At 43.9% G+C, this 72,089-nt stretch overlaps 1 protein-coding gene across 3 annotated transcripts; it reads left to right on the plus strand.

The window, feature by feature from the left end:
* Positions 1–39,746: 39,746 nt before the first annotated feature.
* Positions 39,747–45,190, plus strand: LOC123448388 (ATP-dependent DNA helicase Q-like 1). Of its 3 annotated transcripts, none has more exons than XM_045125242.1 (11): positions 39,747–40,005; positions 42,170–42,406; positions 42,505–42,617; positions 42,817–43,113; positions 43,202–43,365; positions 43,490–43,586; positions 43,680–43,723; positions 43,808–43,922; positions 44,011–44,364; positions 44,434–44,658; positions 44,752–45,190. In XM_045125242.1, exons 1-11 carry the CDS (start codon positions 39,912–39,914, stop codon positions 44,869–44,871), a joined length of 1,860 nt encoding a protein of 619 aa, XP_044981177.1. In that variant the 5' UTR covers positions 39,747–39,911; the 3' UTR covers positions 44,872–45,190. The 3 variants fall into 3 exon arrangements, 2 of the variants coding, with proteins under 2 accessions (XP_044981177.1, XP_044981178.1); XM_045125243.1 differs by having other exon boundaries at positions 42,853–43,113; XR_006631717.1 differs by having other exon boundaries at positions 44,471–44,658; positions 44,752–44,829.
* Positions 45,191–72,089: the final 26,899 nt, after the last annotated feature.

Consider the following 72,089-nt stretch of genomic DNA (forward strand, 5'->3'; position numbering starts at 1 on the left):
AACGGTGATTTGAATCATGAAGTTGTACCACTACATCAACCGCGTTTCTTAACGCTTCCCATTGAGAGATCTACAAGGGTATGTGGATCCGATCTCCCACTCGTAGCTGAACGTCACCATGATAGGTCTTCGTGTGTGTAGGAAATTTGTTGTTTCCCATGCAACGTTCCCCAACAGTGGCATCATGTGCTTGGTTCATGCGTGGATGTATCTCGAGTAGGACACAAAAGTTTTTGTGGGCATTGATGTTCGATTTGCTGCCCTCCTTAGTATTTTCTCGATTCATTGGTATTGTTGGATTGAAGCGGCCCGGACCAACATTACTCGTACGCTTACGAGAGACCGGTTTCATCGACTAACATGCAACTTGTTGCATAAAGATGGCTAGCGGGTGCCTGTTTCTTCAACTTTAGTTGAATTGGGTTTGAACGAGGCGGTCCTTGGAAAGTGGTTAAATAGAAATTTGCACATCTCCGTTGTGGTTTTTGCGTAAGTAAGATGCGATCATACTAGATACCCATAGCAGCCACGTAAACCATGCAACAACAAATTAGAGGACGTCTAACTTGTTTTTGCAGGGTATGCTTGTGATGTGATATGTCCACAGACATGATGTGATATATTGGATGTATGAGATGATCATGTTGTAACAGTTATTATCGACTTGCACGTCGATGCTACGGCAACCGGCAGGAGCCATAGGGTTGTCTTTAAACTAACGTTTGTGTTTGCAGATGCGTTTACTATATTACTAGGTTGTAGCTTTAGTAGTAATAGCATAGATAGCACGCCAACCTCGATGGCGACACGATGATGGAGATCATGGTGTGGCACCGGTAACGATGAATATCATGTCGGTGCTTGGGTGATGGAGATCAAGAAGCACAAGATCATGGCCATATCATGTGACTTATGAATTGCATGTGATGTTAATCCTTTTATGCACCTTATCTTGCTTAGAACGACGGTAGCATTATAAGGTGATCCCTCACTAAAATTTCAAGATAAAATTGTGTTCTCCCGACTATGCACTGTTGCGACGGTTCTTCGTTTCGAGACACCACGTGATGATCGGGTGTGATCGACTCAACGTTCACATACAACGGGTGCAAAACAGTTGCACACGCAGAAAACTCGGGTTAAACTTGACGAGCCTAGCATGTGCAGACATGGCCTCGGAACATGAGAGACCGAAAAGTCGAGCATGAATCATATAGTTGATATGATTAGCATAGAGATGTTTACCACTAAAACTACACTCAACTCACGTGATGATCGGATTTGAGTTATTGAATTTGGATCATGCCACACTCAAGTAACTAGAGGGATGTCTATTTGAGTGGGAGTTTATTAGTAATTTCATTAGTTAAACTCTAAATTATCTTGAACATAGTCTAAGTCCACTTTGCAACATTTTATGTTGTAGACCAATGGCTCACGCAGTAGCAACCCTGAATTTCAATACGTTCCTAGACAAAGCTAAGCTGAAAGATGATGGTAGAAACTTTGTAGACTAGGCTCGTAATCTTAGGCTCATCCAACAAGCTGGGAAAAATAATTATGTCCTTGATGCTACACTAGGAGATGAACCACCCGCTACGTCTGACCAAGATGTTTTGAACGCTTGGTAATCACGTAAGGAGGACAACTCAGTAGTTCAATGTGCATTCTTGTATGTTTTGGAACCGGGACTTCAACGATGCTTTGAACGTCATGGAGCATATGAGATGTTTCAGGAGTTGAAGTTTATCTTTCAGAAGAACGCCCGGATCGAGAGGTATGAGACCTCTGATAAATTCTATGCTTGCAAGATGGAGGAGAATTCGTCTGTCAGTGAACATGTGCTCAAAATGTCTGGGTACTCGAACCGTCTAGCTGAGCTGGGGATTGAACTCCCACAAGAGGCTATCACTGACAGAATTCTTTAATCACTGCCACCTAGCTACAAGAGCTTTCAGTTGAACTATAACATGCAAGGGATGAACAAGTCACCCGGCGAGTTATTCGCGATGTTGAAAGTCACAGAGTCAGAAATCCGAAAAGAGCATCAAGCGTTGATGGTCAATAAGACCACTGGTTTCAAGAAAAACGGCAAAGGCAAGAAGGGTAACTCCAAGAAGAGCCACAAGACTGTTGCCAATCCGACGAAAAAACCCAAGGCTGGACCTAATCCAGAAACAGAGTGCTATTATTGCCAGGGGATGGGTCACTGCAAGCGCAACTACCCCAAGTATTTGGTTGATAAGAAGGCGGCCAACGCCAAACCAAGTATATGTGATATACATGTTATTGATGTGTACTTAACCAGCTCTCGTAGTAGTGCCTGGGTATTTGATACCGGTTCTGTTGCTCATATTTACAACTCGTAGCAGGGACTACGGAATAAAAAAGGCTAGCGAAGGATGAAGTGACGATGCGCGTGGGATATGGTTCCAAGGTTGATGCAATCGTCGTCGGCACAATGTCACTTCCTTTACCATGAGGATTAGTTATGAACTTACATAATTGTTATTTAGTGCCTGCGTTAAGCATGAACATTATATCTGGATCTTGTTTCTTGCGAGACGGTTACTCATTTAAGTCAGAGAATAATGGTTGTTCTATTTTTATGAGTAATATCTTTTATGGTCATGCACCCAATGTGACGGGTTTGTTCATATTGAATCTTGATTGTGATGACAAACATATACATAACATTGAGACCAAAAGATGTAGAGTTAACAATGATAGCGCCACATTTTTGTGGCACTCCCGCTTAGGTCATATTGGTGTAAAGCGCATGAAGAAACTCCATGTTGATGGGCTTTTGGAGTCACTTGATTTCGAATCACTTGACACGTGCGAACCATGCCTCATGGGCAAGATGACTAAGACTCCGTTCTCCTGAACAAAGGAGCGCGCAAGTGACTTGTTGGAGATCATACATACTGATGTGTGCGGTCCGAAGAGTGTGGAGGCACGCGGCGGATATTGTTATTTTCTCACCTTCACTGATGATTTGAGTAGGTATGGATATATCTACTTGAGGAAGCACAAGTCTGAAACATTTTAAAAGTTCAAGCAATTTCAGAGTGAAGTTGAAAATCATTGTAACAAGAAGATCAAGTTCCTACGATCTGATCGAGGGGGTGAATATCTGAGTTTCGAGTTTGGTGCTCATTTAAGACAATGTGAATCATTTCACAGTTGACACCGCCTCGAACACCACAGCGTAATGGTGTGTCAGAACATCATGATCGTAGTTTGTTAGATATGGTGCGATCTATGATGTCTCTTACCGATTTGCCGTTATCGTTTTGGGGTTATGCATTAGAGACAGCTGCATTCACTTTAAATAGGGCACCATCAAAATCCGTTGAGACGAAACCATATGAGCTTTGGCATGGCAACAGGCCAAAGTTGTCGTTTCTTAAAGTTTGAGGATGTGATGCTTATGTCAAAAAGCTTCAGCCTGAAAAGCTGGAACCCAAAGCGGAAAAGTGTGTCTTCATAGGTTACCCAAAAGGGACAGTTGGGTACACCTTCTATCTCAGATCCGAGGGCAAAGTGTTTGTTTCTAAGAACGGAGCTTTTCTTGAGAAGGAGTTTCTCTCGAAACAATTGAGTGGGAGGAATATAGAACTTGATGAGGTTTTAGAACCTCTGCTCCCTCTATATGGTGGCGCAGGGCAAGGGGAAACCCGTGTCGAGGCAACACCGGTTGAGGAGGAAGCTAATGATGATGATCACGAAGCTTCGGATCAAGTTACTATCGGACCTCGTAGGTCGACAAGATCACGTACTGCTCTTGAGTGGTATGGTAATCCTGTCTTATCTATCATGTTGTTAGACAACAATGAACCTGCTTCAGAACAAATGGATCTTTAAGAAGAAGACGGACGCAGACGGTAATGTGACCATTTATAAAGCTCGACTTGTGGCAAAGGGTTTTCCACAAGTTCAAGGAGTTGACTATGATGAGGCGTTCTCACCCATAGTGATGCTTAAGTCCGTCTGAATCATGTTAGCAATAGCTGAATTTTTCAATTATGAAATTTGGCACATGGATGTCAAAACGACGTTCCTTAATGGTTTTCTTAAGGAAGAGTTGTATATGATGCAACCCGAAGGTTCTGTCGATCCAAAGAATGCTAACAAAGTATGCAAGCTCCAGCGATCCATTTATGGACTGGTGCAAGCACCTCGGAGTTGGAATAAGCGCTTTGATGAGGTGATCAAAGCATTTGGGTTTATACAAGTTGTTGGAAAATCTTGTATTTACAAGAAAGTGAGTGGGAGCTCTGTAGCATTTCTAATATTATATGTGGATAACATATTGCTGATTGGAAACAATGTGGAGTTTTTCGAGAGCGTAAAGGATCACTTGAACAAATGTTTTTCAATGAAAGACCTAGGAGAAGCTGCTTACATATTAGGCATTAAGATCTATAGGGATAGATCAAGGCTACTAATAGAACTTTCACAAAGCACATACCTTCATAAAGTTTTGAAGAAGTTCAAAATGGAGCAGTCCAACAAGGGGTTCTTGCCAGTGTTACAAAGTATAAAGTTGAGTAAGACTCAGTGTCCAGTAACTGCGGAAGATAGAGAAAAGATGAGTATCGTCCCCTATGCTTCAGCCATAGGGTCTATCATGTATGCAATGTTGTGCACAAGACTGGACGTTAGCCTGGCCATAAGTATGGCAGCCAGGTTTCAAAGTAATCCAGGAGTGGATCACTGGGCGGCGGTCAAGAATATTCTGAAGTACCTGAAAAGGACTAAGGAAATGTTTCCCGTTTATGGAGGTGACGAAGAGCTCGTCGTAAAGGGTTACGTCGATGCAAGCTTTGTCACTGATCCGGATGACTCTAAGTCTCAAACCGGATACGTATTTATTCTTAATGGGGGTGCGGTAAGCTGATGCAGTTCCTAGCAAAGCATTGTAGCAGATTCTACAGGTGAAGCGGAGTACATTGCTGCCTTGGAGGAAGCTAAGGAGGGTGTGTGGATGAAGCAGTTCATGACGGATCTTGGAGTTGTGCGAAGCACACTAAATCCAATAACTCTGTTATGTGACAACACTTGTTACATTGCTTTAGCAAAGGAACCAAGGTTTCACAAGAAGACCAGACAAATCGAACGATGCTTCAACCTCATCCGCGACTGCGTCGAAGGAGAGGACGTAAATATTTGCAAAGTACACACGGATCTGAATGTTGCAGATCCGCTGAGTAAACCTCTTCCACAAGCAAAGCATGATCAACACCAGAAATGTATGGGTGTTAGATTCATTCCAATGTAAATCGCATAACGATGTGAGACTAGATTATTGACTCTAGTGCAAGTGGGAGACTGTTGGAAATATGCCCTAGAGGCAATGATAGAATAGTTATTATTATATTTCCTGTTTCAAGATAATCGTTTATTATCCATGCTATAATTGTATTGAATGAAAGCATAGATACATGTGTGGATATATAGACAAAACAATGTCCCTAGTAAGCCTCTTGTTGACTATCCAGTTGATCAAGGATGGTTAAGGTTTTCTGACCATATGCAAGTGTTGTCACTTGATGACTGGATCACATCATTAGGAGAATGATGTGATGGACAAGAGCCAAACTATGAGCGTAGCATGTGATCGTGTAATTTTGTTGCTATTGTTTTCTGCGTGTCCAGTATTCATTCCTATGACCATGAGATCATGTAACTCACTGACACCAGAGGAATACATTGTGTGTATCAAACGTCACAACGTTACTGGGTGACTATAAAGGTGCTCTACAGGTATCTCTGAAGGTGTTCGTTGAGTTAGCATGCATCAAGACTGGGATTTGTCACTCCGTGTGACGGAGAGGTATCTCGAGGCCCACTCGGTAATACAACATCACATATAAGCCTTGCAAGCAATGTGACTGAAGTGTTAGTCACGGGATCTTGTATTATAGAACGAGTAAAGAGACTTGCCGGTAACGAGATTGAAATAGGTATAGGGATACCGACGATCATATCTCGGGCAAGTAACATACCGAAGGACAAAGGGAAATTTATACGGGATTATATGAATCCTTGGCACAGAGGTTCAACCGATAAGATCTTTGTAAGAATATGTAGGATCCAATATGGACATCCAGGTCCCGCTATTGGATATTGGCCGAGGAGTGTCTCAGGTCATGTCTACATAGTTCTCGAACCCTTAGGGTCTGCACACCTAAGGTTCGGTGACGTTTCGGTATAGTTGAGTTATAGGTGTTGGTGACCGAAGGTTGTTCGGAGTCCCGGATGATATCACGTACGTCACGAGGGTTTCCGGAATGGTCCAGAAACGAAGATTGATATATATCATGGTTTCATTTGGTCTCCGGAAAGATTTCGGGCATTACTGGAAGTGTACTGGGAGTGACGAATGGGTTCCGGATCTTCACACGGAGGGGCGCACCCACCCGGGAGTGATCCTACTGGCCCAGGGGTGGCACACAGGCCCTTAGTGGGCTGGTGAGGCCAGCCCAAGTGGTCAATGGCACTAGGAAGAAAACCCAAAGAGAAAAAGAAAAAAAGAAAAGAGGGAGGTGGGAAGGGAGAGGAGGACTCCTCCTTCCCCCAACCGAATTGGAGTTGGAGTCCTCCTCTCCACTTCGGCCGGCACCCTAGGGGCTCCCTTCAGCCCCAAGGCTAGCCCCTCCCCTCCTCCTATATATGCAAGAGGTTTTAGGGTTTTTGAGACACAACTTTGTCACGTGCAACTCAAACCTATACCTCATAGTTCTTCCTCTAGATCGGATTTCTGCAGAGCTCGGGCGTAGCCCTTTAGGAATAGATCATCACCATCACCGGCGCATCGTCACACTTCCGGAGAACTCATCTACTTCCCCGTCTCTCTTGCTGGATCAAGAAGGCGGAGATCGTCATCGAGTTGTACGTGTGTTGAACGAGGAGGTGCCATCCGTTCGGTACTAGATCGGGACGGATCGTGGAACGAAGGTGATTTGAATCATGAAGCTATACCACTACATCAACCGCGTTTCTTAACACTTCCAGCTGAGCGATCTACAAGGGTATGTGGATCCGATCTCCCTCCCGTAGATGAACATCACCATGATAGGTCTTCATGTGCGTCGGAAAATTTTTGTTTCCCATGCAACGTTCCCCAACAGGTGCTCCATCCCAAAAGTCTTCTCCTTAATTTTTCTAGGTCAATTGTGAATGTATACTAGAACATGCTCGTCAGAAGTGGTCCCGGTGGTCTACTACCCACCAGGGCGCGCTAGGGGGGCTCGCGCGCCTTGGTGCCTATTAGCCACCAGACAGTCCCCTCTCGTACTTCTTTCTTCTAGTATTTTTTATCTATTCCATAAAAATTCTCCATGAAGTTTTAGCCCATTTGGAGACGTGCAGAATAGGTATCTCTGACGTAGATTTTTCAGGTCCAGAATTCCATCTACCGGTATTCTCCCTCTCGGTGCAAACCTTGCATATTATGAGAGAAAAGTCATTAGAATTAGTCCATAAATTTGTATAATGCATCAACGCACTATAAATAACAGTAGCAAACCATGATGTAAAATGGATGTATCAACTCCCCAAGCTTAGACCTCTCTTGTCCTCAAGCGAAAGCCGATAATGAAATTCATGACCACATGCTTTGAGAGAGAGGTGTCGATAAAAACAAAATACGGACATAGTAGCATCATGCTCATTATTATAACATGAAATAAACTTTATAAAATACTTCATCAGATCATTTTCGTCATATAACTTTCATCATAAAAACTTCTCATAAATACGTAACAATTCATCACAACTTCAAAGTATGAAGCATAAACTCTATTGAAAACTAACAAACTATGTTTTCACTCAACTTTGCAACACATTCGTCACGTTTTCTAGAAGGGTCGCGTATCAGGGCTTTTAATAAAGTCTACATACTCAACCATCATTTAGTCTTCTATGATTGCTAGCACTCACCACATACATATGAGCAAAAGGTTTCAACTGGACACATAGAAAGATAGGGGCTTAAAGTGTTGCCTCCCAACGTATTCACCTCAAGGGTGATGTCAACAATAATAACTCATGACCACCCACATTCAATTGGATATATATGCCTAGATCTTTCCCCACCACATGATGCTTGCGAAAGAGAAAATAAAAAGGAGTAGAGAAGAATACTTTGACTCTTGCATAAAAGTAAAATATAGGCCCTGCGCAGAGGGAAGCAGAGGTTGTCATGCTCTTTTTGGTTGTATGCCAAATCCGTTAGTGCAAAGGAACATTATGTTATATTGCACCTTATGATAGCAACCTTTATTATGCATTTTTTATTTTATTATCTCCATCAAAAGTTCGTACAAGCTTAATTTCCCTTACACTAAATGATCGAACATGTTTAGAAGCAATTTTTATTGCCTTTCACACCGATGACAACTTACTTGAAGGATCTTACTTAATCCATAGGTAGGTATGGCGGACTCTTCAAACATCGATTTGGGTTTAAGGTTTTGGATGCACAAGTAGTATCTCTACTTAGTGTGGAGTTTTGGCTAGCAAAGATATTGGGCAAGCACCATATGTTAGAGGATCTTTAACAATAACACTCCTATGAGAATGTGAACAAACATAAATCATTCTGTTGTCTTCCTTGTCCAATGTTAATAGTTTTGGCACACTATAATTAATGGGGGCTCACAATAATAAAAGATGTAAAGGATAGTGTATTTGCATGTTAATCTTATCTTCCCTTATTAATTATTTCATGTGTTGCATCACCGACCAATGTTGTGTTTCTCAACCTTCAACAAATTTTACTAGTTATACTTTTCCTTATGCGGTGTCACAACTTACTATAAAATTAGCATATGATATTTTTCATTTTTTTTCCTTTATTTCAATTGCAACAAGAAGGTAAAGAAGCAAAGACTCAAACTAAAATTTATTATATAACCCTCACTCGATTACATAGATAGCTAGATCACAAAACTAGCACTCAAAAAGATGGATCAAACTAAAATTTTATTTGACTAAATCACAGAATAACTAAAGATCGAACTAAGATGGATAAAGATAATAAGAGTGACGATGATACGATACCGGGGCACCTCCCCCAAGGTTGGCACAAGCCAAGGGGAGTGCCCATACCCGTGTACTCAAGCCTCCTTCTTTGGTGATGATGCTGGTGGTGGATTCTTGGCAATGATGCCCTTCAGGATGTGATTTTCCTCCTCGAGCTTGTTAACTTGTTGTTTGAGATCCATTATTTCATTATATAGCTTTACTGTGACAGTTAAAGCACCATCCACCCATGGATGCATCCTGGTTGCGGGGGAAAAAGCAACACTGTTTTTAAGTGATTATAAGAGATGAACTTAGAATTGGGAGGTTTAACCATATCTGGTAGGACTGAGCACGTGAATTCCTCATGCCAAACATCAGGTTGAAGGGGAGAAGTGAATTCCTCTTTCATAGTTTCTTTTGGTTCCTCTCTTTTCAGCTCCATCTTCATCACCCAAGCATCATGTTCTACGTGGTTGTAGGAGGGAGAAGACATGATGCCCATCTTGATAGATCTAACAGAAAATAGCACGAAAGAAGAACAGAGGATTTCTTTGTGCTACAGAAGTCAAATCAACCACGAGTATATAAAAAGATTTTTTATAAAGGGAATACTTGTCCAACAAGAAAATAGAGTGAGCAAGGTGCCCGAGGGGCCCACTACCCACCAAGGCGAGCCAGGTGGGGCTGGCGCGCCCTGTTGCCTAGCGGGCATGGGGCGTCATGGTTGCCTTCCCGTGTGTTTAGCAATTTCCTAATTTTGGTAATATTCCAAAACTAACAGGAAATATTTTTGCAGATTTTTCGGAGTCCTTTTACTTACCATATCATATACCTCTTCCTTTTAAGGGTTGTGGAGTGTTCTCAAAGATCTCCTTTATGTATTCCTCGCGTGTCATGGTTTGAATAATATTTGTTTCAACATTAATAGGTGTACCTAAAATATAATGCTTTATTCTTTGCCCATTGACCACCTTTGGGTTAGTGCCTTCGGGTTTATTAATCTTAATATCTCAAGATCGAAAAAAATCTTTGATGATGTATGGTCCTTCCCATTTGGAAAGAAGTCTTCCTGCAAAACATCTAAGACGAGAATTGTACAATAGAACATATTGACCAACACTTAATTCTCGCCTTTAGATTCTTTTGTCATGCCATCTTTTAACTTTTTCTTTGAATAGTTTGTCATTTTCATAAGCTTGGGTTCTCCATTCATCTAATGAGCGAATATCAAATAACCTCTTTTCACCAGCAAGTTTGAAATCATAGTTGAGTTATTTAATTTCCCACTAAGCTTTATGTTCTAACTCAAGAGGTAAATGACATGCTTTTCCATAAACCATTTTATAAGGAGACATACCCATAGGATTTTCAAAGTTGTTCTGTAGGCCCACAATGCATCATCTAATTTCTTAGACTGATTCTTTCGGGACCTATTGACAGTCTTTTGCGATATTAATTTTATTTCTCTATTGGTTAATTCTACTTGACCACTAGATTGAGGATGATAGGGACATGCAATTCTATGGTGAACATCATATCTAGCAAGCAACTTACGAAAAGCACCATGAATAAAATGTGAACCACCATTAGTCATTAAATATCTAGGGACTCCAAAACATGGGAAAATAACTTCCTTAAGGATTTTAATAGAGGTTTTATGATCAACACTACTGGTTGGAATAGCTTCTACCCATCCAGTGACATAATCAACAGCAAGTCGGCAACCAAAATATGTGTATACCCATTAGAGGAAGTAAAAGGTCCCATGTAATCCAATCCCCAAACATCAAATGGCTCAATAACAAGTGAATAATTCATAGGCATTTCTTGACGCCTACTAATATTGCCAATTCTTTGACATTCATCACAAGAGAGGACAAACTTACGAGCATCTTTGAAAAGAGTAGGCCAATAAAATCTGGAGTGCAATACTTTATGTGTAGTTCTATCTCCCGCATGGTGTCCTCCATAAGCCAGGGAGTGACATGTAACGTCCAAGATGTGGCGCTTTTCATATTTGGGGACGAGGCCTTAATATGGAAAGAGGCACATCTTAGCGTTTCGCAAGTACAGAAATCCTCGCAATACATACATGAAGAGATGGGTATATGGAATGGCTTCACTCGCCACAAGTTAAGTTACAAGCCACATAACATTATTCAATCATCCATAACACTGGGTCCAGCTACACACAAGATAAACAACAAAAGCAATGACTGTCTCGCTTGCCCAGGAGATGACCAAGGTCCTCTCACTACTAGGGAAAAGCCTAGAAGTAGCGCGGTTTTTAGGGCTATCAGTAGTGTGGGGTACTTTGCTACTGATACGACGCTATAGTTAACGCTTATCAGTAGCGCTTTTTGGCCCGCACTACTGCTATAGCTACTTAGCAGTAGCGCTGTCCATACCAGCACTACTGCTAAGTGGCTTAATAGTAGCGTTTTTTATTTTCAGCGATAAAGAGCACTACCACTATATTTTCACATATCTTTTTTTTGAAACGTATTTGTGATGTTTTTATAGAGTTTCTATGATGAGCATATTGCCAGTTTATGATATGATTATCATACACATAATAGTCTCATCATACCATCCAACACAAATCATGTCGTCACATCATAATCATGATATAGCTATACAAGTTACATGGCATGTCTCATCATACATAATGTAGTATTTCTTGAGGCACCGGTTCGTATACACACGGTTACACATATTAATATACAACATCAATAATTGTTGTGCCAGCAACTAAATTTAGATTAAAGTCGATGGATGTAAGTGATCATGTTGAATTATAAAAAAATATGATGTTGCCAATTGCAACATCATATTTTCCTCTAATTCAACTTGGTCACTTGCATCCATCCACTTTAATCAAATATATGTCATATAACTCATCATCATCTTACAAACTCATCTAACAACTCATCATCATCTTAATCATATACCAAGTTAAAATCTCGTAAAACAGAAAAACAACATAATACTCATCATATGCATGCATCCTAATCTATCATACCGAGTTAATATAAACCAGAAAAACTTGTCTCTCATAATACCTAGTCCTCGCTCCTAGGTATAATGTCATAAAACAGAATAACACATATGTCTCCGTGATGAAGCACACAAATCCAACGGTCTCCAACTTGTGGCTTGTGATCCTTCTTTATTTCTCTCCATTCTTCAATTCGGAGCCATTTTTATTTGCGGTCAGACGAGTATGGAGCATCGAACTCAACCCTCAGCGGGCTTTTAATTTTCATATGACCTTCTGGGTGCATCAACAACGGCACTACATCATTTGGCAGTTGCTATCGAAGAATATAATAATAACCTAGTTAGCGCAATGTAATCAACACCATTTATGCAATAGCAGAGCGTACTTAATTAGCAAACTCTTACCAAGATATTTCGGCGAATGTCATTCGCCCTCAACCTATGCACTAGTAGCGTGTAAAATGTATAATTTGGGCCAGTTCCCAAATTATACGGGAATTTCTCCCAACCAACCAGGACACCAACAAGAAAGTACAGAAGAACATCCTTCTCCTCCCAATTTAGGTGTGATCCATACGTGTAGTGTGTCGTGTCAATTAATTTCCGTAATTCACTCAAGAAACGAAATAAGCTGTAAATTATAATTTAGAAAAATTAGTATATGGATGAACACCAACTATTTTTAAATATAGAATGCAAATTACTTGACAAATATGGTTGGGGAACTCACATGGAGGTAAAACAGGAAGCATATCGACAACCACCCAAATGTCGATGTTACCTGGCATATTATCTTTACGACGAAGATCGAAGGTTATTTAGATACCATCCTGAAATCCATATGCCCAATTTGGGCACCCTATTTCTGTGTTAAAAACTGAATTCATTACTTTGATCACAAAGGTGTGACCATGTATAGTCCTCGGGTTCTCTCTCCTCGTCTCCATACTCTCATGGTGTTCGAAACCGAGCCTCTCCAACACATACCTTCTTGCATGGCAAGGGAGGAACTAGTCGAATTGTATAAAACAGAAATTACACGTTCAAGCAAAGAAACAGAATTCATGCATGCTTAATTACGAAAAAGCACTTGTCATCGTTGTGTACCATAGAAACTTCGAAGGTCCGGTCAAGCTTCATGCTGAAGAACCTGTCGTCTCGCAGGTGAGGCCTCTCGCACATACCCCCATAGTCGCTGCAATATTCACACTCCCAATATTCATCATCACACATTTCTTTTGTTCATGATTCAAAAATTTGGCAAGATCATTATTCAAATAAGACAAATTGAGCGCGTGAAATTTGCTGGAACGGAAATGAATCAACATTCCGGCAAAACATACGCACTAGGAGGTGTTCCGTGCAATAACATACACACATCAAATATATGACATATAACTCATCATCATCTTACTCATTTAACAACTCATCAACATGAAAGTCGGGATTCCTCGATCAAGAACACACATGAAAGTCATACGAGGAGCAATGACAAACCGAAAGATAACCGATATTATCACTAATACATCTCGAATATTATCATATAATATAACTAATACAAATCGAGTTGACGTCTCACGGCGGAGGCGGTGGCAACCCAAAAGACAAGATAGCCGATAATATCACTAATACAACTCGAATATTATCATATAATATCACTAATACAAATCTAGTTGACGTCTCATGGCGCAGGCGGTCACAACCCAAAGATAAGGAACCATCACCGGATCATAGCTCGGGTGATGTCCCAGAAGAACCTGCCAGGTATTGGAGAACCTGGCATACAACGCAGCCATGTAGAGATGGACGTGCTCGTCCTCCTCCCTGACACGGCGACGTACCACCTTCGTGGGGGCTGACTCCGTCGGCACCGATAGTGGCCCACGCGAATCCCACCAAAGAAGCTCCGGGTCGACGACGAGACCTGGATTACTCACCAACGTGTTCGCCCCGGAAGGTAGCACCTCCCAGTGCCAGCCCGGCGGAGCCCAGTCCCGGACATGGCGCCTATCAAGCAGGCTCTCACCTACCACTCGACGACGAGGATGTGGGCCGGGCATCGTCGATGCCGAGACAAATTCCTATGAGAAAATTTTCTTATTGTTTAATGTTTTACTTTCTAGTTATCATTTGTACAGCAATCATCTCATTTTAATTTAGCTAGTGCCCACTACCTATTTTTCTCAACATGCAGGTATGACACTAAATATACAATACTAAAACACAATATATATATATATATATATTGTAAATATTTCCACAACAATGTTCGGGGCTTGAGCAAATAAAATGAATAATGACATAAAAAGGCCTACGTTTTGCAGGAACGTTGATTCATTCCCAGTGCGGAAAATCCCGAGCACTCGATATGTCCTAGTTTGTAGCACAAGTCATGCCGAAATTCACAAAAAAATTCGGCATGACCTTTGCTAAAAGGTGGACAAATCGAGCACCTGAAATTTGCCGGAAAGGTAATGAATCAACATTCCGACAAAACATAGGCCACTCGGCTTCATTCCGTGGAAACAACAAAAGGCCACTGGGGTATCCATCTCTCTCCCTCTCCATCTCCATCTCTCTCCCTCTCCCTCCCTCTCCATCTCTCTCCCTCTCCCTCTCCTTACATATCCCTCTCTCCCTCTCCCTCCCCCTCTCCATCCCTCTCCATCTTTCACTAAGTACATTGCCCTAACATAACCTAACTAACAACATTTTCACTAAGTACATTGCCCTCTCCCTCTCTCACTAAGTCTTATATAAATTCCTCTAACATAACCTAACTAACAACATTTTTCTCTAACATAACCTAACTAACAACATTTTTACTAAGTACGTAACCTAAGTACTATATAAATTGCTCTAACTAAGGTTCATAACTAAATTCATAACTAGGGTTCATAACTATGGTTCACCTAAGTTAATTCCTAGAGTTCATAACTAGGGTTAATAACTAAATTAACCTAGAGAGGAGGGGTGGGGCTTACCGAGAGTAATGGCGTTGAGGGTGGCTCATGGGAGACAGTGGCACGGAGGGTGGCTCCGGTGGTGGCAAGGCGACTCTAGTGACGGCGAGGGAGGTAGGGGTGGCGAGGAGCAGATGAGGGTGGCTCCGGGGGCGCACGGCTCCGGTGGCGGCGATGGCGCGCGGCTCCGGTGGCAGCTCCGGCGATGGCGACGGAGGGAGAGGTTGAGGGCGACGAGGGAGCAGGGGCGGCGAGGGAGAAGTTGGAGACGCGGGCGAGAAGAATAAGAAATTGGGGGAATGACGCCCACGTGCAGGGGCAAGTCAAACTTGGTAGTAGCGCTCTTACCGAGCAAGCGCTATAGCTACCTAGCTATAGTGTGCTATCTAAAAACGCGTTGCTGCTGGAAAACTTAGTGGTAGCGCGGTTCTCGGAACCGAGCTACTACTATACCAAGCCTGGCAGCAACGGTTAGAACAGTCATAGTAGTAGCGCATTTTACTTGAGCGCGCTACTGCTATTTTGTAGCAGTAGCGAGCTTTTTATCCACACGCTACTGTTATTTAGCAGAAGCGCTTTGTTTTAGCAAGGTCTACTGCTAAGATTCTGTGTATAAGCTTTTTCCTAGAAGTGTCTAATCATTGGGGTACACCCCATACATGCAGCCACTGCCTTCATCGAACTCCCACTAAAGCTGCATAGCGTCAAGCACCTCTGGATTTGCGGTACCTGTACCTATAGGTGTTGTAGTAATCTGTGAGCTACAGGGGCTCAGCAAACTTGCGACCATGATACCAAAACTAATCAAGTTGTTGGGTGTAGAAGGTTAAGTGTTGAGGTTGCAGCAGCACTAAGCATGTATGGTGGCTAAATTACGAGAACATAAAGTAAAGTGAGTGGTCTAAGCATGACAGTCATGAACTACATGATGATCACTAAGTGATCCTGAACACCTACTTATGTCAGACATAACTCCACCGTGTCCTCAGTCAGAGAAGGAGCTCGCGAAAGAGACATTCACGGTTACGCACATAGTTGGCAAATTTTAATTAAGTTTACCTCAAGTTTTCTATAACCGGATGTTAAACAAAGTTTCCAAATTGCCACATAACCGCAGGCATGGCTTTCCAAAAGATATTAACCCTGCAGGGGTGCTCCAACTAGTCCATCACAAACTACCACAAGCTGCAAAGGAAGCCTTGACCACAGAAACCCATGATCTCCTCGGATTCCTTAATGGAAAACCTCAACCTTGAGATAGCCCAAGGTATCGTTGGAGTCCCGATGCACAAGACACCTCGAGGAGGTGAAGAGAAATCCAGCAAGACCGTCCGTCGTGTAGATGAACCCGATAAGATCCGCGTATCACACTCTCGGGACACGACGGGTAAGCTAGTGTACATGGCCTGATAGAGATCACCCAAGTTGCCTTGTGTTGGCCCCGCACAGTGATCTCGGTTGGACAAACACTCATGAGGAGCACTGGCCCGGGGGTTAATTAATTATCCTTGGGGTAGCTATTCCCTATGCTTTTCATTATTAAGTTTTTTATCAAATTGAGTACCAAAGTTGGGTCTTTCCATACAAGTTTTAACCAAAACGAGTTATCAAGGGGGTCCCCATAACACCCCAAGCATGTTAGGAGTGCTCAATATGGAACTTAACACCGGTAACCGATACTAAGGCGGCAAAAGAGGAATAAAACACCCAGCAAAAGTCCAAGCCTTCCACCTTTTACCAAGTATATAGGTGCATTAAATTAAATAGGAGTAATAAGATGATATTCAAAAGCCCATGTTAACACATGGATCAGCCTGCACCTGCAACTAGCAATGCTATAAGAGGGTTGAGCAAGCTCTATCTAGCTGGTTGCTAGGTTGTGGAGGGGTTAGATGCTTTTCATGGCAATGCTTGGAGGCTATGTATTCAGCTGGTAGGCAACAATAAATAGCAATGGAAACGACTCATCTAAGCACAAAAAAATTAGAGACGATATCAAGGTCACAATCATCTTGCCTGTTGGTTCTTCTAACGGGTTCATCTCTTGCTCTTTCAGAACGTACTCAATGTGATCCTCGCACTCATTCTCATATCCTGATGCTGCCCAAAGAAAATACACATCCAATGAACACACGGGAAGGTGCAATGCTTCAAACAATATGATGCATGAGTGTGGTTATGAAAGGAGCACAAAAATGCTAACTAGTCATCTTTCTCATGCATTTATTAAGTTGTTTAGCATTCTGGACAGAACCTCAAGCTTATTAATTTGGGCATGCATTAGCATGGCATGAATGGATGCATCACGAGAAAAAGGTGCAAAAACATATAAGAATTGTCGCAAACCGAGCTACGGATCTCTCGGAAATCACAAAACAAGAAACGGAAGGCAACAACGACTAAACGGAATGAGAGAGCCATGGGCATTTTCTTGGCACTCCAAGTATGCCACTAGATTGGGCACGACAATCTAGGTGAAATATACCTAAAGATCATGCAAAACAAATAAGTACAACTCACACAAAGCACAAAACAAAACAACAACCAATCTGTCCACAAACAGCAACATACCACTTTGATCATGGGCAAACTACTAGCTAAAGCCACTCAATAATTTCAACCAAGACATGAGTATCAATCTACCAAAGTTCACAATAATACCTAAATAACATCAACATGGATAGGTTCATTAAACAATGGCAATCAAGCTCCCAACATGTCAAGAAATATCACAGTTTAGGACTTAGTGAAAATCTCAGTTGCACTTGTAGTTTTTAACCTGGTAGCATGTTGACAGAAATAAAACTCCACTCTACAGAAGGTTTCATGGCATGAAATTTAGCAAGGTGATATAGGGCAACAACTTCTACAAATCACTCTCACTAAGCATGAGCTGGAACTGTACAGAAAACATGGTAGCATCCCCTAAACATGGCATGAAAATGACAGCTGATTTCCAGACTAAGTCAAATTTCACCAAGAGAATTTAGAGCAATTTAGAACATCATAGCATATTTGACCGGAAGAAACTCTAAGATGCAAAACCTATTTGGCAAGGTGGTGGCACCATTTGATAGAGGTCAACAAGCACTACAAAATATGGCACTGGAACACCCACAAAGGACCAACATATACATGGGAATCATCAAGACAACAAAGCAACAAAATAACCAGATTCTATACTTAGAAATATTTGAGCATGTGAAACAACAACATTTTCTTAGCATGGTTACAACAAGATACCCACTAAACCACAAGCTTATCATGGCAAAGAAAATTACCAAGGCCTAGTACCCTCAAAACTCTACCACATTCATGTTGACAAGCTTACCAAATAGCGCAAGGATTAATTCATGCAAACATAACAAAATGGCATCTTACCACAAAATAAAATTTCTACAAACTTGCACAAAAGACAAAACTAATGGCATACTGAATTCCTGGGATTTTTCTACACCAAGATCATATATCACACTCCTATCTTAGTACAGAGAAAAACACCACAAAACACATGCACAAAATCACCATGCCAAGTCATAAGTCATTACCTGCCAAAATTGGGAGGTGCCTAGATCTGGCTATGTCCAAATTTGAACATCTCCTTAAATTGAAAGGAATCTAAAATGAATTTAAACACATAAAAAATATCACACAAAACATATACAGTAGGGGGTCCCACTAGCATAGACACCGGGCCCCCTAAGAGGATGACAAGTGGGTCCTTGGGCCCACTGTCATCCACACACAAGTAAGAACAAGGAAATTAAAAAGGGCTTGGGGGGATTCGAGCCCGAGACCTCTCATTGTTGGCTCGCGCGGCGAACCAGTCGAGCTGGTGGGTCTCGCTTGACCAGAAGGGTGGCTCGTGCCCTTTGGCTCCACCTTTGTGCTAGATGGGCCCCATGAAATAGACGCACATACGGACACAATGCACATGTGCCCACCGGCGATGGAGGTAGAGGGCAACAACCACGGTGGCGCTGCCATGATGAGCCAATTGGCACGGCAAAAGGCGCGAGGCCTCTGCAACTTCCTATCGAACGCACGCGCACACTCCTCACACCTATTTTGCAATAGGTCAACGCTAGCGAGAGAGAACTGAGGAGACGGTGACAAGCTGGCTAGCGGGAGACGGCAGGGCTCACGACTAATCGACGGCAAAAATGGGACTGCACCACAATGCTGGCACTAACGCGCAGCCAGGCACGACTGACAAGGTTGAGGGCACTCGCCGGTCCTACGGCGATGACACGGGATGAAAATGAAGGGGAAATCCCACCGGGGACACGCGATGCACGCAAGGAGGGGCTCGACATCAGCGATCAGGCTCGAGGACGATGATGCTGCAAGAATTGCTGCCGGTGACGGCTTCTGTCGAGGTAGACGAACGCCCAGCTCGGCCTGGCATTGTCGTCCCTCGTCGCAGTAGGTAACGTCGTGGAATCAGCATGAACGGGTGCCGCTCATGGGCGCTCGCTTCACCTTTGGGTCATTGGAAGACTCGTCAATGATGATGATCTCGCGGGCTCACTCACTAGATAGTGCAGAGCGGCTGGATCTGGAGGCTATCTCCCCTGTCTACGGCGGAGAGGGGAACAGGGAACCCTAGGCTCACACGCTGAGTGAGGGGGGTTAAATGGAGGGGCGAGTGGGTTAGCTGGCTGCCACGACGGCTATCCAGTGCTGGCTGGCAAAAGTTGTTGTGAGAGGCAGGGGAAGAGAGGAAGGGGAAAGCGTCGGGGAAGGGATTCTGGTAGGTGGGGACGGCACTGGCGTCCATGCTGGAAAGCGCACGGGAGAGCGTGTGGCTGGCTCGGGGCTCACTTGGGCCACGCTGGGGTGCTGCTGCACTACTGCTGCTGGAATGGGCCTGATAATTGTGCTCTCTCTCCCAAACAACATAAAAGGTTACCTCTTATTTTAAAACAGATCTTGCAAAAGTACGTAGAGAGAAGAGATGGAGGTTATGGATGGAACAAAAAATATAGATGAACTTCCAAAATCATGCACTAATTAATAAAAATGGTTTGGGAATTTTGAGAAAAATATTTAAACCACTCAAACCAAGCTTTAGAATCCGTTTTAGCAAAAGGCATAAAAGGAAAAAAAAACATGACAAGTGTTACTTTTAAAAACACCTACCAAATACTCCCTCCGTTCCTGAATATAAATCTTTTAAGAGGTTCCACTAGGGAGACTACATACAGATGTATATAGACATACTTTGGAGTATAGATTCACTCATTTTGCCCCGTATGTAACTCTCTAATGAAATCTCTAAAAAACTTATATTTAGGAACTGAGGGAGTATTTGACAACTATGGAACATTTTTTATTACTTGATTAGAGCAAGTAACAAACAACTCATGTCTACTATTGGAATTAAGAGGGTATTTTGACAAGCTTGCAAAAGGGTTTTTGGAGAGGAATCAAGATGGTAGCACTTATACTTTGGAATGCCCTTTGCCAAGCCAGTCTTCACTTTCTTCACCATAGCATCAATAAGTTGAGCTTGACGGACTTGGTCTTCCAAGGTAGGAGAAATTTGGAGGTTGGCAAGAAATCCGCGAGGTACTACTTGAAGGTTGAGCTTCCTGAAAGATTCACAAAGATGAGGCTGGAATGTCTTGAGGATGAGACTATTGCAGTAAGCCTTTTTGCTCAAAGCATCTGCAATCACATTTTCTTTGCTTGGAGCATAATAGATGCTTGGATTGTAATCTTGGATCATCTCCACCCAACAAGTTTGACAAATATTGAGATTTGGTTGAGTGAGGATGTATTTAAAACTCTTGCGATCGGTGTAGACTTCAACCTGTCTTCCAAACAAGGGGTGTCTCCAAGTTACCAAAGCATGGAAAACTGCCGCCAACTCAAGATCGTGAGTGGAGTAGTTTTTCTCACTTGGCTTCAACTGCCTACAGGTATAAGCTACCACTTTCTTCTCTTGCATAAGAACACCACAAAGACCTTGGATAGATGCATCACACAACACTTGGAATGGCTTGGAATCACCAGGAGGAGTCAGAACCGGAGCTAAGGTGAGCTTGTCCTCGAGTGTATCAAAGGCCAATTCATACTCTGGAGTCCAGACATATTTTATGCGCTTCTGAAGAAGGTTGGACAGAGGCTTAGCAATCTTGGAGAAGTTCTTGACAAATCTTCTGCAATAGCTTGCATGCTCGAGAAAGCTTCGAAGATGCTTCACATTCTGAGGAGGCTCCCAGTGAACAATGGCTTGAACCTTTTCAGGATCTACCTTGATGCCCTCGGCAGAGATGATGTGCCCAAGGTACACGACTTCATTGAGCCAAAACTCACATTTTGAGAAATTATCATAGTATGTATGCTCACTTATCTTATGAAGCACAAGCCGGAGATCTTCTGCATGTTCTTCCTCAGTCTCCGATAAGACTAGAATGTCATCAAGATACACCAAGACGGAGTCATTCTTGAAGGGAGAGAAGACATAATTCATCACACGAGAGAAAGTTGGAGGAGCATTGGTGAGACCAAAAGACATCACTGTGTACTCATAAGAGCCAAAGCTTGTCCCGAAAGCAGTCTGGGGAATATGTTCTTCACGAATGCGGATTTGATGATAGCCCATCCAAAGATGAAGCTTAGAGAAAACCTTGGCCCCTTTTAATTTCTCAAATAATTCATTGATGTTGGGAAGTGGATACTTTTTTCTGATTGTCTTCTTATTCAATGGACAGTAATCGACACAAAGTCGGTCCATGCCATCTTTCTTCTTGACAAAAATTACACCACAATCCCAAGGACAAGAACTTGGTTTGATCAGACCTAGACATTCTTGTTCATCAAGCTGTTTCTTCAACTCTGTCTGCTCTTCGGGACCAAGCTTATAAGGATGCTTGCAAACCAGTTCAGTTCCAGGCTCGAGTTCAATCACAAACTCTACAGGCCGGTGAGGAGGCATTCCTGGCAATTCTTTTGGAAAGACATCTTCATACCTACAACAGGCACTTGAGAAATGGGTGAGAATTCACCCTTCTGATTCAGAGAGAATAGACGAATCATGTCATTGTGAGCAGTGAAAATGATCACGGCTTTAGAAGGATGAGTCAACTTGACTTCTTTTGCTTCACAATCAATGAATGCCTTGTTCATTGCCAAAAAATCCATACCAAGAATAAGATCAATATCGGAATTGGCAAGAACATAAGGAGAAGCCATAAAGGAATAACCCCCATCTTGACAGAGACATCTGAAATCATTAAAGTTGACTTCATGGCCAAACCCGGAGAAACCACACCCAATAGTCTACCCAACAATTGTGAATTGAAATCATGCTTAAGAGCAAATGGCCTAGACATGAAACAATGCGTTGCACATGAATCGAACAAAACTCTTGCAGCAAAAGAATTAACCAAGATATTACCCATGATCACATCTCAGGAGTTCTCTGGTCAGCTGCATTGACCATGTTCACCCTCACTGCCTTGGGATTATGCTTCACCATTGCATTGCCTCGGGGCCTGGCTGGAGGAGGAGGCGGAAGACACCGTTGATCGGTACACTTATTGGAGAAGTGGCCCTTCTGACCACACTTGTGACAAGTCACCTTTGACAGCGGACGGAAGTTAGTTGGAGGATCTCCTGACTTACGCGGTGATACGTCTCCGTCGTATCTACTTTCCCAAACTCTTTTGCCCTTGTTTTGGACTCTAATTTGCAAGATTTGAATGGAACTAACCCGGACTAACGCTGTTTTCAGCAGAATTTCCATGGTGTTTCATCATATTTTACGATACGGAGGCGCCGCCACCTCCTGTTCTTCATCTGGAGGGCAGATCTGGAGTCCGTTCGGGGCTCCGGAGAGGGGAAATCGTCTCCATCGTCATCATCAACCTTCCTCCATCGACAATTCCATGATGCTCTTCACCGTTCGTGAGTAATCTCATTGTAGGCTTGCTGGACGGTGATGAGTTGGATGAGATCTATCATGTAATCGAGTTAGTTCTTGACGGGGATTGATCCCTAGTATCCACTATGTTCTAGATTGATGTTGCTACTACTTGGCTATGCTTAATGCTTGTCACTAGGGCCCGAGTGTCATGATTTCAGATCTGAACCTATTATGTTGTCGCCAATATATGTGTGTTTTAGATCCTATCTTGCAAGTTGTAGTCACCTACTATGTGTTATGACCCGGCAACCCCGGAGTGACAATAGCCGGAACCACTCCCGGAGATGACCATAGTATGAGGACTTCATGTATTCACCACGTGTTAATTCGTTGGTCCGGTTCTTTATTAAAAGGAGAACCTTAATATCACGTAGTTTTTATTAGGACCCCGCTGCCATGGGAGGGATGGACAATAGATGTCATGCAAGTTCTTTCCCTAAGCACGTATGACTACATACGAAATACATGCCTACATTAGATTGACGAACGGGAGCTAGTTACATATCTCTCCGTGTTATGCTGTTACATGATGAATCACATCCGTCATACTCATCCATCACCGATCCACTGCCTACGAGTCTTTTACTACTGGTCCTCGCTATGTTACTTTGCCTAGGCTTGTCCCTTGCTACAAAAGGGATTGGGCCACTTTGCTACTGCTGCTGTTACTTTGGTGCTACTGATGTTACTCTGCTGCTACTGATGTTCCTTGCTACTTCGCTGTTACTTGTTGCAACATCTTTTCCGACACTGTTGTCGGGGAAGAATAGTTACTCGCCCACGTGCAACACTGGCGCCATTGATACAACAGTTAGGAATAGTCTGTCGTCAACAGATCGTTTCTGACACCGTTGCTATCATACTACTTTGCTACTGATACTTTGCTTGCAGACACTAATCTTTCAGGTGTGGTTGAATCTGACAAACTCAGCTGCTAATACTTGAGAATATTCTTTCACTTAACCTTTGGCGAACCAACAAATTTGGGTTGAATACTCTACCCTCGAAAACTGTTGCGATCCCCTATACTTGAGGGTTATCAGGCGGCTGAGACTTCTCCTAGAAAGTTGGGTTGGGTGGGTGGGAAGATCCAAGACCACCAGACAGCTTGAACTACTGACGCTGACGAGGTGGAGGAGGAACCGAGAACTTCTGCTGCTTTGGGACAATCTGAGATGAGGACGAAGAGGAATTAGTGTCCCTGAAGCGCTTCCTTGAATTTTTAACCCTGACCAAGGTTGGATCAACCCTCAGATCTAAGTTATAGAACTAATCAAACTCAGGAAGGTCGTGGAGAACAAGAGCAAGCCGCAAATCTTCTTTGAGACCACCTCGAAACTGATAGATCTTGCTCTTATCATATGGAACATCCTACTTGGCATAACGTGCAAGGTTCTGGAACTCAATGTTGTAGTTGTAAACGGATGAGCTTCCTTGCTTCAGACACCTGAACTTCTCACGCATGCCTTCAACAAAGCTTGCTAGAATATGATGGGATCTGAAATCACGGTAGAAGTCATCCCAACTGATCACACGGTCACCCTGGAATCCTTGAGCTGCTGCCACCACTCGGCTACCTGACCCTTCAGCTGGAAAGTAGCAAATCTAACATAGTCCTCAGGCGTGACATTGTTGCACCCGAAATGCTTATTCATGTCATGTAGCCCATATGTTAGAGCATATCTTTCCATATGTGGTTTTGGTAATTGATGACAATTCCTATGGACTAATGGTTGGCTTAAGTTATATTTATAGGATTTGTCCATAGGCACTTATTGAAGTCCATCTGTTGGGTACAAGGAGTTTATATGATGACCAAGATGGTATTCAAGGTACTATCCAAAGAATGGCCATAGAGACACAAAGTTGATCAAGATCGTCAGACAAAGAGTAAACCAAGATGATCAACACATAAAGCATACAAGATTTACCGAGAGGGATCAAGTGATCCCATGGTATGGTAAGCATTGTCCATTACGTGTTTGTGTACTAACCCATGGTCTTCGTGAGAGTTCTATGTGGGGGTTAGGTCTGTTTCCATGGGCTGGCGTCAAAAGGAAGATCTCATTCAACCCATGAAGGATGACGTCAAGTGGTGATCGTCATCAAGATTGCGGTGTGCAATTTCAAGTGGATCAGCATGAATATATCATGCTTGAAGCTTGCCATCCATTTGGTGGCAATGGACTTGTGAAGATATGCTGAACAGTGGCTCACCCATAGTGAGTATGGGGGAGAAATCAACTAGTCTTCATCAAGCCAACACAACCAAGAAAGGTGGTCCATATTGAGGAAGCCAAGATCATCATCATCTAGCTCAAGAGGACGAGGTGCAAGGTATAGGTTTGCCCTTGATAGGTTTCTATTTTAGGATAGATTGTTGTACTGTCAAGGGCGGCTCTCAAGTGAGTAGCTTGATTGTATCGTTCGTTGATAGCTCAACCCATTTACATCCTTGCATCATACTTCTTGGTTCTTGTTTGGTGTTTCTCTTTGTGATTTTTAGAGCTTATGGTCATCTTCATGACAAGCTCGAGTTCATCGAAAACGGAGTCCATATGCATCTTCTATGATGTTTTCGATGTTGGGAGTTTTTACCGGTCTTGTTCGAAGAAGGGTTCTCACCATTTTCTTATGGGCCTTTTATCACTTGCTTCTTATTTAAATTTCTATCAAGATTGTATTACTCCATCTTGTTAGCTTTCCAACAAACTTCTTTTCGTTGAAATCAGAGTCCCTATGCGAAAGTTAGAGCAGATTTAGTATCCACCCGTAGTACCGCTCCTCGTGCCAGTGGTAGTACCGCTCATGTAGTGGTAGTACCGCCTCTGGAGCGGTAGTGATTTCTTACTACCGCTCCCTAGCGGTAGTACCTCTCTAGGAGCGGTAGTACCGCTCCGGGTGGGGGGTAGTACCGCTTCGGGATGGTAGTACCTCTCTCTGAGTGGTTGTTCTTCGTCGGACTTTTTGCGAAGACTTTCTCTAGAGGTAGTACCGCCATGGCTAGTGGTAGTACCGCCAAGGTCAAGCGGTAGTACCGCCAGGGCTAGCGGTAGTACCGCCAGAGCTAGCGGTAGTATCGCTATGCTCGGGTTGTAAGTGGGGGTAACGGTCTGATTTCTTCCCCCACTATATAAAGGGGGTCTTCTTCCCCCTTGGACTGATCAATCCGTTGAGCTCATGTTCCAACCCCATTGTTGACCTTCTTAGAGCTTGCTAACTCTCAATCCCTCGAATGATTCTTGCTAGTTCTTGAGGGAAAAGAGAGAGGAGATCTAGATCCACTTCTCCACCAATCACTTTCTCCCCTATGTGAGGGGAACCCCTTTGATCTAGATCTTGGAGTTCTTTGTGAGCTCCTTCTTCTTCCTCTCATATTTATCCATAGCTTTTGTTGTTATGAAGGGATTTGAGTATGAGGGACTTGACCACTTCGTGTGTTCTTGCCATTGCATTAGTTGCAACGGTTTGAGTTCTCCATGGTGATACGTGGAAGTGAGAAGTTGATAAGCTTATTACCCTTTGGTACTTAGTACCCTAGAGATTGTTCTTCATGGATGCTTTGGCGTCCTAGAAGCTTGGTGGTGTCTCGGAGCTCAATAATTGTGGTGTAAAGCTCCAGGCAAGCGTTGGAGTCTCCAATTAGGTTGTGGAGATTGCCCCGAGCAATTTGTACGGGTACCGGTGACCGCCCCCAAGGGTTGCCATTTGTACGGGTTCGGTGACCGCCCTCAAGGGTCCCTTAGTGGAATCACGACATCTTGCATTGTGCGAGGGCGTGAGGAGATTACGGTGGCCTTAGTGGCATCTTGGGGAGCATTGTGCCTCCACACCGCTCCAACGGAGATTAGCATCCGCAAGGGTGTGAACTTGGGATACATCATCGTCTCTGCGTGCCTCGGTTATCTCTTACCCAAACCCTTTACTTATGAACTTTACTTTGTGATAGCCATATTGTTTATTGTCATATATCTCGCTATCACTTAGTTATTTATCTTGCTTAGCATAAGGAGTTGGTGCACATAGGTGAGCCTAGTTGTTTTAGGTTTTGTGCTTGACAAATAACACATTAGTTTTATTCCGCATTTGTTCAAGCCTAAACCGTAATTATTTTAAAGCGCCTATTTACCCCCCCCCCTCTAGGCGACATCCACGTCCTTTCAATTGGTATCAGAGATAGGTCTCTTTTTATTAGGTTTAACTACCTAGAGAGTAAGGATGTCGACTAGGGGTTCAGGATTCTCTGACACTCTTAGTTTCAATGGCACAAATTTTGATGTTTGGGTAATTCACATGCTTAATCACTTTCGGGTCTTGGACCCAAATTTAGAGTGAATTGTAGATATGGGTTTTTCTCCTCCAAAGGATTCTCAAAATATATCTTTAGAGGATGAGAAAACTCTTATCTCGATGCTCAAGCTTCTAATGTGCTTATTGATGCTTTGAGCAATGTAGTTATATTTCAACTCATGCCATTCCGGGATGCTCATGAGTTGTGTACAAAGCTTCAAGATAGATATGGTACGTCCAAGATTTGTGGGAATGATTGTTCTCCCTCCACCTCCGGTCCTATGCTCTTCTCAACTTTATCTACTTCACCTACATGTGGATTGCCACAAGGTAATGATATGGTGAGTAGTGGTGATCATTGCAATGATGATAGTGGGTTTATTGTTGATGATCCTTCTTCACTATATTATTGCAATGGTTCATATTTGGGCATTAACACTTCGAGCACTCTAAATGTTTTACATGCTTGTGTTGATAGTCCTTGCATATCATGTAAAAATTGCTTGACTAAATCTCATGATGATATGCTTCCTATATCTTGTTGCCATGATAAAAATGTATATATTTCCTTGAGTTGTTGTGCTAACAATGTAGAGGAAATTCGTCACTCCATGGAACAAGATGTGGCCTTGAATGATGCTTCAAGGGATCCTACACCATCATCTATTGTTGCTCACTTTTGCCTTATGGCTAAGGCTTCAAAGGTATCCCCTACTTTGAATCCCAATTTATCTCATGATGGTGATGTTGATGATAATGAGGATGAGAATAATGATGAAGAGAGTGATATTATTGCATCCTTAAAAATTAAGGGTGAAATGATTTTTAAATCTCTTTATAAGAATAAACTTGCTTGTTCCAACTTCTTGGAAATCATGTCTATTGCCACTGAGGGCAAGAAATACATTGAGGAGTTGGAAGCTCATCTTGAGTAGCACGAGGCCACCATTGAGACAATGGAAGGTCATGAGTGTGATTACGCTAACGAGATCGCGGAGCTATCTCAAGCTCTTGAAAATGAACAAACCACCAAGGAATCTCTTCAGGAAACCTTTGCTATAGAATTATCTAGATTAAAGGAATCCCATGATAGAGCTCTCGAGGTGGCTAATGATTTTAGAACTAAAAACGATAAGCTTGAAGTTGCACATGCTAAACTCGTTGAGGACTATGAGCACCTCGAAAATGGCTCAAGGGCTATTAAGAGTTCGCTCATCGAACTCACCAAGTCTCATGCTCAACTTGAAGCTTCTTATGCTAAAGAGCTTGCCAAGTTTCCTTCTCCTCTTATTGTTAATAATGATGATTGTGCTACTAACTCTACTTCTTGTGAATCATCCATTTTAAAGGAGAATGTTAAGCTAAGGGCTCAACTTGAGTTGCTATCTAGCAATCATGGGAAATTGGAAGAAAGTCATGTAATGCTCACAAGCTCTCATGATGATCTTCTAGTATCCCATAATGTGCTAAAATTAGCTCATGAGGCTATTACTACCAAGGTAACATCGAGTGAGCCTCATGTGGACATGAGCACTACTTCTAGTCAAAAAGCTATATTGCCATGTGCTAGTCCTCGTAATTCATCTACTCATAATGTTGCTACATCTTGTGATGAATTACTTTCCATGCCTTGTTGCTCTAACAATGAAGCTTATACTTCCTCTGGTACTTGTGTTGATACTAACCATGTAGAGTAAATCAAAGAGCTCAAGGCCCAAGTCACTTCCTTGAAGAAAGACTTGGAAAAGAGTCATGAAGGAATGTCCACACTCAACAATGTCTTGTGTGGGCAAAAATCCCCAAATGACAAAGATGGACTTGGATTCAACTCCAACAAGAAGAATAAGTCAAAAAGCTTCGAGAAGAAGGGCCAAGAACAAGTCAAGAATTCAGCCAAGATTATTTGCTTCAAGTGAAAAATTGAAGGGCACCATGTAAGATCTTTCCCACTAAAGAAGAAGCCCCAAAGTCACAAGCAACAAGGGAAGCGGTCACAAGTTCAATCACATACCCAACTACAAGTTGAAGAAAGGCCCCTTCCCAAGAAGACCCAGGCCACCACTCCTCATATTGAGAAATCACTAGGGAATAAATTAAAGTGTAGATGTTGCTACTTATGTCATGATAAGGGTCACTTCGCTTCTTCTTGCATGAGAGGTAATTTATCCAACCCAATCATTATTGATGATATCTATTCTCTTGGGAAGGATAAGGTTGGCAATGTGTTTGCCAAGTTTGTTGGTACTCAAAGTGGTGTCAAGAAAAGTACCATTTGGGTTGCCAAGCCTATTGTGACTAACCTCTTAGCACCCAACGTGGTTGGGGCCAACAAGCTCAAACTTGATCAATAGGTGAATATGGAGGACATTAGAGACTTGGATACACAATGAAGAATTAAGGGGTCTTCATCATTCATATTATCTCAAGCCAAGTCATTTGGATTATCGAGTTTCTATCTTATATCCAACGTGCCTCCTTATGGTAACTTGTACTTAAACTGTTTACATTGTTAGTTGCTTGCCCCTTTGCATGTTGTGGTTTTGTACCTTCCATGAGTAATCGAGTATGTGTATGTTGGTTTGCATATCATGTACATGTGAGTCTTATATTGAGCCTTATTGCATCTTGTTTGTATCTTTGTTGGCTCTTGTGAGAGATTAATGGATTATCCCATTGTGGGGGAGTGATGTGCTTTGCACACCTCACAATCCTATAAATGTGTATACATGGGGAATACCACTTAGTATTGATATTTCAAGATTATCTAGTTTCTATGTGGTATGTCTTACTCATGAGAAATTCAAATTCTATATGGTCCATTAGTTATCTCTTGTTGGTTTTAATTTGCCACTTGTTAATATTGTTGGGTTATCACATTATGGGGGAGTAATATGCTATGTGCATATTACAAGCCTAGAAAATGTGTACATTTGAGGTATTGCCACTTAGAGTTGATATTGTAAATTATCTTGTTCCTAGGTGGCATGTTAGCTCTACAAGTGTCATTAGCTTGCGTTTTATGGGTAAATATGATGTTGGATATATTTGCAATCTACCAATGAGTATTATTTCCAAAATACTTCTTGTCCTTGACAATTGGTATTCCCATCATGTGGTAGGAATTGCTAATCGTCTTTACATTGGATTTTGTGTTTCGATTGTCTTCCTTGCCTCTTGTGGATCTATTTTAACATGTCTAGTGTTTTTATAGATATAGAGAAAGTGATGATCCCATATTGTGCATTTTGTATTTAAATGCAAATTCTATATAATGAACATCCCTTGGGGGAGCTATCCTATTTTCTTTAGAACACTCTCTTTATTCGCCCATCATAAAATTTTGTGATCCCCATCAAGTGTGTGTTGAAGGGAGGAAAGTCTTGCTCTTTATGATGCTTTGTGCCATCATGAAAATTTGTCGAGGGTTTGGTTTGTTGGAACCTAGCTCTCTTTTGGAAACTAGATACCTCGTGTTTGTTTTCCTTCAATTGGTATCTTGTTTCCTTTTATTTGGCATGTGCCAATGGATATCTCATTCCTTGAGGTATGTTTTCATTGATATCCTTCAAGTGATAGTTTTCCGTTTGGTATTTTATTATCACTTGATACCTTGTCTTTTCGTGTATTATCAACTTTGTGTTGAGTTGATTCTTGAAAGCCTTGAGCATGCATATTTACAATATATAGCTTCTTTAGCTTTCTTGATTTCTTTGACCCAATATATAGGGGAGACTCCACCTTGTCATAAATTGGCTAAAGTGTGCATGAAATTCAAATTCATATCTATGTGCACATATGTATGTGGAGTTTGTCCTATGTATTGTTGGTTTTCTAACTCTTTGGTCCCAATGAGCTTGGGCACCACTTTGTTTGTTTTGTTGTTCGAGGAACAATTGTAGATGCATTGGATGCTCGGCTCACCTATAAGGAAGGTGTTGAGACCATGTGATTATTGGAGCCAAGTTAGGATGATCAACAAACAACTATCTACTACATCAATCCAATGTTGTCTCGGTAACAAGTATCTACTTCATGCATTCATTTCTTGCAAAGTCCCAAACCTGTCTTTTCTTTTCCAGGTTGCATCATGGCATGAATCTCTTGATTCATTCTTGTAGTACTTGTTTCCTTTCTCAAAGCTTTTGAACGATGATGTCTTATTGCTAGTTGGGATGTCTTTGATGTTCGTATGTTGGAAGTTCATATTGTACAATAAGAAAATATTAGGCCATGTACTATGCTTTCAAGCAAAGATCTTATTGATATATTTATGACTTCCTTTTGGATATCTTGTTTGTTCCTTCTTGTAACCATTTCGTGTGTACATCCTTCTTTGTGGATATATATATATATCGTCATCACTGTCTTCTACTTAGAATCTTTTACACATGAGAGAAGTTACATCTCTAATTGATATCCTCTTTTCTTTCACATCCACCGTTGCATTTCCTTTTTCAGTATTGGTGGCTTCGTGAAAGGATTTGTCTTGAGTGTATTTCTTATTTTCCTACATCTTGATGCACTCTTTGGCCGTGAACATTATTTTTCGTCATGCTTGTCTTGATGAGGGTTTTGCCATTTCGATTGGTATCCCTCCTCTTGACAAGGTTCTTATGTCCTATCTTCACCATGGGTCGTGACAAGCGTTGGTTCTTATTTTGTTTATTAGTAAGCTTGTGAACCCATTTTCTAGTATGTGTGTGTGTGGGAATGATATGTCTTGCACTTTGTTTCTCATTTCATCAAGACTATGTTGATGAGTAATTCTCATCCTTATCTTAGTTGTCTCAAGTGCTTTGCCATGACTCACACACATTATTTTGGTTGAGCCTATTCTTAAGTTGCTTCTTTTACATGTTTCTCAACCATTTCTTTTGTGCAAGTGGTATGCTTATTGTCTCGTCTATCTTCTTGCACTCGTTGTGTGTTTTTATTAATTTTGGGGGAGAAACGATCCTATTTTGTGCACTTGTATCAAATACAAAAATCTCTTATTAGTGCACAAATCATGGGGAGCTTCTCTAGTTTTGATAAAACACTCCGTTGCCTTTTATCATAATATCTTTTATTCATGTGGTTCGAAGGACCATATGATTGTTTGTTCCATCTGGTATCTTTTGATTGCTTGCCTTTATTTTCGTATGTCCTTGTGGCATACGATCCTTTTATTTGTAATCTTTGGGTCCTTGATATAGTTCGTTTTCCTCCAACTTCTTATCATTGTATATGTGTATTTCTCTGCACTCATTTGTTGAGAAGTACACACTTTTTGGAGGACCACCTACTATATTGGCTCTCTAAACTTTGTGTCCATTTTGGCAATCGGTGCCAATGGGGGAGAAGTTTAGAGAGTTTAGTTTTGTTATGCTTAGAGGGTTTTGCTTTTATTGCATAAGCATTTACATCTTGTACGCATGCATTATTGCATTGCTTTTGCATGTGTGTGCTTGGTTATGCTTATTTCCTTATATAAACTCTCTTTAAGTGGTTGTCATCAATTACCAAAATGGGGGAGATTGTTAGAGCATATCTCTCCATATGTGGTTTTGGTAATTGATGACAATTCCTATGGACTAATGGTTGCCTTAAGTTATATTTTTAGGATTTTTCCATAGGCACTTCTTGAAGTCCATATGTTGGGTTCAAGGAGTTTATACGATGACCAAGATGGTATTCAAGATATTATCCAAATAATGGTCATAGAGACACAAGGTTGATCAAGATCGTCAGACAAAGAGTAAATCAAGATGATTAACACACAAAGCATACAAGATGTACCGAGAGGGATCAAGTGATCCCATGGTATGGTAAGCATTGTCCATTATGTGTTTGTGTACTAACCCATAGTCTTCGTGAGAGTTCTATGTGGGGGTTAGGTGTGTTTCCATGGGCTTGCGTCAAAAGGAAGATCTCATACAACCCATGAAGGATGACGTCAAGTGGTGATCGTCATCAAGATTGCGGTGTGCAAGTTCAAGTGGATCAGCACGAATATATCATGCTTGAAGCTTGCCGTCCATTGTGGTGGCAATGGACTTGTGAAGATATGTTGAAGAGTGGCTCACCCATAGTGAGTACGGGGGAGCAATCAACTAGTCTTCATCAAGCCAACGCAATCAAGAAAGGTGGTCCATATTGAGGAAGCCAAGATCATCATCATCTAGCTCAAGAGGACGAGGTGCAAGGTATAGGTTTGCCCTTGATAGGTTTTCTGTTTTAGGATAAATTGTTGTACTGTCAAGGGGGGCTCTCAAGTGAGTAGCTTGATCGTATCGTTCGTTGAGAGCTCAAACCATTTGCATCCTTGCATCATACTTCTTTGTTCTTGTTTGGTGTTTCTCTTTGTGAGTTTTAGAGCTTATCGTCATCTTCATGACAAGCTCGAGTTCATCGAAAACGGAGTCCATATGCATCTTCTATGATGTTTTCGATGTTGGGAGTTTTTACCGGTCTTATTCGAAGAAGGGTTCTCACCATTTTCTTATGGGCCTTTTCTCACTTGTTGCTTATTGATATTTCTATCAAGATTGTGTTATCCCATGTCGTTAGCTTTCCAACAAACTTGGTTTCGTTGAAATCGGAGTCTGTATGCGAAAGTTAGAGCAGATTTAGTATCCAGCGGTAGTACCGCTCCTGGTGCCGTAGTACCGTCCCCGGAGCTGTAGTACCGCCCCCGGAGCGGTAGTACCGCTCCGGGTGGGCGGTAGTACCGCTTCGGGACGGTAGTACCTCTCTTTGAGCGGTTGTTTTTCGTCGGACTTTTTGCGAAGACTTTCTCTAGAGGTAGTACCGCCAGGGCTAGAGATAGTACCGCCAGGGCTAGCGGTGGTACCGTCAGGAGCTAGCGGTGGTACCGCCAGGGCTAGCGGTAGTACCGCTGTGCTCGGGCTGTAATTGGGACTAACAGTCTGATTTCTTCCGCCACTATATAAAGGGGGTCTTCTTCCCCCTTGGACTGATCTATCCGTTGAGCTCATGTTCTAACCCCATTGTTGACCTTCTTAGAGCTTGCTAACTCTCAATCCCTCCAATGATTCTTGCTAGTTCTTGAGGGAAAAGAGAGAGGAGATCTAGATCCACTTCTCCACCAATCACTTTCTCCCCTATGTGAGGGGAACCCCTTGGATCTAGATCTTGGAGTTCTTTGTGAGCTCCTTGTTCTTCCTCTCATATTTATCCATAGCTTTTGTTGTTGTGGAGGGATTTGAGTGTGAGGGACTTGACCACTTCGTGTGTTCTTCCCATTGTATTAGTTGCATCGGTTTGAGTTCTCCACGGTGGTACGTGGAAGTGAGAAGTTGAGAACCTTATTACCCTTTGGTACTTAGTAACCTAGAGATTGTTCTTCGTGGATGCTTTGGCGTCCTAGAAGCTTTGTGGTGTCTCGGAGCTCAATCATTGTGGTGTAAATCTCCACGCAAGCGTCGGGGTCTCCAATTAGGTTGTGGAGATTGCCCCCGAGCAATTTGTACGGGTACCGGTGACCGCCCCCAAGGGTTGCCATTTGTACGGGTTCGGTGACCGCCCTCAAGGGTCCCTTAGTGGAATCACGACATCTTGCATTGTGCGAGGGCGTGAGGAGATTACGGTGGCCTTAGTGGCATCTTGGGGAGCATTGTGCCTCCACACCGCTCCAACGGAGATTAGCATCCGCAAGGGTGTGAACTTCGGGATACATCATCGTCTCTGCGTGCCTCGGTTATCTCTTACCCGGACCCTTTACTTATGCACTTTACTTTGTGATAGCCATATTGTTTATTGTCATATATCTCGCTATCACTTAGTTATTTATCTTGCTTAGCATAAGGAGTTGGTGCACATAGGTGATCCTAGTTTTTTTTGGTTTTGTGCTTGACAAATTAAACGTTAGTTTTATTCCGCATTTGTTCAAGCCTAAACCGTAATTATTTTAAAGCGCCTATTCACCCCCCTCTAGGCGACATCCACGTCCTTTCACCATCATTCGCATCAAACGGCTACTCACAACAAGTGAAGGACTTGGGCTGATTTGCGAGGAATTGATTGAGAGACACAAACTGTTGTTGGTTGTTGAAATTCCTTTGCTGACCTTGGTTCCTCTCTTGCATAATTTGAAGCAGCATCCGAGTGTTTTCATTGGTTGCGGCCATCAAGGCTTGCCACGCATCTTGAGGAGGAGGAGGGGGTGGTGGAGGGTTAGCCTGCTCTCCATCATAGTTTGAATTATGTCGAGTTGCTGGAGCCATCCTAGAGACGGACAACAACATTAGACCAGAGATGAAAGATGAAGGTGAGAAGATGAATCAAAGGCTTGAAATATTGCAACATAAAGTCTTAGCAATTGAATTCGAACTAGAATTAGTAAGAATGCTTCCACAAAATTAGTGACAACACCATAAGATTCGAAAGCCACTTGCAATTGTCAAGTTTGAGCTAGTAATGCTCGGAACAAATGTATATCCGAACATACATCCAATGAAAGAATTTCCTACGTGACTAATGGAATTCCCACCTGAGAACTCCCGAAATTTCCAGTTATGCAATAGGGTCCACGAATACAAGGAGCAAAACTTCACACAACTCCTAACATGATACTACGCTCCAATGTTGACTCAACACCTGGTTGGGCTGATGCAAGGAGGAGTAGAGATGGGTAGTTGGTTCACTAGCATCATATGGCCGCACCTCGTACATATTCTTCTGAATTTCGCTGAAATCGAGGAGATACGTGATGACTCAGCACCGTCGCCCGACGGGATCCGGAGCTTGACGGCTCCAGACGACGGAATTCGACGTGCGGCGGCGCTAGGCGACCGGATCTAGCGTGGGGCGGCTTGACTAGAGCGGCGGTGATGCTTTGTCGAGGATGGAGGCGGAGACGCTTGGTCGAGGACAGTGGCGGCGCTTGGTGGTGGTCGACAAACAACGACGGGGCTTGACGAGGGCGACGACGGCTATTGATCAAGGACGAGGTAGCGGCCGCTGGTCTATGTGGCGAAGGGACGAAAGATAGAAGAAGAAAAACGAACGAGAGAGAACCTGCATGCGAGATACGCGAGAAACCTTCGTTTCCCTGAGCCTCGGTGAGAAGTCTCCTTTTGCATCCACGGGCCAGGCTGGAGAGCCCATGCGACCTACCAAATGATCCAGGTTTTGCATGGTGGGTGCGAGCCATATGAGACCGAGGAAACCAAACATGCCCAGATGAAATCCGGATCATGCATTGGAGTCGGAGTTAATTGCAGGGAGCTACCACTCTTCAACATCATGTAACGAGTGAGAACCATACTTCATGTATGTCGTAGTTTAATACCACTATTTGGCCTAATCGTTATAAAAAAGACTGACAGTTGTATAATCGCGTATTGACGATGTATCTGACCGCTCGGACCCGTGTGGCAGGGCTGACATGGCATGTTATTTTGCAAAAAAGGCCCTTACTTTTTAATTTAATTACACATACATTCGTTCTTTTCCAAAAAAGGCCTTGCAAAAAAATATTTATTAACTTTTTATGCCCAGCACGCAACGGTCGGGTTTCGAATCCAGGTTCACGCATTTGGCTCGCTAGCACGACGCCGCAGCGCCAATAATTCTTTTGTGTTTGTTAGCACGCGGAAGTTTTGTTATAGATGCCTAATTGGACTTTTATACAAAAATAAAATGTAAAACGCTCCCGCAAGGCGTTCTTGTTTTTATATGTGTTCTCTTTATTTTTATTTTATCTTTTTTCCTTCAGGTTTCTTTTATGTTTTTCATATCTTAGATATTCACCAGGCATTATAAAAAAATTGGAAAGGACAAAAGTATATAAACGTGGACGATGGCACATGTATATATTAAACAATGTGGTAAACATTTTTCTAATATACGATATACTTTTATATGTTGAACTTTTTAATATGTGATCCAATATTTTTTTTTAATTATACAATATGATGATTTTTTTTAATATCGTATAACATTTAGTACGAAATTTTCAATGGACACATATTTAGCATCGTATAATAAAGGGAACGGCTCGACAGTATATTAAAGTTCGTACGTGTTATTTTTGTGAAACATCTGGGACATTTCAGCCCGTGCTTTTGCCCCACCCACCGTCGTCGGGCTGCCTACTACGGTACCAGCCATATCAGCCGTCGGAATCACACTGGCGGGCCACCACACGTTCGAGATTGACCTCCACCACTCCCTCGTGCCTTGGCTGGCCGAAAAGATGCCCGTGGCCATCGGATTTGGCATTTCCGGCCACCGGCAATTGCGCTAAGCCATGGATTGATTGGGAGCACCCTCCACAGCCCCCGGCAAAGCGCCAACGTCGCATGCAGGTGACAGTTCGTCCTTTAGTCGTCGTCGTCGGTTTGCCGATATGGACTCTTCCGGCCGTCTTCCGGGCTCGATGCTCGCGCAACGGCTCGTCGGCTTGCCGATGCGCTCATATAGTGCCACGAGTGCACAGAGACAGTGCTGCGGCTCACATCTAGCACGCTGCAACATCTCGGACGGGTATTCTTCAAATGCAATAATGGCGGGGTATGTTCTTCTTTCTGTTCGGCTTATTTGGTTAAATTTGGTTAAATTTTGGTAGCTTATTGAGGTGTTCATGTGTGTAGGAAGGTGGATGTTTATTTTGGTATTGGGAAGAAGAATATATCGATTTATTGATAGAAAGAAACTTAATAGATGTTCATGTACTCCTTAATATAATTGAGGCTAATGATGCAGCTGCATATGCAAATAGAAAAGAAATTAGAGGGGAAACAACGTCTCTAATTATTTGAAATCAAAGCCCAAGAATAAAGAATGTAAGATCAAGAATCCGTAAATCAACAATGAATGCCTGGAAAAGATGTTGGTCAAACTAGTGAGAGTAATTATGGAAGTTGGATATCTTCTAAAATATCTAATTGTGATTCTTGTTTTCTTTGGTCTTGCTATTTTAGCAAAGAATTGATGAATTATTATGTATACAATGTTTTGAAGAAAATAAAGGAGCAAATAAATGTGTTTTCATGTTCCAAATTGAAATGCAAAAACACTTTTACAGACCGACGTGGACGGCGACCGAGCAGAACTCGCAAAACGGATCCATAAAAAATGATATTCTATTCCCAAAATATTCTTTTTTACGGGTCCGTTTTACGGGGCTGCTCGATCGTCGCCCACGCCGACCCGCAAAAACGTTTTTCCACGAAATGTAAATAACTTTTATGGATCGGGTACGAGGTCTGTTAGAGATGCTCTTAGACTGAATAATTATGATACTGATTTTTATATGGTGCTGAACAATGGTAGCTCCGTGCAATTAAGTAGGTGGAGTTGCCCTAAGAGCAAGTCTAGTAGAACCCTCAAACCCTTAAAACAAAAACCAGTTTTAAGGGTTGAGAATTGCACATTTTTGATACTTTTAAGGGTTGAAAAACAGGGGCAAAGACTAGAACCCTCAAACCCAACCCTTATAACGGAATTCCGTTATAAGGGTTGGGTTTGAGGGTTCTAGTCTTTGCCCCAACCCCAAACCTTAAAACTGTCATTCATATATCACACATTTCATCATATGACATATCACAAATTCAATCACATTTAACATAAAACAATAATCATTCTAGTTATTATTACAACACCGAATAAAACAAAGATACCCGACAGTAGAACTTGTAATCACTGTTAGTTAGAATCATACTTGACGAACAGCTCACTTATGAGAAAAGTAATGCTAGTACAAAGCAACACAAATTACTACAATGTACATCAAAATTAACTTTCAGAAAAAAACATACATACTCTTTTAAGGCACTCTACGTGTATTCAAATTTTCGAATGCAAAAGTATGCATCCAAAAAAACATACATACTCTTATCAATTAAGTATACCATGAAACTATGCAAAGTAAGAACAATATGCAAAATAGAGTTAATTCTTTAGGAGTTAAGAACGAATATGTCAGCAATACTCCAGTGATACGGCTGTTGACCTGAACAAGAAAACCAACTGCTGAGACGTTTCTTTAATGGTAGCTATTGGAATTCACATCTCATAGAAAAAATGTATATACAGAAAAAGGTCAGCAAGAGGAAGAAAATACCTTGATTCATCGGCAGCAGCTGCGAGGGCTGCAAGGTAGCGGTAGTTGCGGCCGGGACGGGGCGACGCTGCGGAGGGCCGGCCGGCCGGCGGCGGAGGGGAGGCCGGGGCTGCGGCGCTGCGGGGACGGGGCGGCGCTGCGGGGCGTCGGCGGGGCGTCGGCGGGGTGGCGCTGCGGAGGGCCGGCGGGGACGGGGCGGCGCTGCGGAGGGGCGGCGGCCTGGGCGGGCGGGGCCGGCGCGGAGGCGGCGGCCGATGGATCCATGGCGCGGCGGCTGGGACGGGCGGTTTCCCTCACGCGCTCGAGATGAAAAGGAGTGCGGGTTGGGATTGGGTTTGCCCTTCCAACCCTCACTTCTACAGGCTGCGAGGGCGTTTACAGGTTCGACCTCTATAAATTTTTACGGGTTTAAGGGTTCTAGTCTACGATCGTTTTTTCGACGAAAACTGTAAAAAAAACAGTTATTTTTCAGAATTTAAGGATACGAGGGTTCTACTGGACTTCTCTAAGACAAAGAGACGGCACGCACCCGCACCCGCAGCTCTTTGCCGCGTTTACCCGCCTCACCGACGCTAGGGTTTCGATCCGTGCCGGCGTCCGCGGGAGGCGTGCTTGCCAGCCAGAGATGGAGGTGGAGCGTCTCCTGGACCTGGCCGTCGATTACGGCTTCGACCGCGACTTCGCCGTAGCCGCCCTCTCCCGCCTCGTCCACCTCTACGGTACCGCCGCCTCGTCCTGCCTTTTTTCTTTTCATGGGACGAGCTGAGACGCTCGGCCCAGTTAAGACCATTCCATTTTGGGGATGGTTTGCTTGTGCTGCTAGGACCAATGGCGCTTATGCATTATCAACACATCAGCTTGTCATTTGCGCATGAAAAAATTACTTCATGATAGAAAGAGGACCAGTTCTCACCAACTATGGAAAATGTATTAGCTCTTCTATTGGTTTGGCATGTGTTTGATAGTGCTGCATTTTTTTTAATGTTCACCCCGCGCGCGGGGGGGGGGGCTCCCCACCTCCTGAATAGTATTCACCTAACAGGGAGAACAAGGAAGGAAAACACAACAAAGTGCACCGTAGGGGAAGCCAGGCAACATTGGCTAGCCGGACCGAACCACGACACTGCACCGTCGACGCAATTCAACGGGCACCTCACAAGCCAAGGCAGCACAACGCCGCAACACAGGACCTGCATCGCAAGGCACAGTCGAAGGCCTCGCAAGGCCGAGACGACGCCACGAGACCTGTGTGCCAACATAGTAGCCGCACGGACCGCCAAGCAGAGACGCAACAGGAGCACTCGAGCACGACACACACCACCGTCGACCCCAGACCGGCCGCACCACCACCATCGACCACCCACCTCAGACCAGCCAACCACCATCCCGAACCTCAGGCAAGCAGAGGGGAGCAGCATCTCCCAAGGTAGGCGCCACCACTGTGGTAAAATGACGTCAAGGACGCCGCCGCCGTCCGATCCAGAAGCTGGATCCAAGGTTTCGCCTAGAGAATGAACAGAGTAGGCGCAAACCAATGCATCACACAACGACACCTCCAAGGAAGGATCCGATGCCAGAAGGTGATGTTGCCGCCGGTACCGACCGAAATCAGCACAGGGCTTTCACCCGAAGCATCACCCGTGCCACCCCGCTGCTGAGCCACGTCGTTGCCGAGACCGGAGGCCCTGCGACCCCCCGCAGCCGCCGGCCCGAACCGTAGATCAGCCGCGCACCTCGCGCGCCAGATCTGCGCAGGGTGAGAGCCCGCGCCACCCCCGCGCAACCCCGCGCACGCACACGAAACCCCCAGCCACGACGTACCACCTCAACCGCCCTGCAGCCACCGGCAGCCCACAGATCCGGGCCCGAGCCCCATGGATCCGGCCATGGACGACCGCCAACGACGATGGGAGGCTCATGCCCGAGCAGCCGCAGACGACCCCCTGAGCGCTGCCGGCTGCCACCAAGCATTGCCGGGCCACCATGGCCGGCTGCAGCCGCCGTCCGGGACCCGCAGCGGCCGTCGGCCCTGCGCCGCCCACAACTTACAGCGCCAGATCTGGCGCAGGCAGCAGCAGGCACACCCACTAGCAAGCAGCCTGATGCACCACGGATGCCACCAGCCGCCGTCGACGGAAGGGGACCCGCCGCGCCGCGGGGACCCGCCAACCGCAGCGCCCTGGCCCGTGGAAGCGGCCTGCACCGGCGCCACACGCGAGGGGACGAGTAGGCCCGCCACCGCCGGCGCCAGCCAGGCTTTGCCTGGGCACGCACTGTGATGGCGACGGGGGAGGAAGGGGCGGGAGGAGGGGAGGAGGCCGGCGACGGCTAGGGTTCCCTCCCCGTCGCCTGCGGGGCCGATGCGGGAGGGGTTGGGGGGGGGTACTACTCTTACCGATCCAGTGCCTGCATTTTCATCACAATCAGCAGTCATTTTGAGTATTTTGGTAGGTAGGTTTGCGATATGGAAGTTGTTTGAATCAAATCCTTTCTTCTTAAGTGTACACATATGTTCTGTTTTGACCATTTTAGTAGGCCGGTGTTTGGGTGTTTTTTTTTCTCCCTGACAAGAAATTGGTTTACTTCTCTTAATAGAATGAGCAAAGGTCCTGCCGTGCATTCGATAGAGTAAACATATGTTTGGTACTCCCACCCAACATAAATCAAGGAAACCTGCTCAGTATGCTGACTTAAACGTTTAGTTTTTGGCAGCATTTTATATTTGAATTCTCAAGTGACTAGCGCTGAGGTTTCTGATGCTTTTGGATCAACTCTACCACTCATAGTTCACATATTATGCTTTGCTTTTGGTTCAATGTAGTTTTGGGTTCACTTCTTGTTGGTTGATCCTATGTATGGATGATAATTATTGTTCTGGCACAGGAGAGGGTGGCCAAGATTTCATTACTGTGGAGAACTGTGGCGATGATTTTATTGCTGCATTGGCTGATGCAACACAACCTACTGATGACTGGGATGACCTCAATGCAATAGAGACTGAAGCTTGTGGCAATTTGAATGAAATGATGAGGAAGGGTGTAAATGATGAAAAAGGAGGAGTTGTTCTTGATACCCCTTTGTTCAAAAGGGCAGACTCCTCCAGTAAACATAATCCGAAAGGTTTAAAAACATTGACCCTTTGTTCAAAAGGGCAGACTGCTCCAGTAAACATAATCCGAAAGGTTTAAAAACATTGATTTTTTCCTCTGATGATTCAGATTTTGACATATTTAATGAAACAAACACCCACCATGATAATCCCGTGGGTACCCAGAAGAAGGCACAAACCAGAAACTCTAAAGCTCAGACAAGAAGCTCAACAAAATCTACTGTAAGCCAATTATCCCAATTTCTCCCATTACTGGTCTCTGCCATCTCCATTTCTATTTTGCACATGCCATGTACTTGTGAAAACACTGTAACATAAGGTGACTGAGCCTGCACGCACATGGACACAGTAAACATGCTATTATGATCTCCACAAAAGTAGAGAGAGTTTTACTTTTCCAATCCTGCTGCTGATCTTATAGGCATTGCTCTTTGTGTTCCAAAACAATGTTTTGAAGGTGACCAAAGCAACCAAGAGATATGAATCAACAACTCTAACTTCAAATAGAGAGGGACAGCCAAATGCATGTCTTTGGAAGAGAGGAATTCTGAGTTATGAGCAGCTTTCTTCTCTAGATGACATCAATTTGGCAAATGCTGTCATCTTTGGCAACAAAAGTTTTAGGCCCCTGCAGTATGAAGCTTGTAGTGCTGCACTGGATAATAAAGACTGTTTTATACTTATGCCAACAGGTGGTGGCAAAAGCTTGTGTTATCAGGTCATTAAACTGTGTCTTTTTGCATACTTCTTTTAATCTTGGTTGTTGGCGAGATTTAGAAACTTCATTTGTATTATCACCTTTGCAGCTCCCTGCAACATTGCATCCAGGTGTTACTGTTGTTGTGTGTCCATTACTGTCACTTATTCAGGATCAGGTGGTTGCTTTAACCTTCAAGTTTGGGATACAAGCAGCATTCTTGAATTCTCAGCAAACTTCTGCACAGGCATCTGCAGTTATCCAGGAGCTTAGGTAAACACTATTCCCTAGTTCACTTGATCTCTAGTTTACCTTATCACATGATTTTCTTTCCTATATCCCCTCTAAGAAATGATCTGCCATTTGCTTTGTAACTTACGTTCTCATCTCGTTGCAGAAATGGCACACCTTCTTTCAAACTTCTGTATGTCACACCTGAAAGAATGGCTGGAAACTATTCCTTCATGGAGATCCTCAAAGGCTTACACCAGAGGGTATATATCATGTTGTTGAAATGCTAGTACTTACGAGATCAGTATTTTTATTATTTGGCCCGAGAGGGTATGCTAACCTGGACTTTTTGATAGGGATTGCTAGCAAGATTTGTGATTGATGAAGCACACTGTGTAAGGTAATGCTTAAATCAAACCTTTGTCATATAATTCAAAAAGAGTTTTTTTTTTGCTGACATTGCTGATTTCTATTTCTACCCAAGTCAATGGGGACATGACTTTCGTCCAGATTACCGAGGCTTAGGATGCCTCAAACAGCACTTCCCTAGAGTCCCAATCATGGCTCTAACTGCAACAGCAACTGAAGCTGTCCGTAAGGTACTAAAGCATTCCCCTTCTGTTCCCATACTACAGCTTGGAACACTAATTATTAACTACGGAGTATAATTTTATATGGAATTTGCAGGACGTCCTCAATACCTTGAGGATCCCAAACGCTTTGGTACTTAAGAGGAGCTTTGACAGACACAACCTCAACTACATGGTGATTGGCAAGACTAGAACTCCCCAGATGCAGCTGGGTGATTTACTGAAAGAGCGTTTCATGAACATGTCTGGCATTGTGTATTGTCTCTCGAAGAATGAATGTGCGGACACTGCCAAGTTCTTGAGGGAGAAGTACAAGATAAAATGTGCTCATTACCATGCTGGCTTGGCGGCCCGTCAGCGAAGCAGCGTCCAAGAAAAGTGGCACAGAGGAGAGGTCAAAGTTATTTGTGCTACAATAGCCTTCGGCATGGGGATTGACAAGCCTGACGTGGTACGCATTCTCAGTCAATGTTGATATACTTGTGCACATTGTTTGATCGTTTAATCTGACTCTACCCAGCGCTTTGTTGTCCACAACACGCTGTCGAAATCGATAGAAAGCTACTATCAGGAGTCTGGGCGGGCTGGAAGAGACGATCTTCCAGCGCATTGTGTGGTGTTATATCAGAAGAAAGACTTCAGCCGCATTGTGTGCATGCTGAGGAGTGCTGAAAACTTCAAGAGTGAAACCTTCAAGGTTGCAATGGACCAAGCAAAGAAAATGCAGGCATATTGCGAGCTGAAGGTAAATAAATTCTCTGGCTAACAAAAAGTGTAGAATAAGGGTGGTTGAAAAATCATCAGCAATCAATTTATGAACAATTGCCCTTTTTTCCAGACTGAGTGTCGCAGGGAGACTCTTCTGGGTCACTTTGGCGAACAGTTCAACAGTCAAAGGTGTAAAGATGGCCCAAGCCCCTGTGACATCTGCCTGAAGGAAGCTTCGCGAGGGCACTAAGAAAGTGTTGGTCTTAACTCCATGATGGCTTGGAACTTAGAAGCTGTGTTCCTACAGAAACAGTACAAGCTTTGTGATGCACACTGTCCCTGGACTTATGTTCAGGCTTTACGATCAGTGCAGAGGACAGGAGGGGGTTATCTTGCGCAGGATCGTGGGATTTTACCTTGTAGCTCTTCACTGCATATATAAGCGCATAACCCTTTTATGTTTCTCCTCTCGGTTCGTTGAAGTCTTATTAATTGCATAAAGATGTTAAGAGCTGTTTAAGTCTACATTCTTACCATATTCGCAGTCATCAATGTCAGGTATTTTCCTATGGAGCAATGCTATGCTAGACTTTGTAAATTTTACTTAGGTGTGGGATTTTCGTTTCCTAACCCCACACAAAGGAATCATGTTCTATGCAGTCCTCCACTAACATGACAGTTGAGCCACAAAAGCCTAGTTCTCACACTACAAAAATGAAGAAGAAAAAACATGGGAAATTTGCATGTTAATTTTGCAAAAACTCACAAATGTGACATGGTACAGTTAAAACCTAAAAAATAGATATTGCATTTAAAGTTGCCAAAAAGTGCATAATGTAGACATTAGAAAAAAGGTAAAAATAGTGCATGGATGTAAATATAAAAAAGGAAGAAAAAAAATGTCATGACATGGCAAATTGTTGGAGATTTTGTAAATGACCACATATGAACTACTCAACTTGTTGGAAAAAGTTTAATTTTCACAAGGGTACATTTTGCAATCATCATAGTTGGAAATGTTTTACCGATTTTTCATGTTGATATTTTAGAAACATTCATACAATATTTGCTATGGGGATACTTATTTACAATTTACCATGAAAAGCTATTTTCGAAAACATTGCCATGTGTACAAACACAAGAACTCTTAGAAGTTGCCATGATCCATAAAATAAAGTTGTCATGCTTCTTTTTTCTTTTGCCACACTCCAAAAAAATAAAATTGCCATGGTAAAATACGAAAGAATTTGCCCGTAATTTCCTATGATATGTAACATAAATTCGTTCAATAAAAAAGTTGACATGGCAAAAATAACAAATTTAGGAATTTTCTTCTTTGAAAAGATGGCTAAATTTAGGAATTTGAAAACAAAAATCATGACGTGCCATGCACAAGAAAAAACAGTTAACAAGGAAAAGATGCTAGGGGCGTCAAATTTCATTCAGATTAGGACGATATTACATCATCAAGTTATGCAAACAAAGCTGGCATTTCGGGTAGCATGAAGAGAATAGGAAGATATTACATCATGAAGTACAAAGGAAAGAAAGCTGGCATTTTGGATAGCACAAAGAGCCTGACAAGGACTATTCGTATGACCTGAATCAGAGTAGCTAAAGATAGGCTCGACAAACGAAAACAAAGCCCGATGAGCATAGCTAAGAGCATCACTATATAAATGCGTCGTGTGAAGTGCAACAACAATCTTGGTAAGGTTGAGAAGATCTGAGAAAAAAGTCATCTTCTGCAAGTGAGGAGTCTTGCATAATATGTTTTGAAGGAGATTGTGCGAGCCGAGGAAGCCTGAATTTTAAAGTTGCAAGCTCATGTACCATCACCAGTTTGGCAAGAAAGCCGAAATACGTTCCCAATGTACCTGCAAAACCCCTCAGGCAACAGCTTCCGCAAAGCTTCTTGTTAGCTAAATCATGATAAAGATTAAACTGGAGATAAACTTATAGGTGGTCCTGCAAAAGGGTTAGTTACAAGCATGATACAACATGGATTGCATAGCATGTGCCCTTACCTAAACCTGAGAATGGTTTCCTACTTGAACCATACCCGTTCATTTATCTCTCAAAACCATACTTAAAACATACCCATTTAGTGTCATTTTTAACCCAACCAAAACCGAACCCACTATTTTTTCCACCCAAACCAATTTGAACCCAATACATAACCGTTGGTTTAAACCCAGTACATAAGTATGTGTTTGCTTTAATGTACATATGATTGCATAAATTGACATGTTAAGAAGCAAATGAGATAGAAAAGGCATAAGTGCATCGACAACGGTTTGAAAACAAAGTTATCCTTGAAATACAGTCAGCACACAACAAGAGGCAAAAAGAACATGCCCATGGCTGAAAAGCTCACTAACAAGTGTATTAAAACCAAATTGCTTAGCGAAAGCACAAGCAAGCACTTCCTATTTTCATGTGGTGTTTCCCCATAATACATAATTACATAGTGCATTACAACATGCACGCAGATCAAAGATACTCTTTCTCGGTCGTCGTTGATTATTGCATATAACCAATGCCTAGAAACCGGTTTGGACCCATAGTTTATAACCGCTAATAACCAAACCGTTTAAACCCATAACCAACTATACCTAAACTTGTTTCTCCACATACCCAAACCGATGGCAAACTAAAAAAATCTCAGCCCAATAAAACCTGAACCAATCAAACCCAAAGTAAGAACCGAACCGTTACACCCGATTTTTTAATAACCATTCTCAGATTTACCCGTACCTCATGGATTAAATAACATGTGTCCGGACCTTAGAGACACAATACATCATGTACAACGAAGTTTGGACAAACCAAATTTGGCAGGGGAGCTAAGAAAGTATATCCTACTTGTTTATGAGTTGGTTTGACACAAGAAAAGGTACGTTGTGCACAGGCCTGGTTGTGCAGACGAAGTGAGTAGCCGATGAGCACAATTATGAGCTATACCATTCAGCTTCCTCGAAATATGGAAGAGGTATGTACCTACAAAATAACAGCCCTGAGGTCAGGATGGAGTTTGACGCTGCGGGCGGCCTAGGCCCTTCCCCGCTGCCGCTACCCTCCGCCACCTGTTCGGGATCTCCGCCAGCGTCCCGCCTGCGGCTCCTGTCCCCCTTCCCCCCTCGGTCCTCTCCTCGCCGTTGCCCTCCTCGTGGGCTGATCTAGCGGAGGAGGACGGCGAGGCGGGGGAGGACACCTTGGAGGCGTCACCCCGGTCTTCGACGGCTCTTCGCCGGTCGTCTCGTGTTGCCGCTGCCGCCGCTAGCCCTTGCGGTGCTCCCAGGGGTGGGAGTGCCTCTCGACTTGCGCGGTCGGCTGCTCGTGCTCGGCGCGGTGGCGTACCGGAAGCCAAGCCCAGGCCTTTGCCGTGTCCGAGTTGCCGTCGCCTGCTCCAGGGCTAGGGTGTCCTAGGGCGGGCTGAGAAAGGCCCGACCGGCCTCTTGTGGGTGCACATGTCGATGCCGGCGACCTCGTGCGCTGCCCCGTGGGCCGAAGGATGGACTGCTCCCACCGCCCATCATCCTTGGGCCTCCCTCCTCCCGGCCTCGATGACGCGCCGCTCGTGCTTCCGTCTGTTTCGTGTCATACCCTCCCCGGCCCCGCGCCGGCCCCCTTCTGCCCCCTTCGAGCGACTCCGCCGTGCAGGCCTCCACCAGCGACTTGGCATTGCCTTTACAGGGTGTCCTGGGCCGCTGATGTGGCTGGGGCGGGCCCTAGGATTCCCTTGGCCCAACCTGGGGAGGTACGGCCCAGGCTCCCCCTCCGCCCGATCCCCCTGTAGGCTGTGGGCCCACCCCCGTGCTGCCGACCCAACGGGGCTGGGTCTGGATGCCTGTAGTGTTTCCCCTACATCCGACAGCCAACCATATCCTGGACTCTCTCCTCCCTCCACTTGACCCGACGCCGCCGTCCCCTCCCGTTGCGACCAGCCCGACGCCTGCATGGTCTAGTGCTCCTTCCCTCCCGCACCCACCTCCCCGCCCTTCGCGGCTTCGCCGGGCAGCCCCATGTCGAGGGATTGCGAAGACGACTGGCTCCGCCCGAAGCACCGACTGGATGACCGGGACGACCGCTCCTCCTCTCGGCCCTCCCCGGACGGGGCCCGTCGCAAGGCGGACTTGCGGCGGCAACTCGAACAGCCGTCGGCCTCCTCCCGGTTTGTCCATAGGCCGCCCCCGCGCAGTGACGACCGTCGATCTCCCCCGCGGGAAGACCAACGCTCACTCGGCCGCGGCCGCTCCCCGGTGGGGGATGGGTATCATTCCCCCGCTCGGGAGTCTCGCCGATTCCGCGCCCGCGATGTCCGACCGGCTCCCCGCTCCTCGTCCCCTGCCCGACGCTGCGACCGGTCCTTTTTGCCCGCCAAGCAACGACCGACGACCGATGCCTCTCCCATGCGTCACTACGTTCCCCCGCATTCCCAGCCGCAGTTCCTTCCGCCGAAGGCCCCCAACAATGGGCGGGGTAGGCAAGGGGACAAGAAGAATAAGCACAAGGCCCCCCTCTGCAACTCTGCCCCTGCCGCACCGGTGATTGAGGGCGGGATGGTCCCCCATTCTTCAACTGTGGCCTCCCCGGAGACTTCGAGGTGGCTTGCCCTAACCAGCCGACTTGCTACCTGTGCAAGAACGTCGGACACCCCTCCGTCCTCTGCCCTGATCAGCCGTTGTTCGAGGAGCTGATGGTCTATGGCCACGACATCGAGGGGTTGGCCTTCTTCCACATGGAGATCCTCGACGTGCCAACCCCGGTGCCCTCCCTCTCGTCCATTGTCACGGTGCTAGGCAATGGCGTAGCCTCTCCCGAGATGATTGAGGCGGAGCTCAATCCTCTATGTCGTTGCCAATGGGATTGGCAGGTCACCATGACTGCTGGCCACCAGTTCTCCGTGATCTTCCCCGATCGCCAGTCACGGCCTCTATACTCGGAGTGACAAGATCACTCTGGCCCTCAGCAAGCTCGTGGTTGATATATCTGAGCCGAAGCTTGACCCGAAGGCGGTTGCGGTCCTCAACATGGCCTGGATCTTGATCACGGGCCTCCCCAATATCGCTAGGTCTAAACAGGTGATCCGCAACATGGTTCGGATCCTGTGCAAGATGGTGGTGGTCGATGAGCTCTCCCTCCACAAGGAGGAGGAGGTCTGTGTCAAGACAAAGTGCCTCGACTCCGGAAAGCTCTGGGACACTGTCCGTGTCTTCTTTGATGACCTCGGTTACCACGACCTCAAAATTCGGTCGGAGCTACCCAACCACATCGGGCGCCCGCGGTCCCGGGACAATGGGTACGATGGTGCGGGCGACGATGGGGATGGGGGACGGGACGACCACTTCGGTCGTGGCCGTCATCACCACTTCAACGATGAGAAGGACTTCACCGACCACACTCGATCACCATCTAAGGACCCTCCCCCTCTCTCCAGCTTGGGGGATCCTCTGGAGGGGGAGTCACTCACATGGTGGATCCCCTCCTGCGGTCGGCCGACCCCTCTTCCTCAGGCGATAGTGATGCCTCGGGTGCCAGCATGCTGGTGGTTCCCGCGGAGTCGCCTCGCTCCTCGGCCTCGCCCTCGCTCTTTGATGCTCCCTCCGTTGCCCTCTCCGGTCCCCCCTCTCCCGCCCCAAACTCGAGCACGGGGTGTTTGCCGCCATTGTCCACTCGTGGGATGACGGATGGACATGATGTGATCTAGGAGATTAGCCTGGGCGAGCAACCTCCATCCATGGCGAGCGTCCTCCCCCCACTGATCCATCCCATCGCCTCCTGAAGACCTCCGGGCCACTTCCGCTCCTCGTCCCGGACGTGCCTCCACCAGGCTTGGAGCCGTCGCTGCACTGCCCTTTGCTGTGTTGGAAATATGCCCTAGAGGCAATAATAAATTAGTTATTATTATATTTCTTTGTTCATGATAATCGTTTATTATCCATGCTATAATTTTATTGAATGAGAACATAGATACATGTCTGGATACATAGACAAAACAATGTCCCTAGCAAGCCTCTAGTTGGCTAGCTAGTTGATCAAGGATAGTCAAGGTTTTCTGGCTATGTGCAAGTGTTGTCACTTGATAACTGGATCACATCATTAGGAGAATCATGTGATGGACTAGACCCAAACTATGAACGTAGCATATTGATCGTGTCATTTTATTGCTATTGTTTTATGTGTGTCAAGTATTTATTCCTATGACCATGAGATCATATAACTCACTGGCATCGGAGGAATACCTTGTGTGTATCAAACGTCGCAACGTAACTAGGTGACTATAAAGGTACTCTACAGGTATCTTCAAAGGTGTCCGTTGAGTTAGTATGGATCAAGACTAGGATTTGTCACTCCGTGTGACGGAGAGGTATCTCGGGGCCCACTCGATAATACAACATCACACACAAGCCTTGCAAGCAATGTGACTCAAGTGTGAGTCACAGGATCTTGTATTACAGAACGAGTAAAGAGACTTGTCGGTAACGAGATTGAAATAGGTATAGGGATACCGACGATCGAATCTCGGGCAAGTAACATACCGAAGGACAAAGGGAATGACATACGGGATTATATGAATCCTTGGCACTGAGATTCAACCGATAAGATCTTTGGAGAATATGTAGGATCCAATATGGGCATCCAGGTCCTGCTTTTGGATATTGACCAAGGAGTGTCTCGAGTCATGTCTGCATAGTTATCGAACCCGCAGGTCTGCACACTTAAGGTTCGATGATGTTTTAGTATAGTTGAGTTAGATGTGTGGTTACCGAATGTTGTTCGGAGTCCCGGATGAGATCACGGATGTCACGAGGGTTTCCGGAATGGTCTAGAAACGAAGATTGATATATAGGATGGTTTCATTTGGTCACCGAAAAGTTTTGGGCAATTCCGGCAGTGTACCGGGAGTGACGAATGGGTTCCGGGTGTTTACCGGGAGGGGCCCACCCACCCGGGAGTGAGCCCAAGGCCCTAGTGTGGCGCACCAAGTCCTTAGTGGGCTGGTTGAGTCATCCCAAGAAGGCTATGGCGCCACAAGCAAAAATACCAAAGGAAAGGAAAAAAGAAAGGGAGGTGGGAAGGAAGGAGTGGACAAATCGAATTGGGGTTGGAGTCCAACTCCTCCCCCTTGGCCAGCGCACCCTTGAGGGCCTTGAGCCCCAAGGCTAGCCCCTCCCCTCCTCCTATATATATTGGTGGTTTAGGGCTTTTTGAGACACAACTTTTCCACGTGTAACTCAAAGCTATTCCACATAGTTTTACCTTTAGATCGGATTTCTGCGGAGCTCGGGCGGAGCCCTGCAGGAGTAGATCATCACCACCACCGGAGTGCCGTCACTCTGCCGGAGAACTCATCTAGTTCTCCGTCTTTCCTGATGGAGCAAGAAGGCCGAGATCGTCATCGAGCTGTACGTGTGCTGAACGCGGAGGTGCCGTACATTCGGCACTAGATCGGAACGGATCGTTTGACGGATTGCGAGACGGATCGTGGGACGATTCGAGCGATGGATCGTGAAGACGTTCCACTACATCAACCGCGTTTCTTAACGCTTCCCGCTGAGCGATCTACAAGGGTACGTAGATCTAATCTCCTCTCGTAGATGGACATCTCCATGATAGGTCTTCGTGTGCGTAGGAAATTTTTTGTTTCCCATGCAACGTTCCCCAACAGTGGCATCATGAGCTAGGTTCATGCATAGATGTTATCTCGAGTAGAACACAAAAGGTTTTGTGGACGGTGATGTTCGGTTTGCTGCCCTCCTTAGTCTTTTCTCGATTCCGCGGTATTGTTGGATTGAAGAGGCCCAGACCAACATAACTCATACGCTTACGAGAGAATGGTTTCATCGATTGACATGCAACCTCGTTGCATAAAGATGACTGGCGGGTTCCTGTTTCTTCAACTTTAGTTGAATTGGTTTTGACCGAGGCGGTCCTTGGAGAGAGGTTAAATAGCAATTTGCACATCTCCGTTGTGGTTTTTGCGTAAGTAAGATGCGATCATACTAGATACCCATAACAACCATGTAAAACACGCAACAACAAATTAGAGGACGTCTAACTTGTTTTTGCAGGGTATGCTTGTGATATGATATGGCCAATGACGTGATGTGATATATTGGATGTATGAGATGATCATGTTGTAATAGTTAATATCGACTTGCACGTCGATGCTATGGCAACCGATAGGAGCCATAGGGTTGTCTTTAAACTAACGTTTGTGTTTGCAGATGCATTTACTATATTGCTAGGTCATAACTTTAGTAGTAATAGCATAGATAGCACGACAACCTCGATGGCGGCACAATGATGGAGATCATGATGATGGATATCATGGTTTGGCGCCGGTGACAAGAAGATTATGCCGGTGCTTAGGTGATGGAGATCAAGAAGCACAAGATGATGGCCATATCATGTCACTTATGAATTGCATGTGATGTTAATCCTTTTATGCACCTTATTTTGCTTAGAACGACGGTAGCATTATAAGGTGATCTCTCACTAAAATTTCAAGATGAAATTGTGTTCTCCCCAACCGTGCACCATTGTGACAGTTTGTTGTTTCGAGACACCACATGATGATCGGGTGTGATAGACTCAACATTCACATACAACGGGTGCAAAATAGCTGCACATGCGGAACACTCGGGTTAAACTTGACGAGCCTAGCATGTGCAGACATGGCCTCGGAACACATGAGACCGAAAGGTCGAGCATGATCGTATAGTTGATATGATTAGCATAGAGATGCTTACCACTGAAACTATTCTCAACTCACGTGATGATCGGACTTGAGTTAGTGAATTTGGATCATGTACCACTCAAATGACTAGAGAGATGTACTTTTTGAGTGGGAGTTTATTAAGTAATTTGATTAGTTAAACTCTAATTATCATGAACATAGTCAAAACGTCTTTGCAAATTATGATGTAGCTTGCGCTATAGCTTTACTGTTTTTTATATGTTCCTAGAGAAAATTTAGTTGAAAGATGATAGTAGCAACTTTGCGGACTGAGTCCATAAAACTGAGGATTGTCCTCATTGCTAAGCAGAAGTCTTATGTCCTTAATGCACCACTCGGTGTGCTGCACCTCGAGCATCGTCTGTGGATGTTGCGAACATCTGACATACACGTTTTTGATGACTACGTGATAGTTTAGTGCGTAATACTTAATGGCTTAGAAGCAAGGCGCCGAAGACGTTTTGAAATGTCACGGAACATAAGAGATGTTCTAAGGGATGAAATTGAGATTTCATGCTCGTGCCCTTGTTGAGAGGTATGAGACCTCCGACAAGATTCTTTGTCTATGAAGTAAAGGAGAAAAGCTCAATCGTTGAGCATGTTCTCAGATTGTCTGAGTACAACAATCGCTTGAATCAACTGAGAGTTAATCTTCCAGATGAGATAGTGATGGTTCTTCAAAGTCACTGCCACTAAGCTGCTAGAGCTTCGTGATGAACTATAACATATCAAGGATAGATATGATGATCCTTGACCGATTCACAATGTTTGACACTGCAAAAGTAGAAATTAAGAAGGAGCATCGATTGTTGATGGTTAGTAAAACCACTAGTTTCAAGAAGGGCAAGGGCTAGAAGGGATACTTCATGTAACGGCAAACCAGTTGCTGCTCTAATGAAGAAACCCAAGATTGAACCCAAACCCGAGACTAAGTGCTTCTCTTATGAGGGGAATGGTCACTAAGGCGGAGCTACCCTAGATACTTGGTAGATGAGAAGGCTGCCAAAGTCAACAAAAGTATATTTGATATACATGATATTGATATGTACTTTACTAGTACTCCTAGTAGAACGAGGGTATTAGATACCGGTTCGATTGCTAAGTGATTAGTAACTCGAAATAAAAGCTACGGAATAAACAGAGACTAGCTAAAGGTGAGGTGACGATAAGTGTTGGAAGTGTTTCCAAGGTTGATGTGATCAAACATCGCACGCTCCCTGTACCATCGGGATTGGTGTTAAACCTAAATAACTGTTATTTGCTGTTTGCGTTGAGGATGAACATGATTGGATCATGTTTATTGCAAAATGATTATTCATTTAAAGAGAATAATGGTTATTCTATTTGCTTGAATAATTACCTTCAATGGTTTATTGAATCTCGATCGTAGTTTTACACATGTTCATAATATTGGTGCCAAAAGATACAAAGTAATAATGATAGTACCACTTACTTGTGGCACTGCCGCTTGAGTCATGTTGGTGTAAAATGAATGAAGAAGATCGATGCTGATGGATCTTTGTACTCACTCATTTTTGAAACGTTTGAGACATGCAAACCATACCTGTTGGTATAAACGCATGAAGAAACTCCTTGCAGATGGATCGTCTGGACTCACTTGATTTTGAATCACTTGAGACATGCAAAATCATACCACATGGAACAAGAAAGTAACTTGTTGGATGCAATACATTTTTGATGTGTGCAGTCCAATGAGTGCTGAGGCACGCAGTGGATATCATTATGTTCTTACTTCACTGGCGACTTGAGTAGATACATGAGTATTTACTTGATGAATCACAAGTCTCAAATATTGAAAAGTTCAAGGCTATTCCAAAGTGAAGATCGTCGTGACAGGAGGATAAACTGTCTACGATATGATCATAGAGATGAATATCTGAGTTGCGAGTTTTGGTACACAGTTAAGACAATGTGGAAATTGTTTCGCAGTTCATGCCACCTAGAACACCATAGTGTGATGGTGTGTCCAAACGTCATAGCCGCGCCCTATTTGATATGGTGCATACTATTATGTCTCTTATTGAATTACCACTATCGTTTATGGGTTATGCATTAGACACAACCGCATTCACTTTAAATAGGGCACCACGTATTTCCGTTGAGATGACACAATATGAACTATGGTTTGGAGAAACCTGAGCTCTCGTTTCTTCAAAGTTTGGGGTTGTGATGCTTATGTGAAAAAGTTTCAGTCTGATAAGCTTGAACCCAAAGCGGATAAATGCATCTTCATAGGATATCCAAAATAGTTGGGTACATATCCTATCTCAGATCTGGAAGCAAAGTGTTTGTTTCTAGAAACGGGTCCTTTCTTGAGGAAAGGTTTCTCTCGAAAGAGTTGAGTGGGAGGGTGGTGGAACTTGATGAGGGTATTGAACCGTCTCTTAAACCAGCGTGTAGCAGGGCGCAGGAAGTTGTTCCTGTGGCGCCTACACCAATTGAAGTGGAAACTGATGATGGTGATCATTGAGCTTCGGATCAAGTTACTACAAACCTCATAGGTCGACAAGGTCGCGTACTACTATAGTGGTACGGTAACCTTGTCTTGGAGGTCATGTTGTTGAACAACAATGAACCTACGAGCTATGGAGAAGCGATGGTGGGCCCGGATTCCGACAAATGGCTGGAGGCCATGGAAATCCGAGAGAGGATCCATGTATGAAACAAAGTGTAGACTTTGGAAGAACTACTTGATGGTCGTAGGACTGTTAAGTAAAGATGGATCTTTTTGAAGGGAAGACAGACGATGATGGTGAAAAGTCACCATTAAGAAAAGCTAGACTTGTCGCAAGGATGTTTCCGACAAGTTCAAAGAGTTGACTATGATGAGACTTTCTCACTCGTAGCGATGCTGATAGTATGTTGGAACTATGTTAGTAGTTGCTGCATTATTTATGAAATATTGCACATAGGATGTCAAAACATTGTTTCCTCGACGGTTTCCTTGAGGAAAGTTTGTATGTGATACAACCATAAGGTTTTGTCGATCCTAAGGATGCTAACAAGTATGCAAGCTCCAGTGATCCTTCTATGGACTGGTGCAAGCATCTCGGAGTTGGAATATACGCTTTGATAAGATCATTAAAGCTTTTGGGTTTGTACAAGGTTTATGAGAAACTTGTATTTCCAAAGAAGTGAGTGGGAGCACTATAGAATTTCTGATAAGTATATGTGGTTGACATATTGTAGATCAGAAATAATGTAGAATTTCTATAAAGCATAAAGGGTTGTTTGAAAGGAGTTTTTCAAAGGAAAACCTGGATAGAGCTACTTGAACATTGAGCATCAAGATCTATAGAGATAGATCAAAACGCTTAATAGAACTTTCGATGAAATGCATGCCTTGACAAGTTTTTGAAGGAGTTCAAAATAGACCAGCAAAGAAGGAGTTCTTGGCTATGTTGTAAGGTGTGAATTTGAGTAAGACTCAAAGCCCGACCACGACAGAAGAAAGAGAAATGACGAAGGTCGTCCCCTAAGCCTTAGCCGTAGGCTCTAATGTATGCCAAGTTGTGTACTGCACCGGATGTGTGCCTTGCCATGAGTCTGTCAAGGGGTACAAAAGGTGATCCAGGATTGAATCACTAAAACAACGGTCAAAGTTATCCTTAGTAACTATTGGACTAAGGAATTTTTCTCGATTATGGAGGTGATTAAAGAGTTCATCGTAAAGGGTTAAGTCGATGCAAGCTTTGACAGTAATTCAAATAACTTTGAGTAGTAAAACGGATTCGTATAGTAGAGTAGATATTTGGAATATTTACGAATAGCACGTAGTAGCAGCATCTATAAGATGACATAAAGATTTGTAAAGATCACTCGGATCTGAAAGGTTCAGAACCATTGACTAAAACCTCTCTCACAAGCAATACGTGATCAAACCATGGAACTGTATGGGTGTTGGTTTCGTTAAAATCACATGATGATGTGATATCTTCCTGTGAGTCCTTGAGCTTGGTCGTACGCATTTGTAATATGAAGCTTGTATGTTTTATTTGTGTTTAGAATTGTGTTGTGATATCTTCCCGTGAGTCCTTGAGCTTGGTCGTACGCATTTGCGTGTATGATTAGCGTACGATCAAATCGAGGGCGTCATAAGTTGGTATCAGAGCCGACTGCCTGTAGGTAGCCCCCTTTCCAACTCCTTGGCCGAACTTGAGTCTAGTACTTGAAAAACTTACTAACTTTGATGCTGTGGCTTACGGGCCCACATCTCAATTGGGTGGTATTAGTATCTTTTACTCCTTTTCTATACTCTGGGTTCTACTCTCTCATCTCTTTCGGGTTAAAGATATTGCTAACTCTAACCCTAAGTTCTTGTAAATACTTCCTCCCGGAGAACCCCGCAATTCCAGACGATGACTTGATTCCTCAGAAGACTCCGAAGATACTCTCCAATGTTCTCTCGAGAGCTGGTGCTCATTGCTTCTGCGATTTCCCTTCCTCCGTTAACCCTTATTTATTGACTGCATGCAAATGTTGTTCATACTTTATTTTCCAATTGCTCTTGTTTTACGAGATGCAACGAATTATTTATCAGGGATTCGTCCATCATCAGTTGTCATGGGTTTTGAAAGTTCTTCGAATTGCTATTCGATCTTTCAGAATCCCTAGTAGCCTATCGCTCTTGACCTTTCTCACGTGCTTGCATTATGGTTAAATCCATATGTCTAGCCACATTCATTAAAATCCTTTGTGATTTTCCTGTGATCTTATTGATTCTACCTTTGTGTGAATGCACACAATCATCTGTTGTTACTCATAAATTATCTTTCCGGCTCAGATGTCCTTCCATACAGAGTTGGTTCTTGGCAAATCAACTTTGGTTGGTTGTCCATCTAAGTCCATTCAACTTACTTGTATTTGATCGGAGCAACTGATTATGATACACCAACCTGGAAATCCTAATTCCTTTGGTAATTAAGTATCGTAATTTTTCAGATGTTCTATAACCCGATGCATTGCATCCTATCTCCCTCTGATTGAGTACCAATAGTCACCTCAGGTCCTTAGTGGACCATCAAACCTATTGTTGGGTTATTATGCGACGACATCCTTTGCTTCCAAAAATTCTTGTGATACGCTTCCCCTGACACATGATGCCATTGGTAAATTGTGTCTTCTCCCTCTGATGAAGTTGTATTCTATGTTTTTTTCGACCATGCTCTGTTGTTAAGCATGTGTTAACTTACTCTTGAAGTTTGTGGTATATGTCCTTAAGATGCCCCTATGGGTTGAACCTATGCCTTCCTAAATCAATATGACCCGAAGAGTTTCACGAATCTTACTCTTATGGTGTTTTGCCAGATAATCTTTCCAAGCTACAACCTCATCAAAGTCAAGGAGTAAATGGCAGGTGACGCATTGATAAAGTGGGAGTCGACCTTGAACCTCGTGTTCATGCCCATGGAAACGACATTGATCCTATCATAGAAGCTTCTCGTAACAATAAAATTCCATTGGTATAATTTGATATAGTATCTGTGAACTTGTACTTTGCAACCGTGGTTCCAACCATGATTGTTCTCCTTTGATCTCATATGTAGACAAGTTAAAGACCTTTCCACCGATCAATACACTAGTATAACTTCTATTCTGATCTACCTCCGAGTATTACCCCTCGTATCCCGAGGATATCACAGAGCTACATAACTTCTTGTGAGCTCCTCATCAACTATGATATTTCGTTGATTCCAATTTCCTCGTGTTTTGAGTTGTTGGACACTCAAGGACACCAATAACTAAATCGAGTCTGCACTATGATTCAACAACTCTTAGTAATATTCCTTGCTTAGGAGTTTGTACACGATCATGTCCTTCCAAGCTGTTAGGCTACATCATCTTCGTCATGCTAGAGCTTGACCATGCTATTTATGTCCTTCATCCCTGGTACCCAAATCCAACAGTGCAATAAGCTTACATCGAGCTTTCAATATCATGTTGGTTGTCTTGAAAGGCAATCTCGATTCGGAGCTAACAATCTTTTCTATGGTTCCAACAACCTTTAGCTTCACCATTCTTTTGCTTGATGTCGTTGCTGATCGATTGCATCTTCATAAAACTTCTCGACAAACGTGACGTGATCATCATCAGCATTCTGAGCTCTTCTAAGACATCGATCGAGTTCATGATGAGAAATACCATCTTTTCCCCTTGATGATTTTTATTATCATCGACATCCTTGTTTCCTTCCTTCCAACACAAATGTGTTCATGTTTTGTGTTGTCCTTTGAGTTCCTTATTATACGACTTATTTATGTTCTACCTTGGAGTATTACCGTATTTATGTCAAGAATGTTGTGAACATCGTTGCATCTCTTAAGAATTCTTGATATAGTGATACTTCTCGCCATCAGCATCCATTTCTCGGTCCCGTGTTGTTTCTACTCAGATTACCAACAAGTGAACTCTGATGTGTGATTCCAATGCTTTTGGCAACCCTATTGCCTTGAGGCTAACTACTGATTGTGTCATTCTTGTATGTTGGTTGTTGACTCACCATTCTAGCATTGGTCGTGCTACTCATTCAGTATTTCCGAGTGCACCCTTTGACCAATGTTTAATTATTGTTGTTCCCTCGAGCATACAACATTATACCATTTGACTTGACAAAAATGCTATCTCCTTGATATTATAATTTTGGAAATTCATCCTTGTCAAAATCTTGAGGGATTGTTGTTGAGCCCATCAGCCACACCCTCAACTTTTCCATGTTCCACGATGCAGCTCTTGTAAGCATTATCCTTGTGCCTAGCTCGTGAAGGATATGTTTGATAGAAGAAGTGTTTTTCCCAAGGTTCACGTGCATTCTTGCTGCCATGAATATGTGAAAGTTTTGTTTTGCTCCCTCTAGGATCATCCCAATTCATTCATGCATGTGCAAAGTGATATATGTTTTGAAGATTGCTATCTTCACTTCATATAACTTCCCCTAGCACCCCAAGCCACTGACTAATTTGATCAAGGGAAAAGAAGTTCCTTCAGAAGAGCTAATCGAGGCTTACACAAGGACCTCGATATCCTCGATGATGGTTCTAAATTCAGAACTTGGTTGCATTGTGTTGTAAGAATTCCACGTGGGCATGAATGTCTTGACATTGTGTTCATGTGTGTTACAATCCAACTCATGATCCAATACTTGCTTCCGTAGTTCATGTCCCGAGAATCTTGCAATATCATCTCGTCTGCTTTTGGTGTTCCCTTTTCCTCCCAGGCATCCCGAGCCTGAGGTGTCCTGACACCAATCAGATCTAAATCTCGAGCAGATGTGATGGTTGGAACATTTCCCAATAATTATAACTTTGATCTTTATGTAAGCTGGTACGGTGATGTCTTGTCTACCACACCGGGCCGAAGGACCTATTGTTATCAAATTCTTCCATATATAAGATTCGCCATATTCCATGCAGAAACTATATGACTTATTTTATAAGTTAATTTTGATGAATCCTTTGTGTACCCATGTCCAACCTTTATCTGATGACCATGTCGATGCCACCTCAAAGCACGAATGTGGAACTTCAATTGTCAATAGGAACATTGGAAGCATAATGCTAGATTGTTCTTGATCAATTATCCAAACCACATGGTATGGGTAAACATCATGATTCTCCTTGCCCTTTTATCAAGCTGGTTAGGTACTTGATGACCTGTCATGTATACCATACTCTATTTCCCTCGGGAATGGTATACTCTAATACTTGTGTGTGTGAACACATTTTCCTTTCCATTGGTCTGGTTGACGTGACAGTCACCTTTTCCTTCCCATTGGCCAGTTTAACATTTCTTGAATCATAACTTATCTAAGCAGTGTTAATTCCCTGCTTAGGTAACAACCTCGGTACAACTCTGTCAGTAAGAACCTATTACTATTGTGGATAACATTCCGGTAGCCGCCGGTGGATGAGAACCTTGCCTATTGGTCCGCCTCGTTCCAACGAGCAGGAAAATAGTTGTATTTGTCCCCCGCCCTTGGTACTGACGGTTGTTGCCGACATAATTGGCAGGCTATCCTCTGACATGTCTTGTTTCCAAGACCGTGCAAGATGTCACCGCTCTGCCTACTCTTGGCCCACATGGTGGACCCATAACCCAAAGTTCCAGAGGATTGAAACCTGACTCTCCTGTACATCTTTGACTCCAAGGTATCCTTTACACTTGGCTTCGTATGGAATTCCAGAGCCACCGTTCAAGGGACCGATCACTCTTCGGTCCGGATGTTACCCAACATGCTGAAGATCAAATCCGCGTTATTCTTGAGAATCTGAAGTCTGCTCAGTCTCGTGAGAAGGGTCAGTATGACCGTCATCATCAAGATATGGTCTATCAACCTGGTGAAAAGGCTTATCTTCGCGTCACACCAATGAGAGGTGCACACCGTTTTGGGATCAAGGACAAGCTAGCTCCTTGCTATATTGGTCCTCCCACTCTTCTCGAAAGACGTGGAAAAGTAGCTTATGAATTGGAACTACCGGCGAACCTTTCTGGGGTTCACGATGTCTTCCATGTATCTCAGCTCCGCTGCTGCTTCAAGGATCCTATTCGGGCAGTTGATCTTGATATGCTGGAACTGCAATAAGACCTCTCTTACAAAGAGCTTCCAGTCCGCATTCTTGGTCAAGCTGAACGTAACACTCGTTGCAAGGTCACCAAGTTCCTTAAAGTGCAGTGGTCAAACCATTCTGCAGATGAGGCCACTTGGGAAAGTGAGGATCATCTTCGTGATGAATACCCCAAGCTCTTTCCTTCTACCTCTTGATTCTCGGGACGAGAATTCTTGTTAGTAGGGGAGAGTTGTGACATCCTCAACTGTTGCTACAGTAACCTCTGTAATTAAACTACAATAAACCTATGCAAATGATGCCATGTTAGTGTGATTTCTATTGTTAATCCCGCGTTAGTTCAAAACAATTGAATTCAAATTTAAAATAAAGTCAAGCGATAAAAGTTTTCAAATATAAAAATAAAAATGTTTGATGTTTGTCAAATAATACTTAGTAAGTTGTCCTTTAAGAATTATTAAATTTAAGGGGATTTATTGCAATGAAATTAAATAAATCTAAAACTGTAATAAAGTAAAAAGAGAAAACAGAAACAAAACAACAAAAAAATGGAAGAACCTCGAGGGCCAAACTAGGCGAAATGGCCCAGCCAACCCAACCCGTCGCCCCACCACCAACCCACCTAATTTGGGTGGGGGGGGGGGGTATAAAACCCCCCCACTAACCCTAACCCCCACCTGCCTCACTCCCAACTCCCCAGCCGCCGCCGCCCATGAGGGGAGGAACCCCCTCGTCCCTCCCCATCTCTCGTCGCCTCCCTCCTTTTTCTCTCCCCCTTCCCTCATGGTGCTCCCGTCCCACGCGCTTCCCTCGACCCTCGTTGTCTCCTTCCACCGAGCCTCCCGCTCGCCTCCTCCCTCGCTCACCCTCCCCAGGCCACCGCCACCCTTCGCCACCAGCGCCACCCGTCAACGCCGCCGCCCCTCGTCCCCATCCTCTCACGCGCCTCCCTGCCTTAGCCCTTCGCGCCGGCCTTCCCCATGTCTCTCGCGGCCGCCCTCGCCACCAATGCCACCACCAGCGCCGCCGGCCGCACCACTCTCGACCACCCCATGCGCCGGCCCCGCCTCGCTCCTCCCTGCCTCCCCGATGCAGCCCCGCGCCGGAGCCATGCCACCTCGTCCCGCCCCGGGCTTATCCTTGCCGGATCCGCCGCCACCACCTCGACGTCGAGGCCCCCTCCCCAACGGACTTCTCCAAGATGCTGCACGACTACAGACGTGGGTGAGAACACTCCTTCCTTCCTTCCCTCGGTACGGTCCCGTTCCGACGCCCCGCACCATGGCCTCCGGTGAACCCCACCTCGCCCCGGTGATTTTCCTCTCCTATAAGTTGAGAGGGGAGGAGGTGGAGTAGGAGTAGTTGCCTCGTGTGAGTTGAGAGAAAGAGATAAAGAAAATAAGAAAAGAAAAGAAAACAATATGTATTATGTGTATATGCATGTATATGTATATATGTAGATGCACATGCATGTATGTATATGTGTGGATGTGTGTAAAAAAAGGAGTGTATGTGTGTATGAGTTATTTTGTGTACAGGGTGTGTGAGATGTGTGTGTGTGGTCGATGGGCCACTTCCATGTGGGACCAAGCCCCCCACTCTCAGTGACAGGGAGGCCCCACAACCCCCTTTGGAAATAAGACTTTTAATAATAAAAGTAAAAATAAATAATAAAAATAAACAAATAAATAAATAATTAGTTAATTAATTAATTAATTAATTAATTAGTGATTTAATTAATTAGATAATTAAGTATTATTAATATGAGTAAGAGTAATTAGATTAACTAAGTAATGTGTTAATTAAGATAAATAGATTATCCTAAATAGGGAATGACAAGTGGGTCCCATCCCCTTTAATTAATTGGATTAATATTTAGTTAACCCTAATAAAAATTGTGCCTATGACGTAAGCAAGCCACGGGTCATATTTGACGAGTCAACGATGTCATATTTAATTATCTAATATAATTAAATTTGTTAATTCCTAAATATTAATATAACTTTAAAAATTAGTATAAAATAAATCGTAAGTTAGATGAAAATATTTTGAACATGAAATTTCATCTACAAAACGAGATGAACCTGGATACGCGACCCATTCGTGTTTCACGCGTCCCTAGCATAGCAAACGTGGAACTTCTCCATCATTTTCATCTGACCGATAGTAGCCACAAACCCGGGAAATATTGTGAGATATTCTTCCGACCCGTCTATGAAAATTAGCACTGCGTTAGCTCATGCCTAACCCTCCTTTGACATGTCATGCTTAGTGTTTGCATCATTGTTATATTTATTGTTTCTCCCCCCTTCTTCTTAAGGGTAGACCCCGAGACTGACGCTGCTACCGGGTATGACTACCCTCCTGACGACCAGCCCTTTGCCACAGAGCAACAAGGCAAGCAAACCCCCCTTGATCATTCCTATATCACCCATTTCTTTCTCCCTCATGCTTGCATTAGAATTTTGCTACTCTTGTAGTTAGCTCCTATATCTGATGCATAGCCTAATTTTGATGAACTACTACTTTCCAGTACCACACCTTAAACTGTTTAGTATACATGGAGCAGTCATCCCGTGTGACCCCTTAGTCAAGTTGCCCCACTTTATTGTCGCATCTCAATCCCTGATCGACGAGCCAAGACCGGACACAGCACCTACACCCCTTAGTTGTGCGACGCTGCAGAGCTACTATTGGGTACCGAGGTGACACCTCGCAAAGTACTCAGGATGATATCTCTGTAGTACAGCTAGTCGATCATGGTTATCGAGGGTGATTCCTCCTTCACCACTCCCGACAATGACTTTGTCGTGCAACCCCTCAAGTGTGAGACCCTCGAGGGTGATTCCTCTAAGTCCACCTTGACGGTTACATCGTTCGGGATCCAACGAGGGTGATACCTCGGCCCCCTTGATGTTACAACCAAACGGTTACTCGACCGTATTACTCGGAACTTTGATGAATAATGTTTGGCGGGTGGATTCACGCGTGGTTGTGTCGTTTAGTTAATTAAAATGTTAATGTATTTGGGTATTTGATCTGGGTTGGTCGGAAGGCCTTATTACACACTAACCGTATACGTGGGAAGAATTATGGGTACTCGACGCCGTGGTATCATCCGAACCTCTTCAGACGTCAGCAATGGAGCGACGCATGCCCTAGTGGTCCGGATATGCATCGCGCTTGTTATAAGGGGTGCTAGGACTGACCTCGGCCGCCGACGTATCGTGCAGGAGTGCAAAGGGTGATGGCCCATGACCCCCCGTGCTTAGGATTTAGACCGGCGAGATGGCCTCTCTGTTGATTCTAGGTGGGGCTGCGACGTGTCAATATTCCGAGGACGGGCATGACCCAGAAAAGTGTGTCCGGCCAAAGTTTTATCGAGCGTGACGGGGAATATGTTGTGCACCCCTGCAGGGAAGAACTTATCTATTCGAATAGCCATGTCCACGGTTACACGACGACTTGGAGTTGTGCCTTGATGTTATACAACTACAACTGTTACTTAACTGGAATGTTGCTCCGAGATTGCTTCCTCGCACGGAGTCGAGGAAGAATCTCTGGGCGTGACCTCATTTAATATTGCTGCAACAATATGACTATTATTTGTGTTACCTTTTCTACTCTCGTCTGTTGCTGCAAGACCCCTGAAGATGCTAGTCTTCGATAGGTCTAGGCCTTCCCTCTCCTTCTCGCATTGCTGCAGTCAGTCCACATATAAACCTCTTCCTTTGATACTGATGCATACTTAGCATAGTTCTGATGTCAGTCTTGCGAGTACTTTGGATGAGTACTCACCATTGCTTTGCTCCCCCTTTGTCCCCTTGATCCGTTGCTGCAACCAGATGATGGAGCCCAGGAGATGGAGTATCCCGCCGACGACGACTGCTACCCTGACGGTGCCTGCTACTACGTGGAGGCCGCTGAAGACCAGGAGTAGTTAGGAGGCTCCCAGGCAGGAGGCCTCGCCTCGTTCGATCGTTGTATCTTTTGTGCTAGCCTTCTCCAAGGCACCCCATGTTTAATGTTTGTACTCAGATATTTGTTGTTTCCGCTGACTCATGTGTTTATCGAGCTTCTGTATTCTAGCCCTCGAGGCCCCTGGCTATAATATGAAGCTTGTATGTTTTATTTGTGTCTATAGTTGTGTTGTGATATCTTCCCGTGAGTCCCTGAGCTTGGTCGTACGCATTTGCGTGTATGATTAGCGTACGATCAAATCGAGTGCGTCACACCTGTCGCCAGTGACCGACCTCGCCGGAGCGCCACCGGAGGCCCTTGCCGTAGCCGCGGCAGCACCCAGCAAATGCCTCCCCATCGGCCCCATGCCCGGGCTCTTCCTGAAGCCCGCAGCTGGGAGAGCTACTCCTCCCTAGTCCAGGGCTTCTCCATGGTCGCCGTCCCTTCGGACCCCGCCGGTCGTCATCGGTGTCCAACCTCGCCCCCTCACTAGAGACCGCCTGCACCACCGCCGTTCGCCCCCGCATCGCCCCCATCACGGCCTCTCCTCTCGATATGGACGGGATCCAGATCCCTCCAACCATCGCGACCTCCGCCTCAGGCCTCGCCAGCTCCCGGGCCCCGAGCTGGCCCAGCCACAGCACCTAGCCGACCCAGCCTCCTCTCCAGCAGGGTGTAACAACCCTGATGCAATATCCACCCCCTTGAAATCTTTCCTTGTAAGGCAACCTTGTGATGTTACGTTAAGTAGAATGAGTTTTGGTGACATCATTTCATGTGCATCATGGCATCATGCTTCACATCTTTTCCTTTTTGTTTTGTCTTGTGTGGTTTGTTGCACCTTAGTGTTTGAGTAAAGTGCATGGATGAGAGTGGCATGTGGTGGTTATGTGGTGTGGGCGTAACGAGGATCATCTCAAGACACTCTTGTTGCATCATGACTTTAAAACTCCCCCTTCCAATTATTTGTGTTAGTTTAAAACCTTCTGTTTTGACCCAATAAAAAGTTCCTCTTTTCCTAAAAATCCTTTTGATAATTGTGGAGGCAACCTCTTTGGTTTTAGTTTTTTTTATTTTCCTTTTGTTTTATTTAAAAATCAGAGCCTAATTTTATATAAAAGGGTTTTATTTTTATTTTTCAAAAATGCCAAATTTATTTTTATAAATTAGAGCATGTTTTTAGGAGCCCAAAAGTATTTTTATTTTTGTTTTACTCCTTTTCTTTTAACCTCTGGCTTTTATCAAAACCTTTGTTATTTTTATTTGTAAAGAGTTCACAAAGAGAGAGAGAGAGAGAGAGAGAGAGAAGAGAGAGAGAGAGAGAGAGGGAGAACCAGGCCCAACTTGAATGGTTTCGGCACAGCTAGCCTAGAGTGCGTCCCTCTCTTCCACCTCACGTGCGTCAGCTGTACGACTCCATGGGCGCCACTGGATCAACCTCCTCCTCCATCAGATGGCCAACATGGTTCCCTCTCCGACATATTTGGCCATGTCCCGCGTCTAGGGTTCCTCCTCCACCCATTTCCCTCCTCCCCTTCCTCCTAGCGTTGTCGGGGTGAGTCACCCTATGCCGCCGTTGCGATGAACAACTCCGGGTGAGCTCGACAACAGCAGCAGATCGAAGCCCGTCCTCTTCTCCGTCTGGACCAGGAGCTCACGGAGGGCCGTGGGGTTCCATTCCCGCGGCAACCGAACGTCAAGGTAGATGCCATGACGCCCGACGACGAGCGGCTCTTCTTCCTCTCCGGCGATCTGTGATACGTCTCCATCGTATCTACTTTTCCAAACTCTTTTGCCCTTGTTTTGGACTCTAATTTGCATGATTTGATTGGAACTAACCCGGACGGACGCTGTTTTCAGCAGAGTTGCCATGGTGTTGTTTTTGCACAAAAATAAAAGTTCTCGGAATGACCTGGAAATTTACGAGGATTTTTGTGGAATATATAAAAATACTGGCGCGAGAATTACGTGGAGTCGCCGTCGTCATCACCAACCATCCATCATCGCCAATTCCATGATGCTCTTCACCGTCCGTGAGTAATCTCATCGTAGGCTTGCTGGACGGTGATGGGCTGGATGAGATCTATCATGTAATCGAGTTAGTTTTGATGGGGTTTGATCCCTAGTATCCACTATGTTCTAAGACTAATGTTGCTACTACTTTGCTATGCTTAATGCTTGTCACTAGGGCCCGAGTGCCATGATTTCCGATCTGGACCTCTTATGTTTTCATCAATATATGTGTGTTCTTGATCCTATCTTGCAAGTTGTAGTCACCTACTATGTGTTATGACCCGGCAACCCCGGAGTGACAATAACCGGAACCACTCCCGGAGATGACCATAGTATGAGGAGTTCATGTATTCACTATGTGCTAATGCTTTTTTCCGGTTCTCTATTAAAAGGAGACCTTAATATCCCTTAGTTTCCATTAGGACCCCGCTGCCACGGGAGGGATGGACAATAGATGTCATGCAAGTTCTTTTCCATAAGCATGTATGACTAAATACGGAATACATGCCTACATTACATTGACGAACTGGAGCTAGTTACATGTCACCCCAGGTTATAACTGTTACCTGGTGAATGTCATCCGACATAATTATCCATCACCGATCCAATGTCTACAAGTCTTTTCCTACTGCTCCTTGCTAAGTTACTTTACCACTACTGCTGTCACTACCGCTACTGCTGTCACTACCGCTACTGCTGTCACTACTGCTACTGTTACCGTTGCTACCGTTACTATCACACTACTTTGTTACTGAAACTCTGCTGGAGATACTAAGTCTTTCAGGTGTGGTTGAATTGAGAACTCAACTGCTAATACTTGAGAATATTCTTTGGCTTCCCCTTGTGTTGAATCAACAAATTTGGGTTGAATACTCTACCCTCGAAAACTATTGCGACCCCTATACTTGTGGGTTATCAAGACCTTTTTCCTGGCGCCGTTGCCGGGGAGGCATAGCTCTATTCTCTGAGTCACTTGGGATTTGCATCTGTTGATCACTATGAGGAATCCGAGAGATCCAAAAACTAAAGTTTTGCCCTCAACTACGAGGACAGGTAAGGAACTGCCATCTAGCTCTGCACTTGATTCACCTTGAGTTATGAGTAAATTTGCGACACCACCACCTATTGGTAATTCTGATATGTCTCCTGTGCTTGATGATGCTGCTTCTGCTATCCATGATGCTTATGATGATCCTTTGCTTGATAATGATATGCCACTAGGTGCATTTCTTGATGCACAAATTGCTAGAGTTGCTGCTGAATGTGATGATACTTCTGAAACTGATGAAATTATTGAAGTAGAACCTACTGTTACACCTGTTAGACCTAGCGCTCCTAGATATGAATTGCCTGATATACCTAAGGGTTATGTTATGGAGGGAGAGGTAGATGAAGACTTTCTTGCTTGTAAGGATAGCTATGATCTTGAGAATTTATTGCGCAAGTGGAAAGAAAAATCTCTGAATGCTAGAATGAAATACGATCCTAAGTTTGCTACTTAGCCCATCTTTGTTACTGATAAGGATTATGAATTCTCTGTCGATCCTGAGTTGATCACTTTGGTTGAATCTGATCCTTTTCATGGTTATGAGTCTGAAACGGTTGTAGCACATCTTAGTAAACTGAATGATATAGCCACCCTATTCACGAATGAGGAAAAGATTCGCCACTACTATATCCTTAAGTTGTTTCCTTTCTCGCTAAAGGGTGATGCTAAGACTTGGTTTACTTCTCTTGCTCCTGGTTGTGTGCGTAGTCCCCAGGATATGATTTACCACTTCTCTGAGAAATATTTTCCCGCCCATAGGAAACAAGATGCCTTGCAGGATATATATAACTTTGTGCAAGTTGAAGAAGAGAGTCTCCCACAAGCTTGGGGGAGGCTTGTCCAGCTACTGAATGCTTTGCCTGATGACCCTCTTGAGAAAAATGAAATACTTGATATCTTTTATTATGGACTAACAAATGCTTCTAGGGACCACCTAGATAGTTGTGCTGGTTGTGTTTTCAGGGAACGAACTGTGGAACAAGCTGAAATTTTATTGAATAATATCTTGAGAAATGATAATGCTTGGACTATTCCCGAACCACCTCCGAAGCCAACTCCGAAGAAAAGAGGTATTCTATTCCTCAGTCCTGAAGATATGCAAGAAGCCAAGAAATCTATGCAAGAGAAAGGTATTAAATCTGAAGATGTTAAGAATCTACCACCTATCGAAGAAATACATGGTCTTGATAACCCGAGAGAGGTAGTAGAGGTAAATTCTCTTCGTAGATTCAATGAGAGTGATATTCCTATGATAAACCTGCTAGCTTATTCTTAGATGAATTTGATAACTTTGTTGCCAAACAACAAATTTTCAATGATTATGTTAGCAGACAATTGAGACAAAATGCTCGTATGATTGATCATATAAGTTCTTGCGTGGATAGAAATGTCAATGATCTTAAGCTTTTGAGTAAACATGCCTCTATGGTAGCTACTCAAGTAGAACAAGTACTTAAGGCTCAAAATGACTTGCTCAATGAGTTGAATGACAATTCTGTTAGAGTTGTCACTAGAGGTGGTAGAATGACTCAGGAACCTTTGTATCCCGAGGGCCATCCTAATAGAATTGAACAAGATTCTCAAGGAGTTAACACTGATGCACCTAGTCATCCTGGTATTAGGAAGAAAAAGAAAGATGATAGGAACTTGCATGCTAGCAAACCTGCTGCTGTTACACCCGAGAATCCAAATGATGTCTCTATTTCTGATGCAGAAACACAATCTGGTGATGAACATGAGCCTAGTGATAATATTGATAGTGGTGTTCATGTTGATGCTCAACGTAGTAATGATAAGTATGTGGCGGTTGAACCTGATATTGATAACCCACAACCTAAGAATAGGAGATATGATAAGAATGACTTTATTGCTAGGAAGCATGGTAAAGAAAGAAAACCATGGGTTTAGAAACCCATGCCCTTCCCTTCCAAACCATCCAAGAAAAAGGATGATGAGGATTTTGAGCGTTTTGTTGAAATGATTAGACCTGTCTTTCTGCAAATGCGTTTGACAGATATGCTCAAAATGTCTCCTTATGCCAAGTACATGAAAGATATTGTGATTAACAAAAGGAAGATACTTGAGGTTGAGATTTCCACCATGCTTGCTAATTACATCTTCAAGGGTGGGACTCCTAAGAAACTAGGTGATCCCGGAGTGCCCACTATACCTTGCTCCATTAAAGGAAATTATGTTAGAACTGCTTTATGCGATCTTGGAGCTGGTGTTAGTGTTATGCCTCTCTCTTTATATCGTAGACTTGAATTGGATAAGTTGACACCTACTGAGATGTCTTTGCAAATGGCCGACAAATCGACTGCTTTTCCTATCGGCATTTGCGAGGATGTGCCTGTTGTGGTTGCTAACGTTACTATCTTAACGGACTTTGTTTTTTTGGATATTCCCGAGGATGATGCCATGGCGGTCATCCTTGGAAGACCCTTTTTAAACACTGCATGGGCTGTTATTGATTGCAACAAAGGCAATGTCACTTTCCATGTTAATGGTAATGAGCACACGGTGCACTTTCCGAAGAAACAATATCGAGTTCATTGCATCAATGCTATCAAAAAATCTTCATCAATTTTTATTGGAAGCTTTGAATGCCCTATACCTATTGTCAAGATGAAGTATGATTTACTTGTTGGGGATATGCACATCCCCGTTGAGGTAACCTAGTGATTATTCGAAAATTCTCCGATTTTATGTGATTCGATTTTTTTGTCAAGGAGACTTGATCAACCTCATTAACGGATTTCTTTTGATGACCATGAGATGGATGAATCTAGAAGTCACAACCTTCTATTCCCAACTTTTACTTTCTGTTGTTTAGAAGAAAAATGATAAATTTAGCTTTATTTTCGTGTTTTGTGCTTTTTCCGTCCCTTAGAAAAGTGTCCCGAAAATAAAAGTTCTCCAAATGCCCTGATATTCAAGTATGATTTTTTCTAGAATATTTAAAAATTTCTGAGATAGGAAGCTAGTCAGGGGGATGCACCAGAGGGCCACAAGCCCAGGAGACGCGGGCACCCCCCTGACTGTGCCTGGTAGGCTTGTCGGTCCCATGTGGCCCCTCTCCACTTATTCCAGCTCCCATCTCCTTCTTCTACCTCCAGAAAAAA

Source organism: Hordeum vulgare, chromosome 4H (assembly GCF_904849725.1).
Source record: "Hordeum vulgare subsp. vulgare chromosome 4H, MorexV3_pseudomolecules_assembly, whole genome shotgun sequence".
Classification (NCBI taxonomy): domain Eukaryota; kingdom Viridiplantae; phylum Streptophyta; class Magnoliopsida; order Poales; family Poaceae; genus Hordeum; species Hordeum vulgare.

Coding starts and splice junctions, on each gene's coding strand:
- LOC123448388 (XM_045125242.1), top strand. CDS start 39,912: ATGGAGGTGGAGCGTCTCCTGGACCTGGCCGTCGATTACGGCTTCGAC. Junction 40,006..42,169: donor CCGCCTCGTCCACCTCTACG/GTACCGCCGCCT, acceptor GTTCTGGCACAG/GAGAGGGTGGCCAAGATTTC. Junction 43,724..43,807: donor GATGAAGCACACTGTGTAAG/GTAATGCTTAAA, acceptor TTTCTACCCAAG/TCAATGGGGACATGACTTTC.